Consider the following 52,143-nt stretch of genomic DNA (forward strand, 5'->3'; position numbering starts at 1 on the left):
GCCAACCCAGAGTTCATTTTGCTGCTTCAGAAGGTTTGTATATGCTCTGATGCGCTTGAACCTAAAGCTCCAGTACTATAAAATAAAATGTGGGTATCACATATAGAAGCACCGATTTAAATAGCAGCTAGGTGTGATCATTGGATGAAAATGACAAAATTTTGGGGATCGAATTTGTTGGATTCCTTTTTTTCAGGGGAATTTCTATGGATGATTAATTGCTTATTACTCGAGGACATTTCCCCAAAGATACGTTCAGGGTATTTTTGGAGCTGCTCAAATGTATCTACTTGTATCTGAACCTCAGAAAGGAAACATATATGCATCTTTTTAGTGCAGCCTTACCCATATCTTTTGCAGTACCTCATTTATGGATTGACAATGACTACTTCCTTTTGGCTTTTGCAACTAGCTTAGCACGTATCAAATGACACTTTGACAGGGCCGTAAAACTAAGTTCTGCATCAGCTGCTATCTTATTTGTAGTTTCTTCTTCGTTTCGAACATCACCTTTTGGATATATTACATTTCTCTACTTAAATTAAGTTTTCAGCTGGTGAAGTAAAACATATACGGAATAAATGGATGCTTTCATACTCCATAGAGAGATGCATAGAGAAAAATATATTTTTTACAATATTTGATGGATCACTGCGCTTACAACCTTGTCTGTGTCTAATTGAGCTTGGCCACCACTCGCAAATAATGCCACCAGTTTTTATATTTTTTGGCAACAATATATTTTTATATATGTCATGGTAAAATTGCAAGACACCAAATTTTAAGGACATACCACAAGTTATATTTGAGCTCCAGTTTGTTAATATTGACATAACTTTCTTCCAATACACATCCTTATTTGTTTTTTTTCCTTACTCACTTTCTCGACAATTTGGGGAAGTAGACTCGAGCCCACGGGCAACATTAGCTCTAGGAACTCGGAGGAGGTGTTCCATGGGTGCTGGCCTTAAAGGGATGGAGCTCATGGCCTTATGGGGAGGTAGGATGGCATCACAGCGGTAAGGGTCAGCTGGAGCAGCGTCCAGTAAGAGATTGCCAGTAGGTTGTACTGGCGGCAAAGAAGGCCAGGAAAAGGTCAGCTGGAGCAGCGTCCAGTAGAGACTGTCAGTTGGTTGTATTGGCGGCAAAGAAGGCCAGGAAATCGGTCCTTTAGAGTTTTCAAAAAATAAAAAAATAAAAATCGGTCCTTTAGTTCGGTATGGGAGGTTTGCACAGATCATGTGGCGCTCTCACTGCCATAGAAAGAGTCATGGGGGTGGGTTGGGTGTGACTTGGAGCTGTGATGAAGAGGATTAGAGCCGAAGAGGATAACCCAATAACCATTCGATCATAATCTAATAGATTAGATGCATCAACTATAGAGAGTGAAAATTGCAACAATACTACACCACAGCCCCAGAACGGCGATGGACTGGCCATCGTTTGTAAAGTTATAAAAACTCTCTTTTTTATATATAATCTTTTAGTTTTCAGACGCCACTTGGTCAATGCAGACATCAGCAAACAGGGTTACCCATAACTAGATGTATGCATAGCTCCTCCAAGAAGCACCTAACAGTCAGCAAAATGCATGAAAATTTAAAGGACAAATGAAGTGAACAATGGAACTTTTTAAGAGAATTAATAGCAATAACATCTAAAGCGCCCCCTAAAACATGATCTCTTGCTTTGCCACTTAAAAAATGATATCCTGCAAACTACACAAAAGTATAGGAGAGTCTATAAAGAGTGGTCATGGAAAGGCAGTAGAGGAATGGTAAAATCTTTTACACTAAGCAACAACGGCTTCTATTTTCTCCAACAAAAGATTACCCCTTTTCAGCTCTAAATTATTTGCAGTGACTGGACTTGTTATGATATCTTTATCATGGTGACGATCATTCTCATTTCCAGATAAAGTCTGGAGCATGGACAGACCAGGGTTAAGCAACAATATATCATCAGGCGGTCATAAATTTGTAATTCTAGTACCTCTAATTAGGCCATTATGGAAAGTTGATTCAAAATTTTCTATGAATGTATATATGTTAGGTTTCACCAGCATGCAACTACAATTGTATGTTCACAAAGTGGTAAAACACAGTGACATGATACAAATATCTATTTTGAGAGTTGAACAAATACACAATAAAAGGAAACGTGTAATGTGTTGTTGGAAAACTTTTCCTCAGTTGTTTGGAACAGAAAGACTTGCATAACCTGTTGTAAACATGGCGTTAGAAGTGTGATTTGGATCAACTACACGTGCTTCATTGTAACATTGACACTTGTTTGATCCATAGTCGTTGAGAACCATGCCATGTTCCTCATTGCAACTCTTCTTGAAGCATCAGAACAACCTTATTGCCGCCTTGTAAAAATCTTTCACAAATATTATACCACGTTCCTTGATCCCATATTCCCATCAACAAGCTAGTACGTCATAAACACTTAAGTAGGCTGGGATTATCATCAAAACATTTTGGGACAACATCCAAGACGGTAAACATATTCCATCAGAATGTAAACCATAAGAACAGCATCAAGAATTACAATTATATTAGTCAAATATTTTTATAATAAATGATGGAACTCATGTCATGAGAAAGCCCTAAAATTCTAAATGTAACATGAAAAAAGTTGTACAGAATAAATCGTACTTAGTGAGACTCACATTTTGTTTTCTTTCTTTTTTTGAAACATACAGATATTCTACCGTTGAGCTACCCACCAATTGGTAGGAAAGATCCGTACCGGCAAGAAAGTGGCCTGCACTTGAATGCCAAACCACCCGATTCACACAAGGGGGTAGCATAGCTACCGCACGAAATAGCTGTGGTTCGAACACGTTTGATAGTAATTGACTCAATCAAACTCAACTCCACTCTAAACATTCCAATCCAAACACCCCAACTCCACCAACTCCATCTCCAGCAAAGTTCGTGAATTTGGGGGCCAGATTCATCGATTTTAGCCACTGGTTACACACACCCCTCCTTCAATGCACCAAAGTATCTATTCGGTGCCACAGCCAAACAAGCACGTATCATTTGTGCTAGACGGAGAGAAAATGTTCATGCTCACCGCTGTAAATCCTGCACTCTTTGGCTGCAAATGCTGCAATACAAGTGCGTGCCCAAATATTATTTTTCTAGAACAACTGATTAATTATGGTGACATGCCATTCTAGTTCATTTGATAAAGTTTTTAGGTTGATTCGATGATCCTAAATGATTATGACTAGCATCCATAGTCTAGAGCACCATGAAAATTTTAGGTACGAATGATCAATTCATGAACCGTTATCTTTATCTTTATTGTTAACATATCCTATGGTGTCATAGGAATCTCTTGCATACGTGATACCCATACTTAGTTCTTATAATGTCAAAACTTCTTTTTTCTTGTTTTTTTGTCTAGAAACTTCTTTTTCATTTGAAAATGGTATAGATGCAGACGACAAACACAAGCTCGCACACCCTACCTTTATGAACAACTCGAAGAGCCTCGGCAAGGGGATTTTAGAATGAGAAGTCACAATTGGTGCCTAACTATCGATTGGTACGATGCTTGTCAATAAAATAATAAAATTACATGAAAATACGAGCAATCATGAACTCAGGTTGGCAGTGTTGGGTGAATGGTCTAGGACCGTCAATTTAGTGGACCCTAGGGGCCAGAAAGACTTGTGAGGGATAGAAGGACACGTCCACCAGACCAAGTACCTCCCAAATTTAGGAGTCTCAAGAGGGAAAAGAGGCAAGCAACCGAGGCTTATCACCGAGGTAACAAGCCCCCAAGGTCGGGAGTTCACCGGAAGTAGAGACTCTTGTGATCTGCTTGAGGAGGCTATCATCTCCTGGCTCTAGGAGAGATGAGACTTGAGGATCACCGCATATGTACTAGAACTATTGAGGGAAAAGTTCTATCCTTACCGGATACCACGGTTGCCCTAAAAGGTGGCGGGTCATAGGAGAATAACCCCCGTACCCTAAGGTTAGCCCAAGGTCCTAGGTCATACCATTTGTACCAAGGGCACATAAGTCTTTTCAATATATGCTATTAGCCCCCCTGTTGTGGGCTACAAATAAGGGGTAGGATCTTGAAGGGTTCAGTGCAATAATAAGCACTCAGACCCTTAGAAGCTCTGCTAGGCACTACATAGAGCCTAAGAGTTACCGCATGTTTGGAGTTTTGTAACCACCAACTAGCATGTGCTAATAGCCAATGACCAAAAGTCTCTAAGTAGTTACTTTCTTGGTACCTACCTATTTTTCACTTAGTTATTGATTCTTTTAACGGTTTCCCTGATGTTTACACATCTTTTTTTAGTAACAATGATGCAGTGCGTTTGTTAGTGAAAGTTTCAATTATCGCAACCTAAAATTTGCTAACGCTCCAGTCCACATTCCCAGGACAAGCTCACACGTGTACGTAGCACATTTCTTGGTCCTACAACACACCATCGTTTAGTCCATTAACCTTTGACTGACAAAACCTAAAAGCTACTCTAACTACAGCTTAACCAGCAATGTCGAATTAAATGCCAAGGAGCTAAATTTAGATTAGTCTATGTTGAAAAGATTAGTCTTATGTTTTGTAAATTTACCGTAATTTGAACTAACACAAGCTTGCTTATAGCAAAAATCTTTTTTTTTTCTGCGAGGGCTTATAGCAAAAATCTACATTGTATCAAATCACAACAAGTCCAGACGTTGCGATCTTGCAGTAGCAGCCGAGAGTGCAGTCCAGTAACAAGTAAAAGCCAGTTATGGAAAGAAGGGTTGGCACAGCCTATCTTGTGATCCAGCAATGCAAACCATTGTCCTCCTTTTTCAAGTGCAGGTGAAACTGCAGGTTCTACTGGTCAACTTTTAAATTTTCAGGCCTCTCTATTGTAAACTGCATTGCCAATGATGCGGTAACAGCTGGCTAATTTTCTTTTATGAGGAAAAGCACTTGATAAAGGATGTTTCGCAAAGGGGGCTTAATAAAGGATGTTTGAAAAAGCTTTTGGACTGCTAGCCCTCAGAGACCAATTAAGTGCTCTCTTAATGAATCCTGTCAGCATCAAGATATCATCAAGCTACATGCATTCATATAGCCTACACTAGTGACAGGGAAAGCAAAGCAGTGCAAATCTTAGGATCTAATTCATTGAGCCCGTAGACCATAGAGAGCTCTTTTAAACTTTAGATCAATGTGACACCTCTCTGGAGAATATTTGATGGGATATTCCGGTGCTTCATGGAGAGGTGCCCGCGCAGCAAAAAGGGGTGCACCTCAATGGTTAACATGGCAACCATCAGGAATGACATCTTGATTGGCTAGATATGTCTGAATTGCAATCTATAAAACGACTAGATTTTTTGGTTTCCACTGAGAAGTGGTTGTCAGCTAAAAGGGAAATTATGACATGTTACTGTATGACTTTGATTCATTAAATTTCTGGGAGTCCTTGACAAGATCAATATATTTCCGCAAATGTAGTACATTGAGACATGACAAAAATTCGATCATGTACCAAAAGTTGTTGGTAAATCTTTTTAGAACAAAGATGATTAGTGCGACTTATAGTGATCTCAGAGTAGTCATATTCTCTTAGTAAAGTGATAGTCAGTCACAAGGACAATGCATCTTTAACCTGAAGGTAGCTCATAAATTATTTCTGATTAACACAAATTTTTAGTTGGGAGAAAATTCAACGATATAACATGGAAGCAAACAGGATGCCATTGTATCCGTTCAGACAAGCTATGAGTGATATGACCCAATCAGTCCCTTGAGCTATCTATACAAGTCTCTACTGAATTGTTGTTGCTGGACTGAGTCCTATGGCATGCCTTTTGTTCTCCCCACTACACCCTGCAAAAGAACATATCATGGATTTGGTTGCTATCTCATCTTTATACACCTGCAAGATATTCTTGTTTAAGGCCATGTGCAACTCTACTTTTTGTGCCAGAGATTCTTGTTTCCTTGATGAAGATCAGAGGGCCAGCAAATATGTCAACTAATTCTTTAATGTTGTGGTGCAATATTCTGCTGTGAAAATATGGATTTTACAGTTTTTCACCTTTTGTTCTCTCTTATATGCACGGGTCTAATTTGGTTTAAGGTATGGGAAACTCTACTTTCATGGTAATGCTATCTTTTCCACTGATGAAATTCTTGACATTGTAAGGCCTTTGACATCCTTGCAGTTTGTGCTTCAAGTGATTAGAACTGACATGTTTCAGCTATGCTGCATTTCCCACCCATGACAAGTAGCTGCTAGCCAGCTAGTCCATGCTCTTCAGACATTTTGGTGGTAAACTATGACATCACTAACCTGTTGATGTGTAGCCACTTTTCCTTTCTACAAAGTGTCAGGTTTTCAGAGTTGAGCTCAAATGATGGTGAACGATGCGGCGCATCGTCTCCTTTGTCCACTTTGTACCAGATATTTCTTTTATCATGTCACCTTAGTTCATGAAGAAGAGAGACACTTTAACTGTATATCATTCTGCAAAAATAAGAGTTCCGATGGATCATTTTCGTGGATTGACGAGATGGAATCTGATACGAAAACAAGAAAATGGAGTACTTTTGTGTAAATAAATTATTTTAATTGATGAATTTAAAATTAAGGTCAATCAATCTCTGCCTACTATTTGGTATGAAAATCTGATGATATCCACGAAAAATTTCAAGATAAGAAAGTAGAAAGCAAATCAGTAGCTTTCTTTCGTTAGTGTTGTCCTAATAGGCAGCATATCTGATTTGTTCTTCCAAAATGCCACTTTACCTGATGCAAACCGATATGCCTGCATATGGGTATCAAAATTGGTCGGCAATATGTTCCTCAGCTTCCTTGGCTATTCGGCACCGCTTAATATATTGCCAATTGTCAGCCAGCACAAACACCTGGTCACCATGAATTCATCGTCCATGTTGTTGCGGTATAGGATTCCCAAAATCGTTTCGGATTCTGACATTGTCTTGTACTGAGAAAAATGTAGCAGTACTACTTGAAACAGCCAAGAAAGTGACATCAGTATTTTTCATTTCTTTATCTCATCTTAATCTCCTGTCTTACAACTTACAAGCTCTATTACACATAGACATATAGTACTGAGAAGCAAATTCTTTTGAGGACCACTACATGCAAGAATCAGTTCCTTTGAAGATTGCACCTTACTCTTGCTGATAGTTGGATACACATCATCAATTGCATCTCATCAGATGCTATTAGATGATGTACTATTAAGAACCTTCGATCAGTGGATATCATGTACTGCATCTATTCTTCCAGAACCTCCATGGGCAGCTTCCTGTCATGAACACCATTAGCTGCTGATAGGTGGTTTGGTGCTCCACGTGAGCTGCCGGTAATTCTCCATGCTGCATTTGTTCCCTGCTGAAGATGCCAACGAGATTACAAGATCAGGTGTAATATACTGAGTATAAACGGATCTATTGTTCTCTGAATCTTTCCATAGTACTTCAAATAATGAATGGGAAGTTTTGATTTAGTTGAAGTGCAAACTGCAAAGACATGATTTATCAGAATGGCATATATATACAGCACATTTATCAGAATGGCATAGTCAATTTGAACTCTGATCAGCTCATCAGATAAATAATCTGTTCTATCGACATGACAATTTGAATACAGTGATGACCTTAATATGCCAAAGAATAAACCATATTTCCTTTCTGCAGTTTGACTGCTGAATGCTGACAAAAAATTCCTACTTTTCTATTTTATTTTTCAGAAATAAATATATTTGGCAAAGAGATATTCAACATGAACCTATGAAGGATAAGATGATTTGTGCCCAACCACTCGCCATAAAGGAGATACGCTTTTCAAATCCTGTGCAGACCAATACTGTAAGTGCAAGAGCATAGGTAATATGCCGAGAATGATCCCAAATTTGTAGTGAACATGAAATGAATAATTGTCGAGATTTCTTATTTTATACTGTACGTAGGTTCTTAAGCCATTTCCACCGGTGCGCATCGAACATGTGCTAAATATTGCGGTACTGGAAGAGTTGATAAGAATTTGGATATCCACTGCTGCAGAATCTGTTCATAAGTCCTGGTTTGCCACCTAATCAATGAAGATTGTAATTCTGATCAAGCTAAACTAACAGATATAAATCTGAATAAACCCAGACGTCTGGTAACTTGGTTCTACACAATTCACATTCCTCAGTATTTTAACCCTCATATAGTTGGTCTAGATAAATTTGAAGCATACTTGTAGAAAGCCATGCCAGCCAACAAGTGAAGCTTGAGGGTGTTTGGTTCTAGGAGGGCTAAACCATGTTCATCGGATGTTTGGATACGAATTAGAAGTATTAAGCGTAGACTAATGAAAAAATTAATTGCATAGCCCCCGGGCTAATTTGCGAGATGAATCTATTAAGCCTAATTAGTCCATGATTTGATAATGTGATGCTACAGTAAATATATGCTAATGATGAATTAATTAGACTTAATATATTCGTCTCACGAATTAGCCTGGAGTTTTATAATTAGTTTTATAATTAACTCATATTTGGTCCTCCTAATTAACATCTGATGTGACAGGTTTAAACTTTAGTGCTTAGGATCCAAACATCCCCCAAATTGTGACAATACTTTTGGCCGTGACTCGCTCGCCAGTGTCTATGCTCCATGCGATGCAATGAACCAGCTTGGCTCTTCTTTTGTCAGCAACTTTTACAATAATATATCATGTTTTCAGCGTACATTTATTCGAGTTCCTTTCATTTCAGAAAAGCAGCAAATTCAGCATACTTTGATAGTAATATACTGAAAAATAAACTATATTTATTCTATTCTTGATAACATTGAGTATCTATTTAGTTCTGCAGTGATAAGAAACACAGGAAATTTTGGGCGTGCCACGAAAGTGGAAGGAAACATATAAGGCAAGCAGGCATGACAAGTAATTCCTGATTCGAGAATTATCGAAGTGATAAGTTATTCTGCAATAATGGGCAACAATTTGGGTGCAAGATATTACTTTTTTTCATAGTACGTGTTTAATCTTTGTATTTGAGAGGTTCTCACAAATATACTCCCGGACAATAAGACATGCTGTTGCACATTTCCATGTCGAGTGAACCTTGGACAAAATTTGTAGACTTGAACGAACCTGCAAAATGCATGCATGGGAGGCAATAGATGCAATGCAAAATGCATTCAGTGGGATTATCTGGTTAATGGTTCATAAGGCCAAGATCTAGAAGCAGCAAGTCCTGTTTAGTTCTCTTTTAGGGAGGAGATCCTCCGGCCGATCAGCAGTGACGGCCTCCAAATGTGACTGCATCCACATAACGTGAGAGGTCGATTTCATGGATCATGGCAGCCAAGTCGCTAAGACAAACTTGGATCTTTGGGTGCGCATCCTTGACTTCCGAACTGGGCATTTTATTTATGAGGAAATGAGGCGGGTCAGAAACAAAATTGATGAGGAGAGACCAAAAAAAAAAGCAGCAACAACAAAAAGAAAAATAGCAGGGTATTTGCAACACCGTGTAATGTGGCCTTTCTGTTTTACTGTTTTCCTAACTGGGAAAACCAATCTTAATCAAATATGCAGAGCAGAGGAAGCAGCTGAGCGGAAGAGAGATTTGTTCCTTCCTATCCACTTTGGATACCCAAATACTGAGGGTACCCCAAATGAGAGGAAGCCATAATCATGCCAGCGTGAGCAGCAGATGGCAGAAAAAACCATAATCTGAGGGACATATGTTCTGGAAAATCATTTGACATTAATGCTCTCAAACAGAAAACACGGGACCAACCAGATTGTATCACAAACTGAAGACATGCATTCTGCAAACCAGGAACGCGCATTCCGTAAACAGGCCATGCAGACTTTGCATGGCAACAGAGCGATCATAAAAATGACTTCATTAGCTGACAGCCTGACATGCAAACCCTTGTTCCGTATGGGTAACAGACAGTTTATGCTGATATGCTCCTGTAAGAAACAGAACATGTCCAGTGGATCACAATACATAGGGCCTGTGTGGGACAGCTTATGAACCAGCTTCTGAGCAATTTTAAGCCGTGGGCTGGCCAAACGGTCCGCTTCTTTATCGCTTCCCCCACCAGAGCTTGCGGACGTCCTTCAGGAAATGCGCGTGGAACGAGCAGCGGGAGCGGACCAGCTTTTGCAGCTTATGCGGTCTAACTCGCTCTCCACCCGTCTCTCTTCCCCGCGCCGGCCTCCAGCGAGTTCCCGGCCGCCCCCTGCGCCGCCCCCCGCGCCGGCCCGCGCCGCCCCCCTGCGCCGGGCCTGCGCCGAACCCCGCGCCACCCCTGCGCCGCCCCCCCCCCCCCCGCGCCACCCCTGCCCGCCCCCTGCGCCGCCCCGCGCCGCCCCCCGCGCCGGCCTGCGCCACCCCCCTGCGTCGGGCCTGCGCCGCCTCCCTGCGCACCCCCCCCCCCGCCACCCCTACGCCGGGCCTACGCCGCCCCCCTGCGCCGCCCGGCGGGCCGCCCCCTGCCCGCCCCCTGCATGCCCCCCTGCGCCGGGCCTGCGCCGCCCCCTGCACCGGGCCCGCACCGCCCCCCACGCCGGCCCGCACCGCCCCCCCCCCCCCCCCCCCCGCGCCGCCCCCTGCAGTATGTATTTCTTCCACTTCCCGCCCCCTATTGTAAAAATAAATAAATATATATCCGTACATAAGAAATACATGTATTCAGTAAACAGTAAGGGTATTTCAGTCATTTCTCACTTCTGACAGGATTTCAGCCCATTCAATAAGTAGTCTGCCAAACATTTAACTTCTGTGACCAGCTGCTTCTTTAACAAGCTGCTTCTCTGGCCAGGTAGCCACCAGCTGGCTTCTGAACAAGTTTCAGCTGTGCCAAACAGGGCCATAATTCCCCTCCAATAAACTAAAACAGCATATTAGCTCAAATACAATGGAATGGCTCCACTGGCATGCATGATAGGCACCACTATGACACTCCATACAATCACATACAAGGATGTAAATATTTTTGTGAACAAGTATAGCTGACAACCCAGATGAGGTTTTAAGGTGTTGCATCTTGCTGACAACACTGCTGAAGTTTAAGAAGACATATTTACTAATAAGTTTCTTTTATCTCCTTGGCATTAGTCATCGGTTCATCTATAATGGAATCCAATACACTAGATGCAAAACTGAAATTTCCTAGTCTACCTAAAAGAATATATATCACATTTCCAAAGTTTCATCATCTTATCTACGTGCTCAGAAGCATATTATCATCTCATCGTATCATTCACAATCAAGGATATGTTCATTGAATCATACACCCAAGCTGGTCTGATCCTGCAAATTATGCATGACATCAAGAGTTAACTGGTGTTGGAAAGAAAAAAAAAGTGATGCATATAATCAGTGAGATGGCTACCTTACCTATGAATGAAGAGGTGATAAGAACATCCTACATTCTCCCTCCAATGTAGGGAGCACATTGACAGATAGGAACGGCTGAGGAGCAGACATGTTGGTTTGCTGTGTGTGAGCATGGACACGGCCTTGGTACATGTGTTGGTCACCAGAAGCTCTTGCAAATTCCACTGTACGTTGTAATCTCGGATCAATATATAATAGTTTTGCAAGGCCCTTTTCAAGCTTCCCCTTCTCTATCTCAAGGAAGACAAATCTGAAATATGATTCAGACAAAAACAATAGAATCATAAAAGAGAAGTGGGTCTGTAACAACTACTGTACCATGAATCCATCTTCTATGCTTGTTAGCAAAAAGGAAATGAGTTAATATAGGGAAAGTAAAAGTTGAGCAGTTACTTTGATTCAGGAAAACAGTTATCTTCTTTGGAGTCGTCCACTTTCCAGCTAGTAAATTTTCCAGGAAGTGGCTTATCAGCAGAGAAATATTCAAGTGAAGACCTCGCCTGCATGATTGACTCATCAAGTTCTTCATGTATCGACACTAAGAAAGAGGATAAATATTAATTTTCTCCAGGTAGAAAAATCCGCACCTTTATTCTCAAGGTATCAAATCCTCTATTGTCAAAACAGACAAGAAGAGATGTGATGTCCGAGAAGGGGATATCAACTCTTCTAGTCAACTTTTCATAGAACAACTTGCACACGATTAGCTGTGTTACGTAGCAGAAAGAAGCGAGTATGTTGCAATCACCCGTACGAATGAACTACATAGGCTCAGGGACATGAAAAGTACATATTATTACACTGATCTTGAAAAAATGGCCAAAACAGGAAATATATTCTGAACATATATACCTTCTTGTTGCCGATGGTAAGTGATAGAAGAGGCAGCTCAGTTGAAATTTTTTTGTAATTCTTGGCACTCGTATGCTGGTTCTGTGCAGTTGTGAGCTCCTCATATTTGATCCTATCATTATATTTGCTTTGAAGAAAAGCATTCCTGTCCCAAGCCAGCATGAGCGCAATGGATGTCAGAAAGGAGTAGCTTATTTCGAGCTTCAAACATTGAGTTGGCTGCTCATCTGTCTTATCAAGTGCGCCATCTTCATTTTCCTCTCCCTGCATACGCAAGTTACGATTCTTAATGGAAGAGGAGAAGCCAAACTAGTCCCACAAATTTGTTCAGAAAAGGAAACAGGAACAGGCACAACCAAATTTGAGGAAGGCATGAAGGAAGAGAACCTGATCTACTTGCATGTCAACGGCGCTGCTACCCAGCCGCTCAGAGATTCTCATCGCGAGAGAAGCAGAATGCCAGAATCCGAAGCTTCTCAAGTCAGATGTCTCTGAAACAAACTAGGACGGTAAGCATATGTAAAACTGCAATAAGTTGTACAGACTACAGACTACAGAGCATGGGCTTGTAATTCCCTGCACAGACAATTATGATCCTTGGCCAAAACATCTCACTCCGTTAACATGTAACGTGACGTGTTCGATTTTCCACCACATCCCTTGGCAATATTTTGGTCTGCATGGTTATGTTCCTCCAAATTTTGCAAAAATCATGGGGCAGGGGCGTGCGTGCATGAATTGGAACTTGAAACGAAGTGCTATAAGAAACCCTCCCACGGTACAGCAAGGATGGGAATACGAATATACATTCAAACCGGCGGACCCAGTATTGGGTACACCCAATAATTTTTGCAAAAAAAATCGAGGTTAGTAGGTAAAAATCCACGGTCAGATTCGAATACAAATAGCACAGGTTAGGGGGTTTGGGTGTTCGATTTCGCACAGCAGAAAAGGAAGGGAAGGGAAGGGAAAGGGCGGACGTACCTTGTCGGCCGGCGAAGCAAGGGCGGCGTCACTCCCCTGTCGTCGCCGCTTGGAAAGAAGGCGGCCGAGAGAGAGAGAGAGAGAGGAGAACGGTCCATCTTGTGGAAGGTGATTAGGGCATAAATCTTTAAGGCCCAGTAAAGCCCAATTAGCAGGAAACTCTCGCTCCCGTTCCGTTGCCTACTTCCCTTCATGTTCCGCCGTGCACGCTTTTTTTTTTTCGGTTTCGATTTTTTCTGTTGAAGGCCGGCCCATGAGGCGATCGTAACTTGAATGCGGCCCATCAACTTATCACTCTGCGATCTGCGTCACAACGTACGGCGGTTGAGCACGCGTGCATGCTCGTCCCGTTGCCCGGCCTGTGGCGCAGCACTGCAGCAGCGTCAGGCCACCAGCAGCTGTGGAGCGTAGCTGTGGACTATCGGAGTTTTTAGGAACCGTAAAACTAGCTCGACAAAAGCAACATGCGTGCATGCATATGCAGCTATACAGCATGTACAACTTAGGATATCCTAGCATTTTTATGACAAATTAAGAAGATAAGAAAATAACGTAGGTATCTCTATTTAATGCTTCGTTCAGTTGTCATTTTGCTGATTTCACGGCCGGTTGGCAATAATTAGTTTCCAAAACACCCTAGAATGCCTTACATTTACAAATTTTGAAACCTTTAATGCCTTACTCCCTCCGTTCCAGAATATAGCTGCGTTTAGCTTTTCTCAAAGTTAAACTTTTTAATTTTGTATGTGCAATTATTTATATTCATGAAACATATTCCATGTCTATCACTATGGCATTTGATCGCGCGCTTGATAGGTTAAAATTGGTGGAAAACAAAATTTTAAAAGGTAACAAGAAATAGATTTAGAAAATTTAAATTCAAATCAGTAAAATTTTAGGCGGGAAGGATGTCTTTAAGGTCAGGTCATGCCTAACCCGCCTCTGGAAATCAATTTTCAGGGGCAGGTCATCCCTAAACTGCCCCTGAAAAGACCATTTCTAGAGGTTGGTCATTGTTGGCACTCCTTGATCTATACGAACTAATCCGCAAGCGTACGAATATCGATGTAGCTTTCACCAGAGAGTTTACCTAGGATATCGAATTCAAGAAACCATAAGCGTGACCACACCTAGAACTATTCAACCAAACCCATCAACCAGGGGAGAAGAGGCAAGAGGGTAGAGGGCTTAGCTTCAGCTAGCCAACTTGTTACCCAGATAGCTTGCTACTCACTAACTTGATCTGCTTCGGTGGCTAGAAGAGAAAGGATTGCAGAAATGGGTGAGAAGGGAGTCCAACGGCAACATGCTACTACTGCTATAAAACATCCGAACATGGTGGACTACAAGGGACAGACAGGGCTATCACCACCGGCTGACTACCACACTATTCCATGGGGTGGAACACAACCCGAGGCAACCGACCAAGCCTAAGCACCACGCCTAAACTATCGAGTCACTGACTTTCGCCTCACGTTAAGATTAGAAGAAACCCCAAATAGATAGAACTTGTTAACCATGCAGACGAGGAATCCCGCAGATCAACGAAAGTAAATAAATGAATTACTGAAGATAAGATAAAGAGAAGAACTAGCGAGACACTAAAGATAAACGAGGAACTTACTTAGAAAAGCTTTATTCCTCCGAGGTGGCTACAGAGTTAGAGTAGGACCGAGGGAACCTGGCTCATCTCCTAGCTTGGCTTTCACCCAAGCTCTCACCTAAGCTCTCACCTCACTCTCTCCCTATTCAACCGGCGGTGATAGACTATTACCACCGGTTTGGTTCGAACCGGCAGTGATAGGCCGTTTGCAATGACTCAATTTATAGTAGTGATGGCTTGAGGTGGATACAAATCAACATCCGATTTGTTGTTTATCTCCGGATTGACATGGTGCTCGTGGAAGGCTATCCTACCTCTGTGTTGGAATTACATCTATTTATCTCATAATTGTGGACGGTAATTTGAAAATTTGTGTAATTTATTACAAAAATGTTACTACAGATCATGATATTATTTCTTGTGTATTTCTAGCCGTTGATGGTGTGCATTGCTGGTTTTAATATTCAGAACACATGATGAAATTTGGTAGCTACCAAAAAAGTAGTAGAATTCTCAACTGTCAATTTACTGTGTACAACATGTAAAATTTAGCATCTGCCAATTTACTAGTAGCACAGCGGATAGCAGCTCTCAATTTATTAACCGCTAGGTGGGTGGGGGTGGGGGTGGGGGGGGGGGGGGGGGGGAGGGGTGCTGCCCTGGAAATCGCCTGGCCAATGAAATTCCCGCTGGGGCTTCTATTCCACGGGATAATTAAGCATTAGCTCCCAAACTAGCCCCAAGAGTTGAAGATAAGAACCGACCCTCCGGGCCAGGCACCAAGAGTTGGATGAATCATTTGTATGGAACTGTCGCTATAGTTTTGCAAATTCAAACTGTACTGCTTAAGTCTTTGGTAAAAAGAGACAATCGTCGGCTGAATTCATCCAAATGGTCTAAGCATTGTCAATAGAATACCGCTGCAGTTTCTAACTCATTTTTTGATAAAGAAAACTTTATGAATTTGAAGATTGTTACATCAAGATGATACAAGATATTGAAATATTCCCGACCTCTAATAACTAGGATACACACAACCTTAAAAGGATAAACAAAAGCGCACTAATTAATGACACTCAATCTGAAGATTAGACTGCCACTCATGCGAAGTTTCTCTGTTTTAATAGTTCATGTACGAAGCCAATGTACACTCGAATAGAGAAGTGCAAGGAGTTATCCAAGGATTTCTAACTCACTATTTCAGTCTATGACACGAAAAGGTTAATGTGTTTAAGGCGTGCAGCCATGTTTGAAAGATGCTTTGGCAAGCAAACGAAGTAACTGTATGGTGCCTGTCTTCTGGTCTCTACTCTCTAGCTTGTTAACAGGGATGGGAGCATGCATGAGACCATCTCACGCATTTACCTTGCAGAGTTTCAGGTTGGAAGCATTCCCGTCCTCACCATCGTGTTCTGTTATCCATAGCTAGAGAACAAAATCGTTTGCTGCGTTAGATCATGACATATAGGCATACATATAGCATATCCTCATCACGGTCGTCTATTTTTGGCATTTAGACAAAGGTCATGTGCTATTAATACCGCCGTTTGCTTAAGCTCAAATCTAGAGGAGGACAAGATCTTCAAAATTCCGATCCCTATTTTTTTTTCTTTATGTCTCAATAGGGTTGTAATTGGCTTTGGTCCACACGATGCTCCTGGATCGTCAGGCAATGAGTGCACAAGCACGTCGCAATTTGCAATTGCAACTAGAACGTAGCATGCATGGCAAGAACCGCAGTTATTTGACATGGTTCTATGGCTCATTTTGCTTCTTCATCACCCGGCATTTTTGTGAGCTGGGCGTGAATATTGTTGCGAGATGAGTGAATGACTCATCCTGACGATGCCACTATATGCAAGCTGACAACGCCTCGATAGCAGCCGACGACATGGGCGTATGCATCCACTATATGCCAACCCTCGCTGCCGAGCACGCAGGTCCGAAGAGAGAAGATCCGGACAGCAACTGTGGATTTTGTTAGTGGGGTTTATTGACAGCAGTGTATCAACAGATATAATGATCGTCGAACCACTTGCATTTTTTTATTACATGACTTCCACATGGTGAGAGGAGGAGGAGAAACCAGCTACATCACCACCTCCAGACTTCAAGTATGTACCTAGAATTCCCTATTTTCTCTCTAAGCAAACATGCGTGAACAAAATTACTCTCCATTTTACATTTTTTTACTTTTATGTGTGCCCTAGCAAAAAGCTTTGCTTGAGACTAAACCAGTGCTTGAGAAGGCTATGAGACAAGTATGCTCTGCTCTCCTCCCTCCAAATCTGGTGGTTTGTGACTTGGGCTGCGGTTCAGGTGACAACACACTCATCTTCCTCTCTGAGGTGATCAAGGCAAGTAGGGGCCATAATATGGTGGGGATCCAATTCTTCCTCAATGACCTACGAGGCAATGACTTTAACCATATCTTCCAATCAGTTGAACAGTTCAACAACTCAGTTACAACACATCATAAGGGAGAAAACTGTTGCCATTCTATATTGCTGGGTTATCTGGGTCCTACTACACTAGGCTTTTCCCTTCCCAAAGCATTCATCTATTTCACTCATCGTATAGCCTCCACTGGCTGTCTCAGATAAAAAAATAAGAATACGAAATTCAGATCAGTAATTAATAATTTAATTTTTTTATACATATTCTTGATTGATCATCATTGTGCTAATAAAGAGTGGCACTATACGCCATTCAGCTTCCTGATGGGTTAGATGGAAACAAGAGAAACATTTACATTGCAAAGGCTACATCACCACCCTGTGTGGCGCAACTATACCAAGAGCAGTTTCAGAAGGACATGATGCTATTCCTTAAGCTGCGATATGATGAACTGGGGATTGGTGGCAAGATGGTGCTGACTTTTCTTGGGAGGAAGGAAGAGGGTATATACAGTGACAGTTTGAATTATCTTTGTGAACTACTCGCACAATCTCTTCAATCTCTTGTTGATAAGGTATAGATTATAATGCAAACACTTCTACTCACTACAAAAGTTTGCGTTGCATTTGGAGGACAAGATGGTCTTACACTTCCATTTCTACCAAACAATCCACCAACGCTACACACCCACTATAAATTAAATATACTTCTTCTTTTTTTTCTTTTTTGCAAGGAAAGCTATAAATGTACTTCGACTACACCATCCAACCAAAAAATAGTATTTATATATTATGTAAAAATTTGTATGAATACTATTCTTGGAGTCCAATGCAAACAATTATAATAAGTTCAGTAAAATTCTATGACTTCTTTTGATGAAAAAAAGCCAAATCACGCAACTAAGTTCAGTCTCATATATCTTGTAACAGGGCCTCATGGAGGAAGATAAGCTGAACTCCTTCAACCTACCAATATATGGGGCGTCCACTGATGAAGTGAAGGCCGCTGTCAAGCAGACTGGGCTGTTTGACATCAATGAAATTAAACTATTTGAGTCAAACTGGGATCCTTACGTGACGACTCAGAAGATGACAATGTGCAAGATAGCATCCAGAGTGGGGTGAACGTCGCAAAGTTCTTAAGGGCTGTGATAGAAACTCTCTTTGTAAGCCACTTCGGTGAATCTATTCTTGACGCCCTGTTCAAAGAATTCGCAAGCAAGGTAGCAGGGTATCCGGAGAGGGAGAAGACCAAGTACACAGTCATTGTCCTATCCTTGCAAAGAAGATAGGCATATCGATATGATCTGCACATGTTGCTTATTGATATACTTCCAGTATCTAATTCATTGTTTTTGTGGTTTAATATACTTTTTGCAACGATTGTGGTGTAATGATTTGACTGTACACAGAACAATCTTGATGTTACCATGATATATTACTCAATCCTTTTCTCACAAAAATATTAATCTATTCCGTGAAATTAGTACCTTAATTAAGTGTTCCCACATGATACACACACTCGAATTATTCTCATTGTGTGGTTTGTGTGTCTGTAGTCTTTGTAATCAGAAAAGGTTAGAAATTATAGCTAGGGCGGTAGTTTCCTTTTTCTCATACCATATAATGTGCATAAGAATTCCCAAGTCCTGGCTCCGCCTAGCTAAAATGTAGCAACACTCTTCACTCCTCTCTTGGTTATTGAAACACATGAATATACATTGTGTGGTTTCTGGGTTTGTTGGGGACACGACTGGCCTTGGGGATTACGCCCGTTGTTTCGTCAACCGTATTCCGTAACGGAATCTGACAACCATCAGCCATCAGGCATGCAGGGGAAACGTGAGCAAGAAAATGCAACAAGTGCAGCAGCCAGCACACCTGGTGTCTGCACATTGGAATACCAGCTCCAGCCCTTATTAGCACAAGGAAATACAACGGCTGATGATGGTTTCCTTATCTCACAACACAAACTGATACCCACAAGCTCTCAGTGGAAACCACTTACCGCACAGAACGAAATACATGAACCCTAAACTTTTGTAATATGGAGAATCGGAAAACTGAAAAAAAGAGAGGCAAAGCTACTACAGACAGAAGATGGTGCCAAACATGTGGTGCATCTTGCTGAAGAACTTGACAGGATGGTGGTGCCCCTGGTGGTGGGCGCGAGGTGGCGATTGCGCCTTCTGCTTCTTCCGCCGCCTTAGCTGGAAGAACTGTTGCATTATCTCCGAGCACTCTGCCGACAGCACACCACGTCTGATGGTTATTTTTGGATGGAAAGGATGGATAGGCCCCGCGGCCTGGCTCTGGTTTGCTGAATCCAGAGTGCTTGTTTGTCCATCCCCAGGGAACAACCTGAAAAACAAGTGTCAGAGCAGTTATTTTTTTTAGTTTTCCATCCTCACCTTGATAAATGGAAATTGTAGGTTCAATAAAAGCAAATGAAATATGAAAAAACCTCTACATTTTAATTGGGAATACCCTTGTTTCCTACTAGAGTGTAAAACTACAGGTCTCATCCAAATGTGAGAAACACAATATCAATAAATTTGGTCTGAACATGGGGCATATAATATCAATGAACAGCTAAGCTAGTGCGTGGCAGTATCATTGACAAACCTGCAACTGTTCATAAACAAATGTACCTTTCTTGAGCTTTGTTTTACTAATGCATATAATTGGTACTAAATTGCTAACGGAAGTGAGAAAAAAACAATTTACTCTCAATTCCTATTGATACTGCATGAGGTTACCAAGGGTTGGCCAAACAGATGAAACCAAACAGCATCAGGGAAGCTTCACAGCTTCACCATTTTTAACTGACTTCCATATATGCTACCTAACAAAAATTTGATCAGTCTTTTACAGAGATTTGAGTGAACAAAAGCTAACCTTTGCTGCAGATGCTAATTGTTGTTGAAAAAGGAAGAGGCAACTCCATCTCCTTTCAACTAGGACACTAGTCTGTTATTGGCCAGGCCTCTTGGTTGCAGTCAGCATATACAGCATGCAATAGCAGCCATGCCCATGAGCAGGCCCTATATCTAATTTCTGCAGTGATCTAACTAGTTTTCCCCCATGACATCAATCATTCTGTTCTTGCATGACATTAGTTGGTTGGTTGGATTTACCTAGGTCCCACACGAGATTTGCAAGGTCTTATGTCATTATTTTTTATCTGTGGTGTTTTAAGCAAGAGGAGGTACCTGATGATGATTGCTTTCAGAGTATTGTCATTCAAATTTGAATCAAAACTCTCATGTGTAACTCTGCCATTATTTGCAGGTTAGAACTCTATTAATATTCTTATCCTATGACAGTATTCTTATTGTTTCTATAATAAAATACTATTTCGATAGTTTATCTACTCCATACATATAGCCATATGTCACAATGGTGCATTCTGCATTGCTTCAACCATATTACCTCCAAAAAATCTGCAGCCGTGCTTCAAGTGTGAAAAGTCCAGAGATTAAAGATCCTAAGCTACAATAATGGATTGGTATAAAATTTTCATGCTGGTATAATATACCTAACCCAGCTGCCATCGGCTCCAAGAAGCTTGTTTGGGGCACCCCATACTACAGTGTCGATTCTAGCTTGAAGAATAGCTCCAGCACACATGGCACAAGGTTCCAGTGTCACGTAAAGTGTTGTATCCTGCAATATTTTTTATTAGGGGGTTTCTAAAATAGCAAATTTATACACACATAAATGCATAAAAGGATTCATAAAATTGCTGTGCATTCGCAGTCACAAAGTTCAGCATTTAAAAATGGGTCTTTATTTCAAAAAATGTCACAAAGAAAGATATTTTGTGCTGTGCTTGTGACAGCCGAAAAGCAATAATCCTTCTGATTCAAAATTTTAAAATAATGAGAACTGAAACACACATTTAGCATAGCGTAGGGATATGAGAAGCCCGAATCTATGAACTAATAGCTATAGCATGTAAGCATTTATGTATTGTCAATTAGACGGCTATCCATCTCAAGTGCCATAACCAGTTTGAGATGATATCTCCCAGGACAAATAAAGATATTATATAAAATAGAAATGATTCAATATGAGGGGGATTTTTTTATGCTTCTCGGTCAGAAAACAGAAAGCTATGGATGTGAAATATTACCGCCAAGCGCCATGTCTTGAGTTTGTTAGAAGCTTCTCTTATACAAACAATTTCAGCATGTGCAGTTGAATCCCTGAGATCTTCAACTCTGAAGACAAGGAGGGCACAGAATAGTTAGCAAAGTGAATATTTCAAATTTTTAGCCTATGGTTGGTTATATAATATGATACTATTACTTACAGATTACAGCCACGAGCAATAATTTCACCGTTTTGTACTAGCACTGCTCCAACAGGTACCTCCCAAATATCTGCAGCTCTCTGGGCTTCAAGTAAAGCTTCCCTCATGAATAACTCATCAGCCTTTCTCTGCTCAGCATCACGCTGGTACGCTTCCTCCCATTCGTCAAATGTCTCCTTCAATACCTGTTTATTTCTTTGAAAATTCCTCCTCTTCAATTCCGTGTCTTTCCCCCCTGTTTTAATAATTTCCGGAGCCTCTTGCACAACATTCTTCTCTTCAAACCTTATACCTCCCACAGGTAATGCTGGTGGTTCATGGATGCTAGTTGAGGTACTTTCATGTGGCACTACTGCTTGCGTTTGAGGGTGACGATAAGGAGTTATAGCACTTGAAGGATCATATATCCAATCAGCTCCATCACCACTGCGACCAGCTTCCATTGCACTTATGTTCACAGAAGAGTTGTCAGCCAACATTCCTTTACCAGTATTAAACTCACCAGAACCCTTTGTTGTGATCCTAGATGAAGTAGCAGTTTTATGTTCTGGTAAATGTCCTTTTGTGACATCTATCAAAGTTGGTGTGCTATCATCTATGATATTTCCTTCGGGTGATTCACCCACATCAGATTGTTTTATTCTCTCCTCTGATACATGTAGATCATCCTTAGAACTTCTAGCCAACAAGTCTCCCTCAGATCTACGTACTTTAGGTTCAATAACAGTTTCTGATATTTGCAGACCCTGTGTATCAGTGTGAAAATATTCCTCCTTTGACTTTGAAGCCACTCCAGGTTCTGATTCTCCACTGTGTGACATTATCAACTGCTGATCTTTTGCTTTATTTTTCTTTCTTGTGCTGTCAGTATCACGTTCCTGACTAGAAAGCCAACCCTCTGTACTCTGAGAATTACTGGATGAACTTTTTTTAATTGATTTGTCACTAGAATCATGAGAGTCGCCACGCTGAATCCATCCAAGACGGATTATGTCAGCAACATAAGCCCAGAGTGACCTGTGAACTTTTCTAGCAAGAGCAGATTCATTTTTGGGTGTCTGGGAGGCCGAATTAGTAGCCTCATCAGCTGATGAACCTTCCTCCTTGTTGGCCGTCTTGAAGGTCTCTTGAGAAGTAGTACTATGGACATCCCACATCTCATCAGCTGGTCCCTTCATTCTAGACCTTGATGAAGAGCGTGTTGTACCTTCCACTATGGATTTCTCATGTCTCTTTGTTGAAGTAGTGTCTGCATCTGAGACTCCCTTTTGAAGCTCATCAACAAACCTTCCAACATGAAAGGTAGAGGATTTCTCTAATCGAGCAGCTGACTCTAGCATGCTTTCCTTGACAGACTGCCCAGAACTTGAACCACTTGGCATAATAATTCCTGCAGTAGTTTCAGTTCTTACTTCTTGTCCATTTCTTCCCATTATCGCTTCTCCTTGTGCCACATCCACAGTAACCATAGATGATCCCTGTTCAGTGCTCTCTAACAGCAAACCAGTGATGTCTTTGTCATCAGAGATCCCGCTGGTGTCTGCCTGCTGCCAGATCAAATCCATGTTCTCATGTGTATCTTCTGATCTTACCATCCTATCTCTTGAATCATGAGAGGTTTCAGAAAATTTGCTTCCTAGTTCACCATTTCGTTCTGTACTAGAAACTTGTGTAATCTGCTGATCATTGTTTCCTTGTTTCTCCCTTGGCCAATGTACAGCTGATGTCCTACAAACTTGATTGCCATTTCTAGTCACAAGACCTTGTGAACTGCTAACAACTGTAGCATCACTAGAATGGATCTTAGCAGGATCAATTTGTTCTTTCATAATGCCAATTGTATTTACATCTGAAGTCGACTGAAACTGATCATCAACTCTGGTTTGGAGATGACTGCCCGAAGTGCTGGCTACAACAGCATTACTAGCAATATTAAGTTCAACTTGTTCTTGACTTGCCTTTCTGTTGTCAGCAATATTAGAAGATGACGTTGAGTGAAACTGATCATAAAGTCCAGTACCGTAATGACTTTGTGAACCCCTAACCATGGCAGTATTACTAGCAGAGATCTTATTTTGGTACACTTCCTTTTCCTGGCTCCTTGTGCTATTAATGAAACTCATATTGGAAGTGGAGTTCACGTCTGATTTAGTTTCTGAGTGACTTTGTGAACTTCTAGACGTGGAAGTATCACTCGCCCGAATCTTCGAAACATCAACATGTGTAATATTCTGTACGTCTATATCTGTTTCATGTATTACTTGCTGGTTCACAATCCTCTTCTTATCTCTTGTAACGTGAATTATATTCTGTAAGGAAGTAGATCTGTCATCAATATCCGTCTGGTTTACTTCATCATAATTTCTCTGTGAGTGAGAGGCCCTGCTGACATTGTGACTGCTATCAGTTGTTACATTTATGAGGTTCTCTGAGTTTTTACTTGATTCAGTGAGTGAGACCAAGTTCTGGTTCACCTCATTGTGCTGATCAACTTGTCTTCTACTGTCGCTAGCCATCTTCACAGAATTTTGAACAGAAGATCTATTCTCAATATAGTTTCCTCTATCTTCCTGATGATAATTCTGTGAGCTTGAACCACGTTCAGTTTGATAATCTTGGACTTCTGATATCTCCATTATCTTCTGCGAGCTCTTCCTTGATTCATCCTTATGTACTGTAGCTTGCTGATCTACATTGCTACTGTGTTTCAAAATGGATGTGTTCTTTGAACTGGATGTCAAGTTAGTATCATCCTCAGTTATAACCTTGACATCTTGCGTATCTGTCCTAGCATCTGTTATCCTGACAAACCGTGCATCATCATAATCATATGTCTCTCTCTCATCATTTGACCGACCTACCGAATGCCGTCGGTTTCTCTCTTCATATGTCTGCTCAGTTCGCCGGTCTACATTGTCATGCAACCTCACCCTTGAGGATGAATTCTCCTCTTGCCTTGCACGTCTTGCCTCAACTGTGCTTCTCAAACTTGAAGCCCTGTTTGAATCATCCTCATGGAATGAAGTTGCTCTAGCAGACTTCTGAGACCTCCCTCCAGAGTAGTACCTGCGCTCAGCAAGGTCTTGCTCATCATAATCAATCTCTTCGTTATTCCAACGATGTGATCTCATGAGTGAAACATCCTCTCCATCAGCATGTTCACTTCTCGTGTGCCGCGAAGCATGTCTGTAATCATCATTGCTAAAGCGCCTCCCTTCTCTCCAGTCATCAACCTTATCATCAATCTCAAAATTCCTACTCACTTTTCTCCGATCAGATTTCCGTACATCCTCAGCACGCCGACTAGCCCTCCTGACATCAACCATATCATCAGAGACAAAGTCTCTCCTTTCTCTTCTCTGGTCATATTCCCTTCCATCACCACGGTACCTTCTAGTTTGAACACTCCTCGTGTCTACTGCATCATCGAAGTCAAAATCCCTCTTATCTCTCCCTTCCCATCTCTGCCTCTGCTGCCTCAAGTCAAGATCATCCTCGTCATCATGGTACTCCCTCTGCTGCCGCCGCCTCCGGTCAGAATCCCTGAAACTGCGCCGGTCCTCATCCACATCCCTTCTCTCCCTCCGCCGGCCACTGTACGCATCCTCACCACTGTAATAGCTTCCCAGGCCCTTTCTCCTACCACAATCCCTACATCGACAGACATCGTCGTCGTCGTCGTCATCATCATCTTCCCTTCTCCTCCTAACTAAACGCACAACCTCCAACTGACCACGATCACAGTCCTCTTCGTCCTCCCAATCATCATGGCATTCCGTCAAATACCTCCTGCGCGGCCACTCGCCCCCCTCGTACTCCCACACCTCCTGCCGTACCGCCCTCCCTACCAACCTCGGTGCATCCCGCCGTCCACAGCCAGCTCCAAGCAACCTCCCACCTCCGGAGCCACCGCAAAGGCACCTGCCCGCCTCCAATCGCCGGCAAACCGCCGCAAGATCCGGCCTCTCAGCGCCGCGGCCGCAGCAACGGCAGCCGCGCGCCTCCACCTGCCACGAAACTTGTCCAGCCACCGGCCTCACGCCGCCGCCGACGCAGCAGCACCGCGCAGACGCTCGCCGGCGGCAGCATCGGGGCGGATGCGGGTGCGTCGGCGGCGGGGGACGGAGCCGCGCGGAGAGCAGCAGGAGGTGGGCCGAGTGGCGGAGCAGGCAGCCGTCGAGCAGGATGCGTGGGGCGAGGTACGGGCTCTGCTGGAGGAGCTCGTGGTGGTGGCGGCGGTGGTGCTCGTCGGCGTCGTCGCGGTGGCAGTGGTGGGAGGGGAGGTAGGAGTACGAGTAGGAGGAATGGGCGTGCAAGGACGGCTTAGCTGCCCTCAGCGCGAAGGCGGCGGCGGAGTAGGAGCTGAACATGGCGGCTGGAAAGGGATTCGCGGCGGTCCCCGCCGGCGGGCCTGGTGCTTCCGGCAACCGCCGGAGAGTATCGGAGGGGGGTTTGAGTGGGATGCAGCTGGCAGTGTGTGTGCCGTGTGGGAGAGCCGCGGGATTGTCCGTGACGTGGCGCCGTGGGGCCCTCGGGTGGCGTGCACACTGCAGTAGGCATGTCTCCCTGTCGTCGGATCTGAAAGCCATGGATTTCTTCAATTATACAGCTAACTGAACTGCCACTTGACTAGACTATCGTGCTCGACTGCTCGAGTGATCACCGTACTCTTGCATGCTGAGATTTAAAGAACTTACCACCAGGGGAATAGAGACTAGCCATGATAATTGATAAACCTAACATGAGGAAGAGCCCTAAGTTGGTGCGGAGCGGTGTTGGTGAAGATCCTTGCTCATGTTCCATCCATGGTGCTTGATAGGAAGTTAGGAGATGAAAAGGAGGTGGAGAAGATGACGTTGGAGAAGCTTCTTAATAAGTCCAACCCAAGATGAGGAGAAGGTTGATGGCACGAAGGTAGTGCTTCCATAAGATCTTCCATGATTCCTTGAGCTAAACACATGAGAAAATGTGGAGAAGAAGTTCCAGGGTTCATGCTCCATAGCATGTTCTTTGAGCTTGAAAAGGAAAGAGTAACAGATGGAGTGGAATGAGAGAGTGTGAAGATGGCTTGACTCGGTGGAGAGGAGTGGTTGAAGTGTGTACTTTGGGCCGACAGGTGGGTTCGAAAGAAAGGCCCGTTTGACATGGCTGCGACTTCTCGAAAAACAGCTCCAGCTCTGGCTTTTCTGGTGGAGCGACTTGTTTGGTGGAGCTGAAACCATTTTGTAAAATTTTTAACAAAATAGCTTCTTCATATTTTCTAAAAGATGAAATATCCAAACTACCCTTATTTTTTCCTATTTTTCCTTCTTATTTTTTCTTCACATCCTCTCCCCTCCTTATCCCCTTCTCCCTTGCCACACATGCCGCTCTCCCACGACAACCTCCCTCGCGCTCCGGCCACCAGCCGGCTGTCAGTGTTTTACCGCCACACCCACCGAGGGACACCCCCGAGGTGGTGAGTTTGTAGGTAGGGTGTCGCCGAGATCACGAACTCGAAGGTGTAAGGAACACAAGATTTAGATGGGTTGGGGCCACCAAGAGCATAATACCCTATGTGTGGTTTATATTTTCTTAGGTAGTAATCGGGTGATCTCCTTCTGTTTGGAGGGGGTTCTTGCCGCCCTTATATAGTCCGGAGGACAGGTTTACATGGAAGTCCTAGTCGGGTACAACCGTAGGAGTCCTATCCGAGTACTTCTCGAGTAGTATCCTACCGTGTCCGACTAGTTTCACTACTGTATGAGTAGTTCTACTGCACTACGAGTAGTTACAACTGATGTAGAGCGTGGGCCATGTCCCATCCCGTATCCTAGAAAAAGTACGCCACGTGCACAGTCCCGTGTATCCGGGTCTGACAAGCCTCCGAGCTCTTCGTAGACGAGTACTGCAGGCATCTGAGTACTTCTGAAGGCATCTTCGAGTTCTCCGAACTTCATCTCGAAGGTGTCATCCAAATACTTCTTTGGCTGTGTTGAGGCTGTGAGGTGCTCATGCCCCGAGTAGTTGTCAAATCTTCTTTTTATATGGGATGCGATTAAACTCGCACTATGTAGCCCCTGAGCCTTAGGTTGACTTATAAAATCAGGCTGAGAGTCAATTTAATCTTAAATCTTCTGTCCTTATCTTCCAATATATTTGAAAAATAAGTCGCTGACGATACGTGTCCCGTAGCCCCCGAGCTTTGAATCCAAATCCCCAAGGTTTGAAATAAAACAATCCAAAGAATCGTGGCATGCAATATATGACGGTAAAGATTTGATGGTGAAGATGGCCAAATCGGTTCAGTAAATTTGAAAACCTCTTTTTTCGGATGAATTCCTTGAAAAAATGGTTAAACAGATAACTTCTCCAACAAACGCTCAAAATTATCTCTCAAATCAGTCTTTGTTCCCTGAGTCAATGACTAAATAAGACCTCTGGGTAATAATCTGAAAAACCCCTTATTTCGGAATAAAATCCTTGAAAATGGTTGACAAACATCTACCCAAGATAAATTTTAAAAAACCTCTTGGATCAGGTATTGTCGAGTAGTTTTATAACGTCCAGCGTTTAAGCATGAGAGCTGTCCCTTGAAGCACGCTGAGTGCCTTGTCCCATCGAGCCCCCGAGCCAAGGAGCCAGATGAGTGTCGTAGAGTATAAGTAGCAATCGATGGCGCCAGCCTCTGAGTCCAGGCATCGGCCAAGTAACCGCTGGATCTTGAACAGACGATGAAGCCATCTAGTCGGAGTCGATCCCGACTTAGGTTGTAGGCGAGACGAGCAGTCGAAATAGTCGAATATGTGTAGAACTAGTCGTAAACTAGTAAACCCCTTGATATGGGAGCGAGGCCTCGTTAGTAACATAGTGTACGAGTCAGAAACTAATAATCAGTTACTCGAAGTATGGGAGCGAGGGCCCTTCAGCAAATTTGTGCATAATAACAGTCGTAAACCAGTAAAATAGAGTTGTACAGGAAGTGTGCGCAAGGTCCCTTCAGTGACCTAAGGTACTAGTTGGAAATTAGTAATCAGTTACCGGAAGTATGGGAACAAGGCCCATTTAGCAAACTTACGTGTAAAACTAGTCATAAACTAGTAAAACGGTGTTGTACTGGAAGTGTGAGCGCAAGGCCCCTTCAGTAATCCAAGATACTAGTCGAAAACTAGTAATTAGTTATTAGAAGTATGGGAGTGAGTGGGGGGCGACGGGCCAAGTCAGGAGCGGCGGGTGGAGGGCGGTCAATGGAACAGCGCACCTGCCGAGCCGAGCAGGGGCGGCGCGCCGGGGGTGCAGCAGGTAATGGAGGGCAAAGACTACATGTGAGATGGAGGAGCCGGGGGGAGCCATTTTTTTGGCTCCGCCTCCGCCGTTGGGCTCCAGAGAGCGCGTTTCCAGGAGCTTCACCCGTGGAGCCGGTTGCATACACCCCGTTTGGCAGGGCTTCACGTGGAGCCGGGTTTGGAGCTGGTTTTGAAGCCGTGCCAAAGGGGCTCGAAGTGAGGGGAGGGCAAGTGTCCTTTGCATGTGGTGTGTTGTCCTGATATTACTAGTGATTGGCGCGCGCCTTGGCGCGCGAAGAAAATAACAGTTATTGAAGTGTATTATAAACATAATTGTACATATGGTAGGCATATGTTAGAGTACATGATGGCATACATTAAGATTTATACACAATGGGGTACAGCAGTAAGCTAGCTAGCATGTATTTACAAAAATTATGGAGAGTAAGACAACGATAGAGAGATCTAGGCAGCACTCTTTTCTTTAAAAAGAAATTTGCACCAGCATTAGTAAGCATGGGACCGACAAAAAAAATATATTCTAGCCCTGGCCAAATAGTTTGGCTACACCAAAGCGAACTACCATTGTAGGATCCCTATAGAACCCCAGATTCTTAGTTACGCGACAAAAAAGAAAGAAACAAATAGGACGTGCGTAGATGGTACCAAAAGTTGTTCATCATTTTAGCATTTTTAAGCTATTCGCTGTGCAATTTACCATTTTTAGGCAGCAAACAATCATTTAAATTGAAACAGGTGCAGAGACAAGCAATCTTTGATCTTAAGCTATACATCTAGCAAATACTTGAGCTGAGGAATCAAACAAAATTAGATCTAGCATTTTTAGAGCAATATATCAATTAATATTCGTTTAACGTGACCCTATCGGTTGGCCTCGCCGGCGGCGCCCCTGCGCGCATAGTGTTTATATTGTCGTACTAAATGTGTCTCTTTATCTTATTTTTGTGAAAATTAAAATAATTGTAAATGTAGTGGTTCGCTACAATCGGGTGGCCACGAGGATTGCAGGAACCGAGCTAAAAACGTAAGAGATGCAATGTTTTGAAGTGTTAGGGGTTTGAACGTAATTAGTATTTGAGACACATGCATGGACTGCAGGTTAATTTTTATAAAGTTTGGGGTGTTTTTTGCAAAAATCAATGGGCTCAAACGTGGACTGCGGGTTGGTTCTTACAAAAGTGAGGATTTTTTACAAAATATCCGGGACTAGCTCTTCAAGCCGTTGGATGGATGATCAGATGGTCGAGGATTTTTGATCGACGTGGCTAGCCTAGTTGGCCGGGCAGGCCGCCTTCGTTTCATAGTTTTTAATTAATTAATTGGTCTAACCGTAGGCGGTAGCTGCGCGGCCGCCAGTGTCAATTTGGCTCAAATAGCATGCATGGTCTGACTATTCTTTTATCAACATGGTCAAGGGGGTTGATGTGGCTTAGGTCAACCACGATCGATTCCACTGTGGGACGTGGTAGTTTGACTATCAGGATAGAAAACTATATATTCGAGTTTCTCAACAAGCTCTCCAAGCATAATTTCTAGGTTCTAAATCTTGATCTCCGTTCTTGACGTTAATTGCCTCCTCCGCTCTGGCGGAAGGGCCTGCTTCCTTCCAACCTAGGAGCTGAAAGACTGGTGCCTTTGGCTGGGATTTTAAGGTGCTTTGGCTTCAAAGAAAAAGGTCAAAAGCCAATAAAAGAAATAACCCTATACACTTGACTTCAAAGAAAAGATGGTTTTCCTACATACAAATCCCATAGCCACTCCCTCTTGCTTTTACCGGGTGCGAGAAGCGCTACTCCCATAAATTTACTCGCCGTACCATCAATTAGTAGAGTACCGTTTCGATTTCTTTTTTCGAAAATGCTACTACTAGGACGTCCGACATATCAAATGCGGACACGCGCCGCGCGACCGTCATCCTACCTTCTCAACTACGGTAATGCTATCATCCGGTGTCCGGACTATGGTAAAAATATCTGATGCGGGTCCACACAAAAAAAATATGGATGCCTCTCCACCTCATATTTGGGCTGGCTGTCACCCATCCTTACCCTTTCATTCCCTCTCCTCTGACGACTCCAACTCTAAGCATTTCTTCCAGGAGAAGTGGCTCGCTTGCTCTCTAGCTCATTCAGCCCATGCACGAGATTAATGCAGGCGAGGCTGTAGTGCTCGCACCCCATAGCTCCCACTAGAGCTCCTGCTGCCACCGTTAACATGTGCAACGAGCTCATCCAATTCTACCAGAAGTTTGCCGCCATGCTACGCTAGGTGCCATGCCGCTTGCTCCCGCGCTGGCGGCTGAGTCGTGCGCTTCTCCTACTCCCATACCTGCGGAGGAGGAGGACACGGCAAAGAGGGAGGTGGAAGGAGGATGTGGTCACCATGACTCCATGGGAAGTTCTTACCATGCTGAAGGAGGAAGAAGACTCCACACTGAGATGCGCCAGCAAGCCACGAGGCACTAAGAGTTTTTGTGATGCATCTAATATTTTAATATGTTAGGATTAGTGTTTTTATCCAATGATCTTCGATGTTGCAAGATCCATTTGAGATGTCAAGTTCTATGTTCTATTTTTCGATGCATTCAACGATTTTGAGAGGTTGGGATAAGTATTCACTAATGTTGCAACAATCGGTCTGAAATGCTACAGAGTTTCCTTTTTCTTGATGTTGCATAAGGTATTTTCTTAAGGTTGCATAAGGTGTTTTCAGTTGTTTCAACAATTAATTTTGCAAAATTGGCTTACGGGAAAAGAGAGGATTTTGATTGAATTTGAATGTTACGTGAAACATTTGTATTTGTTGTGGTGGGCATTTGTTTTTTTTAAAACTAAATGCTAATGAATTGTAATTTCTATCATACATTTTGGATATTACAAAACTTACGTTTGAATGTTGCACGCTTTATTTCTGTATGTTGCAAGAGACCGTCCGATGGGATATCTCCCATCAGACGATTGGACGCTAGCAGCCCCGTTCTTTTTTTTCTCCCATCAGCCCCTCCCCCCAGTTCGCAAGTCTCCTGGTTGTTCCCCTTCGTGGCACCCTCTCGATCGCGGCTACAGTTTCGCCTGCGACGCCACTTGCCGGCGGCAGCGGCTGCCCCCTCCTGCTCTGACGCAGAGCCCTTGCACCCCCTCTCTCCTCCTCTCGTGCAAGGGCATGGCGTGAGCTCCCCGCGGGCGGCCGCGCGAGCTCCCAGCAGGGGGCGGCGGCACGCGCTCCCCCGTGTGAGCTCCCCCGCGAGCTCCCAGCAAGGAGGGGGGGGGGGGGGAGGGCGAGCTCCCCCGCGGGGACGGCCTCGATTTGGCTCGTCCCAACATGGATTTGTGAATTTGAGTGCTCAAATGAAATTCACAAGATATGAATGGAGCTTTGATGCAAGTGATTGAGTCGAGATTCAATATGTTGGATGACGAATTTCACCCTAAGAGTGAGGGATTTTTGTGCCTTCACATTTTTACAGAAACCCCCTAAAAGTTAAGAGAATCTAAAAATATTTTAAAAATTAGGATCATATGTTAATGGTGGATGCAAAATTTAAACAAATTTAATTTTTCTTTCTAAAATAGTTATTTGCATGTGAATCTCTCAAGACTATAGTGTTTTAAGATCATATTGTGTATAAACTATCTCTCGGAACCTCAGAGGCATTACATGCATTTCATACCAAAACCACACAGTCACAGCCAATTCAACCAAACGGTTTTCAGCTTTTTTACAGCTTGCAGCTCATAACAATTTTTTCCACAGCTCACAGCCCACAGCAACTTTTTCCACAATCACAGCCCAACCAAACGGACTCTTAGACCTCTAGACTCCTTATTCCTAACTCAGGATAGGGTCTCAAACACGATAAAGAGGGTCCTGATTTTGATTTCGCAACCGATTCCCCCCAATAGGCAATTTAGCCAATATTATAACATCCAGGCATATTTACAGCTTGTTAATAGAGGTGTTATTGGCTTTTGTGGCCCAGTTTGTGGTTGTGGGTTTAGTTTTACATTGGAGTTTAGGTACGTGAATGGAGGAGATTGTATTTTGAAGGTGCTAGTATTCTTAAACATGGTGAACTACTCTTCGTGATCATTGTTTTGATGTTGTGAATGAAGGATAGATATCACAAAATTTTCACATGGTGAATCACAAATAAGGTAGGCCTAAACTCTATCATCTAATTTACAATCAAACTTCTAGCCATAGTTTAAATGCCAAGGAAACTTTATCGTTCTCTAGTACTGTTGGATGTCATCATTATTCTAGAGCTTCCTTCTATTACGTGTTACGGTTCACCTCAACAACACTTCCAAAAGCTTATTGGTAAATCCGAAAAAATGAAGTTAAATATGAAGAACAGAGGATAGGAAGGAAGCGGTGGAGAAGAAGAAAATAATTAGTAATGATTTTTTAGATGCTTTATGTGATAATGAGATAAGGATCATGACAAGTAAATGTGCAGCTAGTGCGGGTTTTAGCAGATTTTATGGATAAGACTTGCCTTTTTGTGATCTCTTGTTGATGACAAAAGAGAGAGAGGAGTTGGTGTAAATGCGTGACTCTTCTATTGATGTTAAAAAGAGTGAGTTGGCGTAAACGCATAACTCAATTTGGGGCACAACATGCACTAACGCATAGCGTAAAGTCATGTAAAGCAGTCCTTACACAATTCACTCCAAACAAACCTCTAGAAAAGGCTCTTATATTAGCTTTTAGTGTTCTTGTTCTTGTATCTTCCTTCTCATGTGCTTTTCTTGTCATCCATAAGTTATCTTCAACATAGAGAGAGAATAAGGGCGGATCAGAGTCTTACAAATAGATAGCAAGAGAGAACAAGAAGGAAAATAACGCACCAAGAAAAGAAGTGATGGAGAGGAAGGTGGTGGTGATTTGTATATTGGTGATCTTCCTTAGCCTCCTCTCTGCTGGACTTGCTTTTGCGGCTGAGATCACTAAGATACAGGTACTCCAATGTATAACAATATCAATTGGTTTTGCTTTGTAGTCTCACAATATAGATGAACATGTGTCATGTATGAAAGTTTATCGCATACTTACCTTGGTTCATAAGGAAATCCTTTTGGAATCAGTGCTCTTATAAAACACGATCTAAGTAATAAAATCTTGTAATTTCATAAATCATATTATTATTGATATGACACAAATTTGTATATTACGAGTTGTTCTAGTAGGATTATGGTAGAACCTAATCTTGGTTGAAGAGTGTTTTATTGTGCGCTCACCCTCGATCAAAGATCTGTAGTAAGCATAAGGGAGTTATGACTTAGGCAAAGGATTAGATAAATAAAAGTTACTTCACAGTATATTTAATTTGCTTGCAAGTATAATATTACCTATGATGTCTATGTTGTTGAAGATATTAAATACTCTGCTCGTAGAATCTTACAAATAATAGGCAATCAAAATTGTGCTTCTTGCCATAAATAAGGCACTATTTATTAACGGATTTAGGTGCCTAAGATAAAACAAAACCTAGTGAAATGTGTTATGTATTTTCATTGAAACATATTTAGAAGTTTGGATGCATAAACAACAATATGCCAATCTCCTACCTTGAGCTTTTGTAGTTAGAATTCTATTCAAGTGATCCTGAACGTCAATGATGTATCAATGACTAAATATTTTACTAACAATAGTTTGAAAACATATTTCTAAGAGTTTCATCATTATGTAATTGTAGCTGTTCCTGGTATAGTTTGTTATGGGTATTTAGTTGTGTGCTTTTACTTGTCATGCAGGTTTCTGGTACTGTCACAATGGAGGATGGTCGATGTGGATACCCAAGCACTCCAGCTTCCCTTTTAGGGATGCTTTCTACTCTATTTTTCTTGTTAGCTCATATAGGAATTTATACAGCAGCCGGATGCATATGTTGCAAAATCCAACATAGTCATCCTAACTTGAAGTGGATAATAGGGTTAATCTGCTTCACTCTATCCTGGTAATGGCATTCATTAGTATTTTTTTCTATCCTGACTATTTCCTTTATACTCCGAGTCATTAATTGTGTGTTGTTCAATATTAAATTACAATGAGCCAAAGTAAAAAAAATAAATACTTTTCTAAATGAATTTATCAACTATGCAACCACTTTTGTTAATAATAACAACGGCCAACATTAGTTTCAATTCCTTATTAGTGCAATTCTTCCACTCAACTCAAGTAAACGTGGGAAAAATTTACAAATATCATTATTTCTTCACTCTTTTATAGGTTGGCTTTCTTACCAGCAACATTGCTACTGCTTCATGGTGCGTTCTTGAATGACCAAGGGTACAAGGTCGGCACTAACTCCTACTTGGAGCCTGCATGTGGGGGTACTAGTGATGGCGTGTTTCCTAGTGGTGGAATACTAGTTCTCGCTTGCAATTTCCTTGCCATAGGCTACTACCTCGCTCTGCGCCCAATAAAGGGCATCCTCCCAATTGGGGAGCACCAAATGCGAGGCAGCTACGAGATCGCCATGGGCCAACCACAGTTTCCGCCACCACTAGAGATATTACAAGTGTAGTGAGCACCTAGTTGGTTGTCAAGAATGGAACATGCAACATGCTCTTGTTCCCACAATGGTTACAAATGGAAGGATGGATAGTTAGTTGTCATCTCCTTTGTCTCTCTGTTCCTCATTGCCCAAGTGAGACACCCGAGGCTGAGCAGCGGCCATGGCACAATAATGTGCCGCCATCCTCATCCTCGGTGCCACGGTGCTGCCGCTGGAGCACACGGCATGACGTGCCCACGGCCCAAGGCAAGTGTGTTAGAGAGCATGAGGACAGAAAATTAATTCTGCGTAGATCAATCGAGGAACGTTTTCAGCGTCATGCATGAACCACACCCTGTTTGGTCGTCGTTCTAGGAGCACCTGTCGTTAGCTACGATGCCGAACGTACTCAGGCCCATGAGCACCCCGCCCAACCTGTTCGCGGACGCCGCCGCTCTCCGTCACCGGCCGTCAATGCCGTGGCCGCCCCCACGCGTCACTCCCAGCTCACCGAGGACTCCATATATCGCGGCAAGATCCAGCCTCCTCCACCCGCCATCGGCCCTCCTCGTCATCGCCACGAGTGACGAGCCCATGGCACTGCCGCCGGAGCACACAACGTATCTATAAGAAATTTTTCTGAAAATAGATAGGAGGCCAGCACCATGGGTTTGTGGACGACTTCGAGCCGAGAGGATGGATGATGGGCCGCCCCGTGCAAAAAGTGGAGAGGGCCCAAAAGCCTTCACAGATCGCAGCTCTCTTCCATCCAACCACCTCTCTCTTTCTCGCTCTCGACATTCCGGAACCCTCCTCTCGTTTCGTCGCCTCCCCGCCGCCGCGCGTCCGCCGGCGACGAGCTAGGGCTCGCTACTCCTCGGCCTCCCCGGGTTCCCGTCACCATGGGGGCTGACAGCGAAGAAGATGACCTCGTGGTCTACGGGACGCCCATCGAGCGGGAGGAGGACACCTCCGCCCGCAAGCGACGGGCCGTCGCCGAGGCCGGGCAGCTCCGCGCTCTCCCCGCCTGGAAGCAGGAGGTCTTGCTCTCGCCCTCCCTCCCTCGCTATCTGTGCCGTTCCGATGCGGTGGGAAAGGGATATGGGGTCCGTTGCGTTGTTGGCAGTGATGGATTTGAGCTACGGTGCCATGCGATCCCGTGATTAGTAATGCAATAGGTATCGTGCCTTTTATCGTTTTCGGCCTGCGGAGAAAGTGGGCTGGCAATTTGGTTGTGATCAAGAGGGAACTCTTCCATTTGGGGTTTGCTAGCGTGCCTACTGCTGCCCCTCTTGATGTCATGCTTCTGGTCAGCTATGATGGTGCAGATTATAAATATAGCTCGGTTGATTTTCTGCTAGTACCATTGGGGTGAAAGCAAGCATTAGATTTTTAGGTCGAAGTTGCTCTCTTATTTGGTATTTGAGCAATATGTCAACTAGGAAATTCAGAAGGAGAAGAATGGTTTAAGTAGTGAACCATACCTGCCTTCAGAAAGGAGAGGTGTAATTTCATCATCCTACAGCATGCTGTTAGTCTCTGTTGTTTATCCTTGTTAGTCCGACCAGATGTTCAGCAACCAGGATCTTGATAGCGGGTTACTGCTGATCTCGTAATGGAGTGGGCTGTGGAAATTCTTGTGGCTCAGATGTGATTTCTTCTTAATTATTCCTCTTTTAGTTGATTAGTTCCTTATCGGGGATACTGTTGATCTGTTTGAACGTTGGATGCTGCAATGTAGACTCAGAAACCTATAGATTGCAAGTCTCCAGAGTAGCATCAGTCTATGATGACTTTGCATTTACATCATTGTGATTTTTTTTTTGTACCAGAAACTAGGTTGTCTCAGAAGCCTATAAATTGCAAGTCTGTGTAGACTCAGAAACTAGGTTGTCTCAGAAATATGCAGCCATTGTGAGAGATTTGTATTTATACCACCAAGTCTTCAAAGTAGCATCAGTCTATGGTCACTCAGTCAGTGGTTGATGCTGCAAGATTGCAGGGAATGTGAAAATTCATCATATCATAACATTTATTGTTTACTATTAAGTAATAGTATGAAGTGAATCATATATTTTCTGTGGTACTTGCTCTTGGTACCTGTTGAGCCTGTGCACTGTAGACTCCACCTGATGTCATGTGGCATGTGATTTACCTTGAACTACGTCATTGCCATGTGTCATGTTTACTATAATAAAATGTTATTTGAGTGTAGGTGAGGGATGAGGAAGGAAGAAGAAGATTTCATGGTGCATTTACTGGAGGCTTCTCTGCTGGCTTTTACAATACTGTTGGCTCAAAAGAGGGTATGTTCCACCGAATTTGTAATAATTGTAGTATATGAAAGTAGCATTGAGGAAACACATGTTATAATATAGGCAGTGTGATTTTCTTTAGGGTGGGCTCCACAGACGTTTACATCGTCACGAAAGAATAGAGCTGAGGTGAAAAAGCAAAGCATATATAGTTTTCTTGATGAGGAGGATATAAAGGTGCGTAATGTCCTATAGTATTTTCTTTAAAGCTATCCAGTTGCTCAGATTATAGTATAAAAAATGATATTCTGCAATATTTGTGCATAATTTTCCTTTTATCATAAGTAAAGAAGGGCTATTAGGCAGATATGTTACATGACTCCGGTTTGAAGGTCTAGGTGTGAAAATGTTAATAAGCGTGCCTTTCTGTTGTGCATATATTTTCATTTAAATCATACAAGGCACTGGGCTTCCAGCACCTGTATGGCTGTATCATCACATTAGGGCATGTTTGATATAATCAGATTCAGCTTATAAGGCTGGTCTAGTTTCTGCCTTTTGGTAGGCACAAATAGTCTGATTGAAGTTATTTCATACCATATGTTCGTTCTATGAAAAGTTTGAGTTGATAGTTGACAGTGTGGGTACTAATTGCAGGATATGGGTGGTAATGCTTTGGAGACATCTCAGCAGTATGACACATTTGGTTTTACAGCTGCAGAATATGCTCAAAAACAAGCATCCAAGGAACAAAAGGAGAGGTTAGTATCTGTCATCCAGTTTCTATCAGCTTTGTAAATAAATAAACTAAACTAACTTAGCTTATCTGTTTTTGCCACTTGATATCATTTTTTAACTCAGCTTCTCAACTATGATTAGACAAATCACCCGCAATATGAAGAAATAAAATAGATTGAATTAAAATAAGAAGGCAGAAACTTTTGTCACCTTTGTGTAGCTGTATACACAGATTTAGTTAGCTCTATGCACTGTTACTCTGTATGCACGAAATTGAAGGGTAAAATCTATAGACAGACCCAAATAGTGTCCATGAAAACACTCAAAATCATCTTACTGCACATTTTTCTGTCATTTATTACAGTTTCATTCAACCAAATCTGACATGTTAGATCACAAATGGATTATAGACTTAGCTGTTTTGGTTAACCTTAAGACTCAGCAGTTGGTGGGGGTTTCATGCAGCCAACTATGGGCCTTCTAATGAATTTGTTCGAAATTTAGTTGCCTGTATGGGCCTGCTAATGAATTTGTTCCAAATTTAGTTGCCTATATGGGCCTGTTAGTTTCCTACTTTTGTATTATTTATTTACTCATATTCTTACACCTATGTCGTTGTATTCTAAAGCCACCAACTAGTGTATGAGTGCATCCAACCCTTCTTACTGATACATATGTTTATCATCTTTACATCTTTTACAGACCATCTGCTATACCAGGTCCGATACCTGATGAATTGGTGGTCCCCACCACAAATTCCATTGGTATTATTTGTTCTAATGTTTTCTTAGTAACATTTGAGTTGATATATGTACCATTAATTGTTTGTTATATTGTTACCCTGTTTGAACAGGTGTGACATTGCTAATGAAAATGGGTTGGCGCCAAGGACGCTCCATCAAGGACTCACATGCTGATTCTTTATATGGTATGCCTTCTGTTTTCTCAAAGAAGTATGCCTTTTTTCAATTATTGATTTGTTTGTTTGGTAAGTTTAGCCTGTCTATCAATCTGTGGCCATTCATTTGGTTATAACTCTTGTATGCTACAGCCATGGATGCCCTGTTATAGTAGCTTCTGAGCTTGCTAAGTATCTTAAGTTTGAAAAAGTTATCCTGCTCAAAAGTTTCATTGTGATTTTCAAATGATGACATTTCTTCCTAATCATTTGAGTTGTATGTCTCCTTGTAACCTGAAAAAGTACTCTGCATACAGAATCACGCAGGAATGCTAGAAAAGCTTTTCTTGCTCTCTCTAGCTCCAAGAATGATGAGGATCAAGATCAAAGTTCTGACAAGCCTAGCATAGATCAAGCTGTTGTGGGGTCACTCGAGGAAATGCATATATCTGGAAGTACACCTGTAAGTAGGATGAGTGTTATTTGATTCATTGCATGGGCATTCTTGTTTGGTTCGTTAATTCTATAACTGCTTTTGTTTCAAGATTTTTTCAATTTTTTTGTGATTCTTTCAGATATAAAAGTACGGTGTTGGGCATTTGTTTTCCCAACTTTAACCAGCTTATCATGATGGCTGTTCTTTTATCTTTGTACTCCATCGGTTTCATAAGCTGTCTTGAACTTTATGGCAGCAAAACCTTTATTAAATTTGACCTCCAAAGATGAGTAGATGTTTTTTTGGTTGCATGAGCAATATATGTCACATTGTTATTTAAGTAATTCTTTCAGCTCCATCTTTTTTGGCATTTGTGTTTCTTTTGTTGGACTAAAAGTAGCTTATAACAATTTCCCCCTCCTCTATATATTGTACTTGATCAGTTTTGTGCAATGTAGACTGCAATGCATTCAAACATGACCTTCAATTAAAGTAATTCAAACATGCTTTTAATAAAATTGATGCTATTTTTTTAATGATTGTCCACATGAAGCAATATCATCAATTTTATTAAAGTAATTTCATACTGTTTGACAAAATGTATTTTTCTCTTATCCTCTTATCATTCATTTTCTAAAGGAAGACCAGTGGCCAAAGGCATACTAATTACCTTCAATTACAAGGGGATATATGCGTAGTATCGTAGTATCCAATATGTTCATAATGTGTATACAAATACTAATTTCTTTCATGTTCATGGTTGCATGATGTGTTCGGAATATGTATGAAGAAAACATCTGCTGACAGTATATCACACTCCATGAATATATAGGTCTACGTACTTCATCCAAAACAGGATTTGCATGGATTAGGTTTTGATCCATTCAAGCATGCTCCTGAGTTTAGAGGTATCATGTTCCTATAATATACTCTTATCAGTGTTATTTCATTCATTAGTTCCTGTCACACCTGCTTTCTTTTGTAGACAGAAAAACATTGCAGAAGTCCAGAGATAGGGACCACAAAAGAAATGATGTTTCAGTGAGGGGAAATCTTCTGATTTCTAACTGTAAGTTATAATCATGATTGTCTCCCTGCTATTCCAATATATTGATGCTGCTTGAATAGTGATTAATGATTGTTCTAGCCTCAGCTTTGCGATTAACTTTGCTAGCTGTTCAATCATCAGCAGGACATTATGCACCTGGCTTTGGGATTGGAGCTCTTGAAGAGCTTGATGTTGAAGATGAAGATATTTATGCATCAGGTAAGTGAGTAATCCTGTCAATCTTGGTACTGCCTGATGATATGTAAGGGACAAATCAATCATAAGATGTTTTGATGTTTACACCACTCCTGATCCTGCTGTAACTATGTGTGGAACATACTATGTCCATTTTCTTTTACCCTTCCTAAATTATGATAAAAGGATCTTGATATTTCATACTCCTTCCATTCCAAAATGTAGGAGTTTTAGTTTCGTCCTAACTCAAACTTCTCTTTTTGGCCAAGTTTAGAAAAAGGTACCGACATCAAATTAGTTTCACTAAATCTACCGTTGAATATGTCTTGATAGTGCAATTATTTGGTATTGTACATGACAATATATCTTTCTATAAACTGGATCAAAGTTAGAGAAGTTTGACTTAGGGTCAAACTAAAACACAAATTAGTTTCATTAAATCTACCATGAAATGTTGATAGTACATTTCTTTGGTTTGCCTTAATGTCATATTTTTCTATAAACTTGGTCAAAGTTAGAGAGAAGTTTGTCGTAGTATAAAACTAAAACTTCTTGCATCTGGAACGTAGGGAGTATCTGTTTTCTGATGGAAGTCTTTCTAAATGCAAATTTATGGTCAATAGATGTTAGAGGCTTGTCACTTTCATTATGCTATATCTTCTGGTTGATGTATTTATCCTTTGTATTTATCAGTTGATGTTTTGTACTAACATTTTGTTTTATTTAGGTTTTGCTTATGAACAAACTGAAGTGGACATTGAACCTTCAAAAATATCCAGCGACAGTAATTACAAACTTGATGACAGAAAAAGAGGTTTCTACCTGAGCTTTAAGATTGCCACAAATTCCGAGTACAAACTTGAAAGGTAATTCTTTTTTTGATCATATCATTTCACCTTGATTGAAAACTGTGAACTGACTAAAAAAAGTCTGGTGTATATTTCATTTTTCTTTTTAGGAAGCCATTCAGATTTTGTTTTTTCTCCCTGGCTTGGCTAGAAAGTGTTTATTATATACTACTCCCTCTGTTTTTAAATAGATGGTGGTGTTTAAGACAAGCTAACTAGTTTAGAAACTATTTAGCTTGTCCTAAACAGGAGCAGTATGTAGTAAATTACAAAGACCGAGACTTGCATAGAGCAACCAATTCTATCCTAAACAGGAGTATGTAAATTACAAGACTGAGACTTGCATGATGGAACCAATTCAGTCCATAAACTTGGCCGAAGCATGTTTGTAACCACAAGATCTTTTTCTAATAGGTCAGTTTGTCATCCAAGATGGGTCAAATGGGCATGGCATGTCACTTTGGTGAGTGCCAACATGTTAATAGTACACAAGGTGTCCCCTCTTCTTCAATCCCCTTCTTTATCCGGCCAGGTTCACCAGATTGCCATCACCATACTTTCCTATGTGCTGACCACTCTTTGGGCTGCTGCTAGTGCTGTAGGTCCCTTCCCATCGTTGCATTCCTTGTCCATACCTTGTTCTTTATTCTATTTTACCATCTTGTGCCCATCAGTTGCTCACTTGCTTCTGCTCGTCTCATGGTGGCATGCTACATAAGTTCAATAAATCTATGTCTCATCTTGTTCGAGGCCAAGAACAGTAATCAAGGCACTACAGCCCTGAGCTCATGGTAATGATGACATGTGGTGGAGACATTATCCTAAACGCTAAACTCTAAACATTTGGTCACCTATTGTTTAGCTCTTTATTCGGACTAAATGGCTATTTAAATGGTCATTATATGGGCTAAACGGTTGATTAAAGGGAAACAGCAAACCACTATGTAGCGTTTCCACGGCGTGTAAACGGGCTAAACGGTTGTGTATGTGAACAGTGGGTGGAGCCAAGCCATGTTGTCTTCTCTTGGGTGGAGCATGTGCTGTTCCACTGTAGCACAGAAGCAGTTCCACAGGGCCTTACCCCATCTGCAGCACTGTGGATGTTTCTGTCATCCTTGAGCACCAATGCATCTTGGATTGCATTGAGGCAGACCACAAAGGAGCTGTTGGGGATTGTTTCCTTTGTACTTTGTTCATTATTAGCTTTATTATAGTGGTCAGCGCGTTGCGTTGTCTAGGATTGGGGTTGCTGAAGCATATTGCAACGTCTAAATCATTATGAACCAGTGTTACCTAGACACTGGGTCCTAAATTTTATTTTAGCAAACTTGGACACCAGCACCTGTTTGGTTTTTGGTGTGTCCAGAAACTATCAATCTAGCAGAAACACCTAGGTTGGAGGCTGACACCTACGTCATACCCTATTAACCCTGCTGTGAACCTCACCTGATTCAGTAGAGGTGGTGTTTGGTGGCAAATATGTAGCACTGAAACTGAGCATGCCAATAAATCTGATTAGCTAAAAGTTGGGGGTGATTTTGAATGGAAGTAGTATACTTGAACAGTTCCATGGGTACTAATCTGCAAGTCTCTCCTACCATGCATGCCATGCCCTCCACCCAGTCATAATATGCACACATTTTAAGAATCAAACTTTGTAAATTTTGATCAACAATTATACTAGCTATATAAAGGTTTAATGATATAAATTGTTACCACTTATCACTATGTATTTCAGTGTACACAATCATATGCTCATCGTTTACTATTTAGCATCAATTTAGTGCAGCAGAAATTTGTGATAAAAAATTTAACTCAGAAGACTCTTCAAGTTGGTTCATGTAAATATGGATAGATGGAGTACCATGTAATGGTACTATAAGCCTCCAAATTCCAATCTTGGATATTTAAATCATTGCGGCCACAGATTGGTTTCTTTAATTCTGTATTTTATTGGCTGTATAGTTATATACTTTAGTAGGAAAGTGAATGACATTTTGGCCTTTTCCAGATTCCTTCCTCCTCAGATCCCTGATGATTTTAATGCTCAACACAAGTTTCCTACTCCAGTTCAGTCTGCAGAGAAGTTTTCTGATTCAGCTCCTCTTGAGGTTCCTCCTCCAGAAGACACTAGCTTGACACTATTAATTGACGGTTGTGCAGCAATGGTTGCACGTTGTGGGAAACATATTGAAGATTTCTACAAGGAGAAAAGCAAGTCAAACCCACAGTTCATGTTCCTTAGTGGAGGAGATGGCTGTAAATATTATATGAGAAAGTTATGGGAGCATCAGCAAAAATATGTTGGCCAGCAAAGGCCTGATTCTGCAAAGTCGAAGACTTCTTCTGAAAAATTGACAGCAGAGAATCGTGGGAGAATTCTTGGCGAAAGGCCCCTTGATAGAAGTACCAAACTACATAGCCCATCACTTTCTGCGAAGGAAGCAGTTCAACTGCAATCTAATCTCGTTGACACATTTGTCAAGCCAATATCCCTTGTAAGTTTTGTATTGCATTGAGCTGTCTTGTTGCTTTCCTTGGTAATATCATACTCTCTCTGTCCCAGAATATAGCTACGTTTAGGTTTGTCCTAAGTCAAACATTGTTATCTTTGGCCAACAATATCTCTAGAAATAATTTATTTTAAATAGAAAAAATAAATGTTGTTATAGTTGATTTTATGATGAATCTATTAACATCATTTTTATGCTGTCAATTGTTATGGTTTTTTTTGTTGGTCGTGGTCAAAGTTAAAAATATTTGATTTAGGACAAACTAAACGTAGATATATTCTGGGACGGAGGGAGTATTGGCTATATCAATGACTCATTCTTGGCCGCAAATGCATTCATCTTGCTTGGAAACAGGATGGTTTACCAGAGTCTGAGAAGCCTTTTAGCAATGATCCTGCCAAACAAGTTAGGTTTGAGCAATTTCTTAGAGATAAGTATAAGGGTGGTCTTCGCGCTGCAAATATTGCACCTACAAGTACTATGTCAGAGGCTGATCGCGCGCGAGAAAGGCTTGATTTTGAGGCTGCTGCAGAGGCAATTGAAAAGGGGAAGGGAAAAAAGGTTATTGATCCTTCATCAGTGTTCTCTTTGCCTGGAATGAATGAGCAACGCTTTGTTGCAGCAACTGAACTAGAGGTATACTTTGGTCCTTATTAATGTTATCTTATGCTTTCTTCCAAATGTTGACTGCTGGAAATTTTATGAAGAGCTCTGTAGTGCCTCACGATGAGAAGCCCATCTATCCACGAAGGGAGCAGTTCGAATGGCGGCCTTCACCATTACTGTGCAAACGTTTTGATATCGTTGACCCTTTCATGGGGAAGGTAAATTGAAATATGAGGTTTTGTAGCTGCCATTACTTCAATACTTCTGATGTTTGTGTGCATGTCATATATACTTATACGGTACTTGGTGGACAGAATAACCATAATAAAACACTGCATATATTAAAGAAAAATGAGGTTATAGATGCATTTCTTGATTCATATTTGCGGGAACAGAATCATCTCTTGATGTTATGCTTCTTTTCCATCTGGTGATACCTGAGGACAGCCATTTCCTTGGTTAATTAAGCCACTATTTGGAAGATGAGATGGATCTAGTTTGTACAAGATATTTATATACTACAGTATACGATCTGTATGCTGTTTCTACTATATTCTTAGACTTGTGTACTACTTACATCAATTTTTGTTTTAAATCTATTTGTATAGCTTCAAATGGAGTATGTTTAATTTAGCACTCACATCAGCATCTGATCATTCTTTACACATATGCAGCCAATGCCTGTTCAAAGACCAAGAAGCAAGATCGAGAACCTTATCTTTATGACAGAATCAAATAAGGGAACAAAGGATGAAGTGGAGAGCTCGAGTAGGAGTTCACAGCATGTTTCTATGGAAGGGACAACAGAGGCTGAGTCGCAGGGAACCATTAATGACCCTGACATTGAGCCCAGCAGGATGCAAAGACCTGTTGATCTTTACAAGGTAGCATATGTTCCCTATTTGGAAGTTCTTATTCAAACATTGTCCAAGAAATCAACCGAGATCAAACTATTTGAGAAGAATTAAAGCCTGTCACAGTAGAATGACGTGTTAGCCACCCTACTCTGAACTTGAAATTCAAATTGGCATCTCACTAGGTTTCAGAACAGTGACCACACACTGCACAAGTTTGTTCATCCTCAAACCAAAGGATAGAATCAAGGACAGTTGACTGAATGGCTTATGGTAACATGGATGTTGTGTGCCCCCCAACTTTTCAGTTGGAGTTGGACAATTTTTTACTAGCTGGCGGTACCATGTCACTGGTAGCCTGAAACATGTGCTTAGGTGTCATCCCGTGTGCTAGTGAAGAACTCTTCAAAGGCCACAACACATCTAATTTTGGCAATTTTCATAAAACAAAACTTGCATTTAAAATACTAGGATAGAAAAGTACATCAAATGACTAAAAATTTACAAATATTGAAAATAACATAAAATTTTATTATATGTTAAATTGTACAATAGCACAAATTATCGAGTTGGCTTTCATTTATGTGGAATAATAGTAGATGATGTGCTTGATATATTGAAGTTTTTGTAATTATAAGGAATGCAGGACCAATTTGTGTCTAGGGCTGGTTCTGATGAGCTTAACTCCTTGTAGAAAATTAAACTGTTGGCTAGTTAGAAATATGAATGAATCTCTAAGCTTAAGGGTCACATCGAGCCTGAAGATTTTATATTCGGAGGAGCTTAGTCTTCTTTAGATAGTGACTTAAATGTCTTGATCTCCTTTTCGTTTATTAGAAATTGTTTATGATAAATTTACGTTTTATATTGGCAATTTTCAATTACTGTGGTGTGCAGGCTATCTTTTCCGACGACTCAGATGATGATGCGGATGAAATTCCTAATACTCAACCAATGGATCCAGCAAAGACAAGTGAAGGTGCCAACATGGCTCTCAACCGTCTTGTTGCTGAGGATTTCCTAGAATCATTGGGTAAAGAACTGGGATTAGAGGTTCCACCAGAAAGACCTAAAGTTTTATCTAGACCTGAAACACTTTCAGCTGCTGGTGCCAGTGTCTCATCTCAGAATGAAAGAATAACAACTACCCTCACAGAAGTAAAGGAGAGTCAGATCTCTCTTGGCATGGTGCAAGTTGGCAATGGCAATGAAGATGCTGTATTAGCCAGTGCTGAAATGCTTGATTTGAAATGTGAGGAGGGGAATAGAACTGAGGAAAACAGGTCTCGCCATATGCATCGGCAAAGCAAGAATCATTGCCCTAGGTCTGATTCATCTAGTGAACGACATATGAGTAGGAAAAGAAGATCACATCATCACATCCGGAATGGAACTCCAGAATCTGACTCTGCTAGTGAACGCCACAGGAACAGGAGAAGAAAATCTCATTCAAGGCACAGAAAAGGCAGGAGTAGAACTCCAGATAGTGATTCTTCCAGTGACATCAAAAATGAGAGAAAACGCAAGGAGAAAAGGCATCACCAAACGTACACACCTGATACCGACTCTAGTGATCATGAACACAAGGAAAGATATAGATCTAGTAGTAGAAGATCATCTGATAAAGACAGAAGCCGAAAGCATTCTAGACATCATAAGCACAGAAGAAGGGATCATGTAGATTATTCATGAATATACGTCTGTACAAATGAGGGGAGATGCAGGGAAGAATAGGTTTTGCAAACCATGGTAGGTTTATGAGAACACTGGGGGAGACATAAAAAAAAATGCTCACAGTAAGTGTTCTACACATCTTGGTTTATTATGCCTTTATCACTTCTGTACTAAGCTGTCTTTAGCAGATTGGTGGATGTACCATTGCAGCATTGCTATGCCACAAAGCAGTCCGTAGTACCTGAGTTGCTTGGTTCCTGCATGTTTCTAGCTTTCTCTTATTTCCAATATTCATGTTAATGGATTTCTGTCTCAGTTTAACTACCTAGCACACATTAGGGCTGAGCTAACTCAACTGTACTGAAACATGCATATATTGGGAAGGAAAGACCGCAGCCAACTGGCACTAGCCCCGTTTGCAAAATTAAACTCATGTTGATCTGGTAGCAAATGGTTTGATAATAACTATGGCGTGCCGCAAAAAGCTAGCTGTATGAAAGCTATGTCTACTTTGCTTAATTCATATTATAGTGTGGGCTTCTGTGTAAAGAGAAGGAAAGTAAGCGAAGAACTGCCAAAGCTTAGTACAGTTGAACAATTTGGGCCTGGTTGATACCAGCAGGCTCTTCTTCCCTTATTGGCAGCAAGATGTTGCCATCAAGAGATATGATAGGGTAGAGTTGATGGTTATGGTTGCCTTGGTTCCCTTGCCGAGGCTATATGTTTTCTGTGCTTTTCCTCATTTTTGTTTTTTGTAATTATGAATTAGCAATTTTGGCATTTCCATTGAGGAAAAAGACTGATGCGATGTGATCACCTTTTGTCCTTTTGCAGTTGGATGTCCATATTACAACGCACCTCAGAAGTATCAACTTGACCACCAGAAGCTTGATGCATAATGCAAGTCGAAGAGAAGAGAAGATATGGTGCAGATGCTTTCCTTGTATGCAGACCAATCGTGAACCTGTGGTGCATCAAGCTTTGTTGTTTATGCCTGTTTTTGCATCTTTCCTGCTCAGTGAAAGCATGTATTGAGCTTTCCTTCGAAGATCTTCCCAGTTTTTCTGTCCATGTAAATGTTTGGATAGGATTGTACATGAAGGTCTATTCACCGAGGCACGGCTGTGATGTAAAATTAGTAATGTCGATGGAAGGTATAATTGACAAGTAGGTTGTTTATCATCTTACGCAGGAATGATCTGGGCATGTGATGCCAGGATTTGGTTTGCCCTCCTGCGAATTTGGAACCTTCCTTGCTCCGTAGCACCAGAATCCAGAAAGGTACCCTGTGCACTGCACATCCATGAAACGCTAGGAAGATTCTTGCCTAGCCTGTCGACGACAGCAACTGTTTAGAAAAGGAGTAGGACCATGATGCGGAAACCCCAAGGTACTTTTTCTTGTTGCTTCCTCTGGACTCCAGGGATAGAGAGGTCCGGTGTCAGGCATGAGCCCTAAGTGACGTCATGTGTCTCGCACAGGGAGTGTGTTCGTTTTCGTGCTGTCTATGATGTGCCGGTCTGGCCCTGGCACCAGGCCTACCATAGCTTGCTCCGAGATTCTGTGGCAGCTCCTGGGAGGGATGACGGGCTCAGGCCACTGTACGGGTCGTCCGGTCCAGGGTGTTCCTTCGTTCCGTGGCAACATCCGTCGCAGCCGCGGCATCATGATGGACTTTGGACAGGGAAGGCAGGGCGTCCACGTCCTCGAGGTGACGGCGACAGCGAGGGCGACGTCGCTGCCTGGAGTCGTCACCGCTGCACTGCCGTTTGGTAAGCACGGCAGGCAGGGAGGAAGACGATGTGAACACGGAGGCCCTCGCAGGGAGCTCCTCCCATGGTGGTCGCACACAAAGGAGGTGGGTGACCTACCGGTCACCAGTCCTCCGGCCAAACGAAAAGAAGCAGAAAAAGTTAGGCTGGTGATGATCCGCGCCACACGACGTGCGATCACGTTGACACGAACCCGTCGCCTCTCGATTTGTATACTGGAGATTCCGTTCCGTTACTGGCTGTTTTAAGTCTCTGATCCACTTGTATGCATGGATAACTATACAAGAGGTTCCACATAAACTTTCGAATCCACTGGAAAAACATCGACGTTGGTTATTAAGGTGGATTTTTTCGAGAAACACGAATCTTGCACTGCAGCACAAATGCCGTACAATGGATCGTGTACGGTCCCTGGTAGAAAAATGAGCTTTCGTTGCTTCATCGCTTCGGTCAGTACCGGTTAACTTGGTCCGGTACTAATGTTGCTTCGAAGCTATTTTAGTATCGGGTCCAAATTTGAACGTCCCCGAGCCATTTTAGTACCAGATCAAGATATAAATATCGTATTTTAGTACCGGTTGGTGTTTTGGCTCGGTATTAAAATGGCATGGCCATTTAGTACCGGTCAATAACACCACCCAATACTAAATGTCACCATTTAGTACCGGCCGGTGTCTTGGTCCAGTACTGAACGGTTCTCCACGGGTTACTTTAAAACGAATGCATCTCCCACCTAGTCGTATGCGATGCATAGGTGGGATGGTAAGGAAGCTACGCGCAAAACCAGAGATCGTGGATTTGAATCCTTGTGCATGCGTATTTTTATTTTTTTTTAGTGAACCGTTTAGTACCGGGCGTACCGACTACGGCAGCCGATACTAACTGCGCCGTACAGCCAGTACTAGAGGTATTTCTCCCGCAGTGAGTAGTATGCGACGGTCACTCATTGAAGGCCATGAAGAATGCACTTTGAGTTCTTCATTCTACATGCTACCAGAAGATCATGAGTCTGTATCTACCATCTTGTCTTTTTTTCTTAAAGCTCAACTAGTACTTGTTTAGACGAATGGCAACAGCTAGCTTACGTCCGCATTAATAAAAATAAGCCCGAGTTGTTTGACTTGGTGCTCAATCATTCGGCATACATGGCAGCTGCATGTTTGTGTGTTAGTTTTTTAAGGATATGACAGTCCCGCCGTCTAGGTGATGATGACAGCACGGCCCTCCATTACCGATCAGGACCCATTTGGTCCAATATCCAGAGTCAAGATACAAACCACGTATGCAGATGATCATGTATGCTCTTTAGTAATTAATATAACTAAGACTCTTGGCATGCAATTATTGGAACCTTTAGCAGCCACAGCTTCTCAAATTTAAAACTACAAGAAAATGGAACAAAAGAAAAAAAACAAAAGGTTCTTCCTCCTTCCATTTGAAACTATAAGGCTTATCTCGTTTCATTAAGACAGACCTTTCATCAGCAATTAATTACTCTAGTCTTATCAATAAAGTTGATGTCACTAGATTCATATTCAAAAGTACTTTCTTGTAAGCATACTATTGTATCACATAAACAGAATATTATTAGAGTAATTCTTGGCTGAAGTCTGGCCTATCCTAACGAAGCAAAATACGCCGTATAAAGAAAAAGCTGAGGGCCGGGACCGGGATTGCTATTTGTAAGCACTACAAAGTCCTCGGGGTGCATACCAAATTTAAAATGTTCGAGTTTCGGATCGCCATTAGTTTCCTCGAACATAACCTTTTGTGATGTCCCACACATATATAACAAGGAGAGGAAGACAACAGCTGAGGCGACTCCAGGCGATGGCTACGTGGAACCTAAACCACATGTATTGTGTAGTTGGTGGCAGTTGATTGGTTAGGTGATCGTCTATGTCGCCTATGTTGCACGAAAGATATGCCAAGAAGAAGATACATATGCGCCAAACCTCTACGCTTTTGTTATTCAAGGCAGATAGCCTCTTTAAGCTACTTCTTCCTTGCTAATAGAGATCAATGTAATGACAAATATGTGCACTATTTATGCTCCGTTTGAGGATTACTTCATTTGGAAGTGTTAAGGAAAGCTATGACGAACTACAGCGTCCAGTTGTTCGCAGTACTATCAACAAGACCGAATGCCAAACTTTAACTTGGTTCCTTCCTGCCAAGTAGTCTTCGGTGTACTTTTTTTTTTCAACGAACTTCGGTGTAATTTTTATTTTCAGAGCAAACAAGTTTTCTTATAGGAACCTTTTAGATTCAGTTATTAAATCCAAGTCAAATCCGAAGAATTGAAACTCAAACTCTGCATTCACGCAGACCTTTGATAACTCGTCTTCCCCTTTACGTTGTCAAATATGAAATATCCCATCATTTGGCTAAGGACCCAACTTGCAATTCAGAAGGAGCCCAGGAGGCCAGGAGCACCGTTCAGAGGCATATGGATACAGAGTCTGGAAGGACAAGGACACATGCAAGTGCCACACTTTTGCGAGCATTTTCCATGCATGCATCAGCAACGGCCAGCATGGATGGGGCTTTCAGCTCCCTGACGGCGAGTTACCACCCTTTTGCAACGTTACAGGTAGCTAGGTGCCACTTCACCTACTAAACCCAATCCGCTTTGTCTCCATGTGTTGTTTCCAAGTCTTTTTTAGACCAGGTAAAGCCACACATGCACTAGCTATCAGGTTCATTTTCCTCCTTGGTTGCACTCCTTCCAAAGTACATCACAATCGTTTGTTTGCTAGAAAAAAAAATAAAAAAAACGTGGAGTTATAAGCTAGGGCTATCAGCTCAGTTTTCATCACACAATCCTCTGTTTTTATTTATAAGGCCATTGCGTTTTGTTAGGGCAAGACGGCTATTAGCTCAGTTTACATCACAACCTATTATTTATGATACAAATTGATGTCAATATATTCATATTCAAAACTACTTCCTTGCTA

At 41.9% G+C, this 52,143-nt stretch overlaps 5 protein-coding genes and 1 pseudogene across 6 annotated transcripts; 4 read left to right on the top strand and 2 right to left on the bottom strand.

Moving 5' to 3' along the window:
• Positions 1-10,961: 10,961 nt before the first annotated feature.
• Positions 10,962-13,359, bottom strand: LOC112889580. 2 transcript variants are annotated; one of them, XM_025956297.1, is made up of 7 exons: positions 13,251-13,359; positions 12,654-12,757; positions 12,267-12,530; positions 12,002-12,175; positions 11,808-11,914; positions 11,415-11,664; positions 10,962-11,327 (listed from the first exon to the last, which is right to left on the bottom strand). In XM_025956297.1, the coding sequence occupies exons 2-6, from the start codon at positions 12,705-12,707 to the stop codon at positions 11,415-11,417; spliced, it is 849 nt and encodes a 282-aa protein (XP_025812082.1). In that variant the 5' UTR covers positions 12,708-12,757; positions 13,251-13,359; the 3' UTR covers positions 10,962-11,327. The 2 variants fall into 2 exon arrangements, with proteins under 2 accessions (XP_025812082.1, XP_025812083.1); XM_025956298.1 differs by having other exon boundaries at positions 11,410-11,664.
• Positions 13,360-16,744: 3,385 nt separating this feature from the next.
• Positions 16,745-18,541, top strand: LOC112890526 (annotated as a pseudogene).
• A 462-nt stretch (positions 18,542-19,003) lies between these two features.
• Positions 19,004-26,175, bottom strand: LOC112888726 (tRNA(adenine(34)) deaminase, chloroplastic). The gene is made up of 4 exons (XM_025955026.1): positions 21,565-26,175; positions 21,385-21,472; positions 20,788-20,915; positions 19,004-19,610 (listed from the first exon to the last, which is right to left on the bottom strand). The coding sequence occupies exons 1-4, from the start codon at positions 26,151-26,153 to the stop codon at positions 19,337-19,339; spliced, it is 5,079 nt and encodes a 1,692-aa protein (XP_025810811.1). The 5' UTR covers positions 26,154-26,175; the 3' UTR covers positions 19,004-19,336.
• Positions 26,176-33,452: 7,277 nt separating this feature from the next.
• On the top strand, positions 33,453-35,379 carry LOC112890527. Its single transcript, XM_025957405.1, has 3 exons — positions 33,453-33,810; positions 34,607-34,809; positions 35,082-35,379. Exons 1-3 carry the CDS (start codon positions 33,715-33,717, stop codon positions 35,377-35,379), a joined length of 597 nt encoding a protein of 198 aa, XP_025813190.1. The 5' UTR covers positions 33,453-33,714.
• Positions 35,380-36,109: 730 nt separating this feature from the next.
• On the top strand, positions 36,110-48,596 carry LOC112889146 (G patch domain-containing protein TGH homolog). The gene is made up of 17 exons (XM_025955636.1): positions 36,110-36,389; positions 37,565-37,655; positions 37,747-37,841; positions 38,262-38,365; positions 39,045-39,106; positions 39,196-39,270; positions 39,558-39,703; positions 40,509-40,584; positions 40,662-40,745; positions 40,866-40,943; positions 41,647-41,785; positions 43,779-44,265; positions 44,635-44,916; positions 44,988-45,104; positions 45,561-45,770; positions 46,638-47,536; positions 48,249-48,596. The coding sequence occupies exons 1-16, from the start codon at positions 36,252-36,254 to the stop codon at positions 47,430-47,432; spliced, it is 2,979 nt and encodes a 992-aa protein (XP_025811421.1). The 5' UTR covers positions 36,110-36,251; the 3' UTR covers positions 47,433-47,536; positions 48,249-48,596.
• Positions 48,597-48,662: 66 nt separating this feature from the next.
• LOC112889147 lies at positions 48,663-49,507 on the top strand. Its single transcript, XM_025955637.1, has 2 exons — positions 48,663-48,804; positions 48,896-49,507. The coding sequence occupies exons 1-2, from the start codon at positions 48,786-48,788 to the stop codon at positions 49,432-49,434; spliced, it is 558 nt and encodes a 185-aa protein (XP_025811422.1). The 5' UTR covers positions 48,663-48,785; the 3' UTR covers positions 49,435-49,507.
• The last annotated feature ends 2,636 nt before the right edge of the window (positions 49,508-52,143 follow it).

This window comes from Panicum hallii, chromosome 4 (genome assembly GCF_002211085.1).
Source record: "Panicum hallii strain FIL2 chromosome 4, PHallii_v3.1, whole genome shotgun sequence".
Classification (NCBI taxonomy): domain Eukaryota; kingdom Viridiplantae; phylum Streptophyta; class Magnoliopsida; order Poales; family Poaceae; genus Panicum; species Panicum hallii.

Bases quoted from the DNA above. Each gene is read 5' to 3' on its own strand.
- LOC112889580 (XM_025956297.1), bottom strand. From the start codon at position 12,707: ATGAGAATCTCTGAGCGGCTGGGTAGCAGCGCCGTTGACATGCAAGTA. The intron at 12,176-12,266 runs GTATATATGTTC...GAGCCTATGTAG, and splicing joins TTACCATCGGCAACAAGAAG to TTCATTCGTACGGGTGATTG. The intron at 11,915-12,001 runs GTGCGGATTTTT...TCAATCATGCAG, and splicing joins TTGATACCTTGAGAATAAAG to GCGAGGTCTTCACTTGAATA.
- LOC112888726 (XM_025955026.1), bottom strand. From the start codon at position 26,153: ATGGCTTTCAGATCCGACGACAGGGAGACATGCCTACTGCAGTGTGCA. The intron at 20,916-21,384 runs GTAATATTTCAC...AAAATATTGCAG, and splicing joins TCAAGACATGGCGCTTGGCG to GATACAACACTTTACGTGAC. The intron at 19,611-20,787 runs GTATATTATACC...CTTGTTTTTCAG, and splicing joins GCCGATGGCAGCTGGGTTAG to GTTGTTCCCTGGGGATGGAC.
- LOC112890527 (XM_025957405.1), top strand. From the start codon at position 33,715: ATGGAGAGGAAGGTGGTGGTGATTTGTATATTGGTGATCTTCCTTAGC. The intron at 33,811-34,606 runs GTACTCCAATGT...CTTGTCATGCAG, and splicing joins CTGAGATCACTAAGATACAG to GTTTCTGGTACTGTCACAAT. The intron at 34,810-35,081 runs GTAATGGCATTC...ACTCTTTTATAG, and splicing joins ATCTGCTTCACTCTATCCTG to GTTGGCTTTCTTACCAGCAA.
- LOC112889146 (XM_025955636.1), top strand. From the start codon at position 36,252: ATGGGGGCTGACAGCGAAGAAGATGACCTCGTGGTCTACGGGACGCCC. The intron at 38,366-39,044 runs GTTAGTATCTGT...CATCTTTTACAG, and splicing joins TCCAAGGAACAAAAGGAGAG to ACCATCTGCTATACCAGGTC. The intron at 40,585-40,661 runs GTATCATGTTCC...TTTCTTTTGTAG, and splicing joins GCATGCTCCTGAGTTTAGAG to ACAGAAAAACATTGCAGAAG.